We start from the raw sequence: 67,228 nt of genomic DNA on the forward strand, positions 1-67,228 counted from the left end.
TTTTCATAATTCTTTCAATGTCATCATCTCTAACATTCTCCAACTCAGATTTGTACCATTGAGTTACCAACTTCATTGTGCACTCATTGTTATCCCAATTTGACACTCCAGGAAACCTCCTTGTTGCCTAGAAAAATAAATGAGTCAATAGGGACTCAAACCTGAAAATTGTGCTCTTTGTTTTTTTCACTTTAGCAATGTTGTCCAACAATTCCAGTCTGATAATCTCACACAAATTAATTGTTCTCCCTTGAACTGCCATTACATAAGCCACATGTAAAAATCTAGTTGGTACTAAGTTTACCCTTGATCTGTGGTTGAACTTGTACCCTAATATCTTGCTTAATAACTTTACCCCTTTGTCTTGAATGGAGTCTACCTTCATGTTTCTTCCATCAAACCTAGTGTTCAGGTTTCTCTCAACCATTTTCCTCACATTCTTCTCATTTACCAGATTGCATCCCTCATTGCTCAATCCTGTGACCTTATGAATTAGGTCATTATCAATAACTATTTGTGCATCACCTAGCAATAACAAATCATCTTGTACCCTATTCAAAATAATTTGGGTCTAATCATGATTATCAAATTTCGTATAAAACATATACTTCACTAAATTCAACTTGCTCAAGTGCACATACTCGGATTTCAAGGATAGGTCACTATTACACTTGGTTCCCAAATCTTTGTGAATATCTACATCTCCTATGCTTTCAATCTTACAATAGATATAACTTTTAATATCCTCAACATGAAGCACATTCTCCAGAACTTGCGAAAATGTGCCCAACGGGTCATCCAAAAGTTAAATAAACAAATGTTTATTGAACACATACCATGGTCTATCACTCACATCATAGATGGTCTAACTAGCCATTGTAATTCTATTGTATTCACTGAAAAACTTAGCTTTAGCTCCATAAAATACCTTAAAATCATAATTTAGGGCTTCTGCAACTTTGTGCTTCACAAACTTCTCTTTGCACTTCATTTTGATATTAAATCGCTCTTTAATTCGCACAAGACATTCACATGAATAAATGGTACACACAATCTTACTTGTGATCCTTAAATCATTTCACATCGCACTGCACATTAAATGCGTATCTACCACAAATTGAAATATTGTCTTTGTTAACCAGTAAGCTTGTTTTCTAAATCCTTGCTCACTTATATCATATCTTGACTTGGGCATTTTACCATAGCTTTCTCTCTATGTCCTTTACCTTATGTTAACTGTGCAACTGTGCAACTTGCAACTCTCTCTCTAACATCAGTGTTGATCAACTGATGCACTACCTCTTTTGAAACAACTTAATTCAGGTAGGATGAGTCACAAATAATATGAGACTTCAATGTCTTATTAGGTGCATCAAGATACTACTCCTCCAAAATTGTATAAGAGCTTTTTGGATCTTTGGCTGTCACAAATGCTTCTTTGAATTCATCATGTTCTTTAATTGCTTCCTTCTATCTATTATCTCTATCATTTTAATTTCTTTTGTCATTTCTATTGTTGTTCCTTTTGTAGTTGGGATTCTTATTGAAGTTTCTTTTGTCCATTCTGCAATATCTCATTGTGTGTCCAAAGTTATTACACAAACTGACATACAAGTGCATTTCTTCTTTGATTTGTTCCATTCTGAATTTCAAGTGTTTTGCAATTTCTTGCAATGTGTCCAGGATTGTTACACGTGTAACACACAAACTGGTTCTTTTCTCCATTAGATTTCTCTCCATCATTGGATCTGTTTTGTGATCTGCCTCTTTCATTACCTGCAAGGTTAGTATTCTTAAACATTCTATTATTTGCATTATTACCACCAAACTTAGGTTTCTTACAGTCTACTTCTTTATGTCCATAACCATGACAATCATAACAATAGAAATTAGTAATAGGTTTAAAAGATTTACCTATGCAATATCTTTTCATATGACCAACTTCATTGCATATGAAGCATCTTCCTTTGAACATCCTTGGGTGGTTCATCTTTCTTAAGTTTATCAACTTGCTTCGTTTTCTTAGGTTCATCATGTTTCGCTGAAAAATCAATTAATTCAACTTCCTTTGATACTTTAGTAGATGTGCTAGATTCTACCTTACTCAAATTAGATTCCTTAGGGGATTCAATAACTAATTCTAGTTCTCTTCTTATTTCAACTTTCTTGGCTGATTTCTCTCCAATCAAATATCCAAGTCTTGTCTTATCATAAGAAGGTCTTTGGTGAAATATTTGTTCATCTATCTTCTCACTATTGGAATAAAGTTTCTCTAATTGTTGCTTAGCTTGTGTCAATTCTCCTTTCACATTAATATTGTATTTTTCTACTTATGCATGCTCAATCTTGATAGTATCTAGTTCAGATGTAACTTGACTTAACTGGGATCTAAGGTTTGCATTCTCAGTTTTCAGTTTAGGTTCATTCTTGCCACTATTTTTCTTAACACTCAAGTTTAACAATTTTCAGTTCATGTTTCAAAATCTCATTTTCTTTCTAGACATTTCCTACTTCATCATTGTCACTAGTCTGCGCAATTGATTCCTTGCCAAATTTCAGATCATCAGTCTTTTCTTTCAATTTACCAATGAAAACTTTTGCATCTTCATATCTATCTTTCAAGCTATCTCTTTCTTTAGTAAGAAGGTCAACCTACTCAAGAGCTTCTTCAAGGTTTTTCTTCAATTGTTCCATATCTATAGGGATCTTCTCAAGTTGTTAAACTTCTTTAGTTTTGATACCAATTGTTAGAAATAGATAATACTGAGATGGAGGGGTGAATCAATATTGTACAAACTTTACCCCACAACTGAACATTCTTAATTACTTTAAAACTTGCATATGAAAGTAAACCAACAATATCGGACAATAAATATAACCATACACATAGATAACTCATAACATCATTATTTGTTAACTAGGGAAACCCTGGCCAAGGGAAAACCTCAGTGGAGATGATACTCACCAGATGAAACACTAAACAATAGGATCTTGTTAAGGATATTGACCCTGTTAGGAGTCTATGAAGTACATATAGTGTCTTGAGTCCTTGTTAGAGGACTAGGCCTTGTTAGAAGTCTCAACCCTATTAGGAGTTAGTAGATTAAATACAAATTATGCGAGAAGACCCCATTTCCCTAACATGCAATTATACAATTCAGTTCTTCACAAGAATAGATATGCATACAACACTTTTTGTCTATTGTATTTCTCACTTGCTCTTATCATACATCAAATGTAGTTCGCATATCATCTCATCGACTTCACATCAATCATAAATATCACATAGATGATACATATGGCACACACTTATCTTTGAAAAATAAGATCTTTACTTATACTTCACATTTTCATAATTCACTACTTACTCAGCCTTCATGCTTTCACACGCTTGGCATAATATAAAATAACTTATGGAATAATATCCACATACTCGACTCATCGTGACTTGGTAATTATTTTGTTACCAAAATAATTCTTCAAGTCGTACAATCTAATTCTCTACAATACTCTTTTCTGCATTATTAAATACTCGTACAAGTATTTCAAGCATATCTCAAATCGTGCTATCTGTACACACCTGCGCACTAGTACACGTCATCATGACACTGTCATAGAGCTTTCCTCAACTGCACATAAGTTAACTCTCAAAGAGTCGTTTGAACACATCACATCTATTCTCTATGCTGCAGAAAATTGTCTAACACTTAGACAATTTTCTATCTCTAAATGCATAAGTGAAATGTTGAATATATGTTGTCATAAATGACAACTATCAAGACATCTTTTTGACCATGTCACAAATAAAGATGCTAGCTTTCTAGAAGTGAGTATTGTTTATAAAAATCTATCAATCTTGCACCCTAAACCCTATGAAGAGAGAGAGAGAGAGAGAGAGAGAGAGAGTAGGGAACATCTTATGTAATTGGCATAATATTGAGGTAGACCTTATGCATGATCAAGGATAACGAATTTTATTTAAATGTGAAAGTATTTGTGTAGTGAAAAGTGTAATTATGGATGAAAGAGAATATGTATGGCAATGTCTAGGCATAATGTATAAGATTAAGTGAATAAGTATGAATGAAATATATTATTGAGTCAAATAATTTTCAATGGTATAATTTACGTAAATAAAATAAAGTGTGTGTGTCTGTGTCTGTGCCTGTGTCTGTGTCTGTGTTTGTGTCTATGTCTATGTGTGTGTGTGAGAGAGAGAGAGAGAGAGAGATGTGGGGAAGATGGAAAGAAGGGAAATAGGGAGAGAACAATTAGGGGAGAAAGAGATAGGAAAGTGAGAATTGATTAAATGTTTAGTGATTATGGCTATAGGTTATAGGGTTTAGAGAAAGACATGAAGAGCAAAATTGGGAGAGAGCAAGAGAGAGGAAAGGAGATGGAAAGAGAAAGAGAGGGGAATGTGGAGATAAGGGGAAGAGGGAGAGATAAGAGAAGAAAATATATATTTCTATCCCCACCCCTACTTCTCTATAATCTATCTAGGTCTATTCTTCTCTTTCTTCCCATATTCCTATATATTTTCCCCTCCCTCCTTGAAAATACATCTAACCTTTTTCTCCCCCTCTAGAAAGGATGAGAGAAACAAAAATGAACAAAGGAATGCCAACACACAACCAACATATCCTATATATAGTGAAATCAAATCATAACCCTACAACAACATATCATTAAGAAGATCAATTGTGAAAAAAATGTAAAGTTGTAGCTATAGATAAGATAAGATAATATTATTAATGTCCAACAAAAGACCACAACAAGGGTCTATGGGATTGGAAGCTTACATCAAGAAAATAGTAGACAAATGGAGCACCAAACGATGTCCACAAAAGAATAAGTACAAAAAAAGAAGAAGAAAGCAAGAGACTTCACAAAAAAGATTAAGTATTCGTTCTCACGGGGAAAAAGTCCAACAGTGACTGATTAGTGTGGCTACCAGAGGCCCTGTGATAAAGTTGAGTGCTATGAGAGGAGTGTCACTAGCGAAGAGGTCCCTTGCAGGGTCTCACAGATCTGAAATGGCTTGTATTAAGGAAATTGTACAGATGCTTCACACCCCGAACCAGAGTTAAGGGCGAGAACAAGGTCGTAATAAGTTGTGTCTAGGCCTGACTCCTAGGAGATGAAAGCTATAGAGTATGATCACGAAGCTGTAAGGACTCGCGGAGATAGAGTGCAATGCAACACTGATTGATGTACATTAAAAAATCTGAGAGGGATCTACAATCTCTAAAAAGATAGTAAAATCTTCCTCTAATCTCATAGTATATGGGGCATTTGAAAAGAACATGAGTCTTAGATTCTACCTTAGCTAAGGTACAAAGTGTGCACACTCGATCCTCTCTAGCAATATGGTGATTGACTTGGATTTGGAGTTTACTGTGAGCCCACCCTAAAGGAGCCAAGGGAGATATGCAGGGCATGTGTCCAATATCTATGTAAGTCCTTAGGGAAAACAATAATCCCATCCCAAATATCTAAGAAGTGCTCAAGGTAGAAAGCCATCCTCAGACATAGTCCCCCTAGAGGATCCACCCAAATTTGTATGATATACTGCCTGTAAATGTCAAGTCTAACATGCCCGTTCAACTCCTATCGAGAGGGAAGTAGATGAGCAGGAGCGTCTAATGAGAACTAGTATGGAGGGGAAGGGTCAATGTTGATACCAACTGAACTCAGTAGGATAGTAGCCTGAGCATATCAACAGCAGGCTCTAATGGCTAGATCAGAGTCTGTAATAGCAATTGAGGAGCAATAGGCTAAGTAAGGGTATCTATGTTGGCCTTCATCCCAGTCTACCAAACCACAAAGACGGTGGAGAAACCAAATCATGTCAAAAATGATTGCAAGCCTGAATGGGTGAGCTCCAAACTCAACCAAAATAATACTATGGGGGGTAGATCTGTGACATCCGATAATCCAAAGGAGGAGCAAAGTCTGGGTATGCTCAATCATGGCCCAATCCAAGTCTAAAAGGGAAGGCCCAATCCAAGTCTAAAAGGGAAGGACCCCAAGCCACTGCACCATAAAGCATTGTGGGTCTTACTAAGGAATCCAGGAGGGATAGCTTAGATGATGTGTCCTAAAAGTGGTGTCTGAAGCATTGTCTCTCAAGCATGGCAAGGGAACCCAACCCTTTACTGATCTGAGGCTAAATGGTTGATCTCAAGCTGAAACGAGATCCAAAAAACTTAACCCCAAGGTATGTGTAAGATGATGTAATCTCATCTTCCTGACCCTAGAAGTGAAAATGGAGATGTGAGTCTTCAAACCATTGAAGACCATAACATGAGTCTTCTCCAAGTTCACGACCGATTGTCTCATGTCACAAAAAGATGCAAGTCTATCAAAAATCCTTTGAAGACCCTCAGGAGAAGAAGCAAGAAGAACCACATCATCAGCAAAGAGAAGGATGGAGATCAATACTTGGTGTAGATGACAACCATCACCTAGAAGCGAGGAGTCATTGAGAAAAACCTCGAGGTCATCAATATAGATCCCGAACAAGGTGGGCAAGAGAGGGCAGCCCTGCTTCACCCCAATGGTGCTCTGGATAGGGTCAAAGAGGCCCTCTATGGTCCTAAGTCTACCAATCATAGTCTCATATAATCTCATGATAGTCGTCAATAAGATCTCAAAAATACCAATATCTCTCAGTCTCTAAATAAAAGGGCCTCTTTGGGGATGGAATCAAAAGCCTTACGAAAATCCACAGAACAATAGTAGACTTTTTTCGAGTGATGTCAAGCCTCCTCAATAATAGCCCGTAGTGTAAAGATATGATCCATAATCTGGTAGTCTACCCTGAATCTTGCTTGACCCTTAGCCCTGCAATTCCTCCTATCGAGCTCACTGGATAAAATAGTATTCAATGTTGTAGCATAAAGTTTAGCAAATTTATGCCCAATCATGATGGTCCTATAGTTTCTAGGATCGGAGGTCAACCCAGACTTATGGATCGAGTGAATAACGTGTCTCGACCAAGAGCCTAGAAAACCAAAACAAACCACTCTATTAAAGAGTGTAGAGAGATAAGGGCCCAAGATCATGATGTCAAGCTTGAAGAGCTCAACTTGAAAACCCTCCTCATCAGCTGCCCTATTGCATCTCATAAGTCTGATGGCCTCATAAATGTTGGAGGTGGAGAATAAGTGACAATGGGGGAGTGGGCTAGGAAAGGGAGCGAGTTGACCCAAGATATCATACAATGTGGAGACATGATAGGCAAGGAGGCGAAGGTCAGGGGTGGACTAGGGTTGGCTACGTCGAGGGAACATGATGCGCCAAAACAACTTGGGATACTGAATAAGCATGTCACAGAGGGATCTTCCTTGTGAAGCAATGAATAATCGCTTCTTATGGTGAAGAAAGTGTTTGTAGGAGAGTCATAAAGTGGTGAAAGTGGGGGAATGAGTATCAAAAGCCAAGCATAAGGAGCGGTGGAAAGTTTTACAGGTATCATCAAACCATTGGTTCATGGGATAAGTATTCCATTGAATGGATTTGGGACTGCTGGGAATGAAGCGATGAGGGATAAAGAGGAGAGTTGACTCCCAAATCACAGTAGCTAGTGAGTAAAACATGGTGGACACCTGACTGTGATCTGTGAAGCTAGCGAGGCAAAGGAATCTTCTCAAATGGAAAATGAAGAGGTCTTCATCACTATCCTCAAAATAGAAATGAGTAAGGGGGTGGTTCTGGGCAGGATGACTAGAGATGGGTGGAAGAGGGTGGAAAGAAATGCGAACTGAAAGGCTAAGGAGGGCATGATCTGCCAGGGGAAGACGGGAGATAGTAAAGTTTCAGATGGAGGGGAGGAAAGAAGCAACAATGAGGATATAATCAACCACACTTGCACCCCCACTATGAGGCCAACATGTAAAAAGTTCAAAACTTGGGAAGCAATAGGGGCCATTCAAAATCACCAGATCGGAGGACTCACAAAGTTGGAGAAGGTATCGGCCATAGCAAGTTAGAGGTCCACTGTGATCCTTGGACAAACGTTGAAGCCCCATACTAGTAGGATCCCTCTCAGTAGTACAAATCAAGTCGAATCCACGATCATATTGGGGGGTCTAGAGATCTTTAGTCTATGCATTAAAATATCCTAAGATGATGATGTCACACATAGCCCCAAACTTGGAGATGCTCTCGAATAGGTTTGTAAAAGGGTTCCCATCCTCAACACTATGAATGGTGTAAGGTGAGGAAGTCGGCAAAAATTAACAAACAGCAATGAAGATATCTCTCTAACGACAACTGGTGCCACCAACCTAGATCCACATCAATTTGGCCTAAGAGTTAGAAAGAACCAATGTGGTAGTACTGAACAGATCATCTCTAATCAAACAAGCAACCCCACCGGAACCACGCACACCACCTAAAGTGCAAACCTCCTCTCTGCAAACTAAAAGCCACTAATATCCTGTGTAACCTGGAAGGGGCCAAGCAGGACTCTCATGAGTCTCGGTAACAACCAACAATCAGCATACCCAACTGCATCATGAAGTAAGCCTAGCAAAGACCACAGGGAGACATTGCCATTCCAACAGTTGACAAGCAAAGAGCCAATGGAGGGCTTAGACTTGCCCAACTATTGGTGCTTAGACCATCATTTGGCTTGGGTATTTCTCGCATCCCAACCCTTGGGAGATGAGTCACGAATAACTACTTTTAGATTCCTTATTATTGCCCATTTCCTGTTACTCCTTGCGTCTACCATGAGGCTCTTAGAGTGCTTTAGTTCAGCTACCTGTGATAAAGAGAGGGAAAGATAAAAATGCAGAGATAATAAATATAAAGAAATCAAGTTAATAACATGTGGAAAGGGAAATAGAGAGAGGTATAGAGATGGATAGAGATACAAATAGAGAGATAGATAAAAGGAAACAGGTGAAATGAAATGTTGATAAATAGGGATTCTTCCTCCCTTATTCCTCTCTCCCTCTCTATTTCCACCACCCTCCTTACCTCTCTCTCTCTCTCTCTCTCTCTCTCTCTCTCTCTCTCTCTCTCTCTGCTCATTATATATGAAAAAATTGATGGTACAATTAGTAGAGAGATAAAATAAAGTAGTATGAAGATTAGCTTCCCCCTCCCAAAAGAACATAAATGGGTATCTTAGGATTTCCTCATCTAAGTCTCTCATGTCTATATCCCCTATAGGTTTATCTCATCTCTATCCACCCCATCTTGAGTTGTTTTCCTTCCCCTTGATATCTTCCCCCTCCCACTTATCTCTCTCCTCCTCTTCTCTTTTTTAATGAAATCTCTATCTCTTTATCCCCCTCTCTACATAGGGTTTAGGATACAATATTTATGGTCCATAGATCGGGTTAAATAAGGTTGATGGTATTTCTAATGTTGATACTTTCCCCTCTCTCTTCTCTATAATTTATCTAGGTATGTCCTATTGACTTCTGTAACCATAAATGTATTTCCATTCCTTATTGAAACCCTATATCACCTATATCCCCCCCCTAGGTATGTCATTTCTCTTCCACTTTATCTTTTTTTTCCTAGGTCTCTCACTTTTTCTAATTTCACCTCTACATCTCAAAATTAATCTTTATCTCTCTTTATTATTTTCTCTCTCATCTCCCTCCCTTCCATCTCTAATTTTCTACCGCCCTTATTCCTCTCTCCCACTATATCTCCCCGACAATAGTTATCTCTCTCTCTATTCTCTATGCCAATAGAAGGTATAATTGGTTGATAGAGAAAGTAAAGTGGTAGGGAGATCAAGAACAAAGTGAGAAAGGGGGAAGAGAGAGAGAGGGGGGGAGAGAGGGAGAAAGAAAGAGGGCAAATGGATCTTGGACAAAAGAGAGAGTATGATAGGATGATGGATGAGAGAGAAAGGGAGGTTGGGGAGGAGTGAGGGAGAAAGATATGGGGAAGAGGAAGAGAAGGAAAGTAGGGAAAGAGTGGGAGAGGGGGAAAGAGATTGATAAACCCATGTAGTTTCCTTCTTCATCTACCCCCTCCCTATTTCTCTCCCTCCATCTAGACCTCCCTCCCAAAAAAACTTACACCTATCCTCCTCTTCTATATCCCATCATTTCTTTATACCCCCCTCACCTTCTCTTCATATATTTTAGGGTGCAAGATCCATGGTACAAGGTTTAGGTCATATAAATAATGTTATAATTTTAGATAGCCTAGCCATACTATAGGGCCTTACCCTAACAAAAATCCTCATTCCAATTTCATTCCTTCCCTAACCATAATCCTAATCTTAATCCAAATCCTTTTTGCAACCCTAATGGAAACCCTCAACCTAGAGAGAGAGAGAGAGAGAGAGAGAGATGAATTAGATTTTAGGGATTACGGTTATAGGGTTTTGGGTATACAAACGCTTTTCTAATATTCCCAACATTGGTTGAAAGTACCAAGGAATAGAAAACCCCAAATCACCAAGATTTCTCACATTAAAAGTTGGATATCACAACATTTATCTTCAAGGAAAAGAGATATGCATACCTTGGTCCATGATTTCATTATTAATATGAAGTTCTTGATTAAACTCCAAGACATACTTTTCATCATATCCAAACTTATTTCTTGGTTTCTAATGTGTACTTTTTCTACTAATTTGATATTAACTCATATTAAAAGTTGGATCATATCACAACCTTCCTCTTTAGGTAAAAGAGGTATGTGCACCTCAATAAGGTTTGGTTGTAAATACAAATTACTAGGGTGAACTACATCTTATGTCTTCCAAGATACACAAATTTAGTGCTATGATGATGTATGGTGTTGACTTCGACATCCATCTTATTCTTGGAGTAAATGTCATCTTTGTAATTACCTCTTAATGTTTCATCTAGAATACTCTCTCAATAATTTTAACATTCCTAATCCCTTGAGTAGGGAGGGGTTAACTCCATGGCATAAATAGAAACCCTCCTAGTCCACTCAACCTCTCTCCCCTAAACCCTTCTCATAGCCTCCTCTTCTCATTCTAATCACCTATGTATATCTCACTTACCCCCTCTTGATATGGTTTAGGGTGCAAGATCAATGGTACAAGGTCTCTAGAACACACAAAAAAAATCCTCCAATTTGAGATAGCTTAACCATAATGTAGGCCCTTACCCCAACCATAATCCTTACTCTAAACTCATTCCTTACCCTAGCCATAATCTTAATCTTAACCCCAATCATTAACCTCAAAATTATAAATAAATATGATAAAGAAATTATTCCTCAAAATTATCAAATGAACTTACTCAATTTGGGTAAACAAAGAAGAGAAGATGAGGTGGCCTATCGAGACTCTACCATTGGAAATTTGAAGTTTCTAAAGATGAAGAAACTTAAAAATAAATCAAAGAAGAACTGAAACAATCTACTTATTTATCTCGCAAGTTTAATAATTATTGGGTTGATCCATAATAATAAACCATAATCGTAATCACATTCCAACCCCTAATCTTAACCTTAGAACCATGATGAAAACCATAAACCTAAACATCAATCTCACCATAACTTCAAGCCATAATTATAACCACAACTATAACCATAACCTTATCCATGGTGTAAAATCTAACTTCTAAACCATAATCTTAAATATAGTTAACCTAACTATAATCGTATTCCTAATTTTAATCCTAATCCTAACCTTCTCTCTACACATAAACTATAACCATAACCTTATCCATGGTGTAAAATCTAACTTCTAAACCATAATCTTAAATATAGTTAACCTAACTATAATCGTATTCCTAATTTTAATCCTAATCCTAACCTTCTCTCTACACATATGTCAAACCCTTGACATAACCATTAGGAAAAAAAACCTAACTTTGTGGTTAGAGTGCTCAATGAGTTCGACTAAAAAATTACATATTTAAATACTAATAGAAATATCACAATCTTAATTTTTTAAATTTATTCAATAATCATTCTATATTTTCAATAATCATTATATATTTTTATCTTATTTTCTTATTTTAATTTTAAAAAATAATTAATTTTTTTAAAAGATAGTATTGATAATAAATAGAATTATATATGATTTTATCAATTAAAATAATTATGTAAATATAAATTTAACCTATAATATTTTTGAAATATGTTTACTTTATAATTATATATATGTTTACTTTTTACTTAATGAATATTTATTAGATAATAGTTATTTATTATTTTAGTTTTTTATTTAATTCATATTAATTACTTTTACTTTTCCATTTAATGTTATATTAATAATTATTTTTTAATTATAATTAAAAAATGGATAAAACAACATATGATAATATGATAGCATAGTATAATAATTTTAATATATATTCATATCTACAATACATAATATATTATATAATATATATTTCTATATATAATAGATACATCATATATAAAAATTATATGTTTTACAATTATTTATTATATATAACTTGAGAAAAAGAATAATCAAAGTACTAATATTAAAAATACAAAATTTAAGAAAAAAATATATAAGAACAAAGTAAAAAATAAAGCAAATTTAAAGATTTAAAAACAAAACAAAGTAAATTAATTCACATGTGAAAAACTCATTGAAGTAAACAAAAACAAAAAATATCATGAGCAGTAAAAATAACAAGAGACGCAATGCGTCAAAGTTCCTACCAATAATTGGAGAAAAAGGAAAATGGAGATTTATAGGTAGAAAAGAAGGATATGAAGAGAGATAAAAAAAGATAATGATATGTTATTATATGAACAATTAAAAGTAGAATGATAGAGAGAGTTGAAGGGAATTTTAAAAAATATTAATAATTATATTATTTTAAGAAATATATAAATAATAATAAAAATTATATTATATAAATGAACTAGTCATTTCTACCAATTCAGTTATAAGTTGAAATATTTGATTTGAAAAAATAAATTATCGATTACTTAATTCAAACTACCAAAATATCTAATTAGTTTGAGGGGTAGTATTAGCTTTATAGTTTGTAAAATGGTATAAAAAAATTAGAATAAGATTGTAAAATAGTAGCCAATAAATAGTGTAAACTTCAAGAAATAACATTTTACAAATGACAAAAAAAAACATCAATGTAAAACTAATCAATATATTTAAAATAAGAAATATAAAACAACTTACCATTTTTTGGAGCCTTTTCGCTGCCCTAGCCTTGGCCATGGTTGCTAGTCGGCTCACGCTGCCCTAGTTGTGGCCCCCTGTTGGACGCCATTGTTGTTGGTCAGCTCTCAGCCCTTGCCATGGCTACTAGTTGGATTTTGCTAGATCCTTTTTTTGTGCTCGCGTTCCAGTTTGTCTAGGTGTTATGTTGCTTGTAGTTTGTCGCCTCTTAGCCCTTGCCCAGGCCGCAGGTTGCAGGCTCCTTTAGCTGCTCGTTTAGTTGTTGGTTCAGGGTGTGGGAGCGGTTCACTATGCCTCTTGTCACTGGTTCTGTTGGATCTGGGTCAGTTTCTATGCCTTCAGGGGGTAGGGCTACCTCTTATGCCGATGTGGTTGCATTCGAGGGAGGTCTTCATGGTGATGTTCGAGCTGCTCATTCCGGGCCTTCTCATTTCCGTGAAGTTTCCCCTGTAAGTGTATCAAACCCTATAAAGGTTCTTTTGGACTCTGATACAATTAATGATATTCACAGTACGGTAGAAGAGCTCTCTACCTTTGCTGCTATTTTTCACTTTCAGGGTTTTTGGCCCTCTCTTGCTAACCTTCATGCTTGGATTTCTAGGCATTGGGAACCAATATTAGATTGAGATGTCCACATCTTTCCGATGGCTAAAGGATTTTTCATAGTAAAGTTTAAAATTGTTAAAGAAGGAAGACTATTTTGTGCAATAACAACTTTTCATGGGAGGACAGATTTCCTCTTATGACCAAACCGTGGCATATGAATTTTGATCCACTTACTGAATCCTTTAACAGGATTCCTATCTAGGTCCAGATTCTGAATCTCCCGATGCATCTCTAGCTAGATTCTGTTTATGAAGCTATTGGGGATGCCATTGGTGATTTTTTATATGTGGACTCAGACACTTCGGATATTCTCCATTCGACGTGTGCTCGAATTCTTGTAGAGATGGATATTTCAAAGGGCCTCCCTGAGAAGGTTTGTTTGGAATCCTTGAGAGGCTATTGAACCCAAATATTAGATTACAAAGGTATCCCTTTTCGCTATAGAAAATGTCACATGACAGGTCACATTGCTGCTCGTGCTATTGTGAAGACTAAATCAAGGCGACCACCTTCCTGATGATAAGGGGCTTCTTCTGAACACTATACAGTGGTTAAGTCGATGGATGCACCTCTGGATTCAGCGGATGACTTTGAGGGTGATTCCTCTACTAATGATCTTTCGGTGCCGAAGTTAGCAGAGGATGTCCAATCTCATGGTCAAGTCCATGTTCCTTCCCCTGCCCCTGCACTAGATGCTCCTCTTGGTCCTATTGGGGGCCAAGACCCTATACCCTCTCTTGTCCCTACCCCTGTATCGGACTTTCCTCCTAGCTCAGTGGGGGGCCATCTAACTACGAGCTCTTCTAGGGAGTTAGTTGTTGTTTCGAATTCCCCTGGACTCCATTGTTCAGTTTCTTCTGGGGATTGGATTGCTGAGGCAGCTAAGGTGGAGGATGGTTGGACTGCGGTAAAAAGAAAGAAAACTAAGCCACCTGCTCCTCCTTTTGAAATGTACCTGCGATCATGCAAGGGGGGTTCTAAATCAAACGCAAATCGTGAAATTGTAGTATCTGGCTCTCATTTGCCTCCTAGTTGGATCTTTACTTTTGGCTGGTGATAGGCTTTTATGTCACCTTGGTTACCCTTTGTTTGGGAGGTGACCAGTTTCGCTTTTGTCTATTGTATTTTTTGTATCTGCACTTATTGAATATCTTCAAACTTATACAAGGTTTCAAGCACCCTTCAAAACCTGTTTGTCTTAATCAAAAACTCTATATTTAGAAAAATCGATAGTGATAATTAATATTGATTAGACATTCATTTGTGAGGTGGAAGATAAAAATGATTGTTTTTTTTGAAAAGTTAATCCACTTGTCACAAATGTGGAAAAGATAAAGTTGTAATTAATGCATTCATTAATGCATGATAGACTTGTTAGAAAATATTTATATTTTTTTACAAATGACAAAAATAAACATCAATGTAAAACTTGAAAAATTAATCCACTTGTCACAAATGTGAAAAAGATAAAGTAATTAATGCATGAGACTTGTTAGAAAATATTTGTATTTTTGTTGGTGAAAACTGAATTTTCTCACTACCAAAAATAGTATGGTCCAATAGAATGAAAGAAAAATATGATTTATAAAATAATGAAAAGTTAGAAAAAGATATAAACATTTGAAGTTTCTTTTAATCATTTAAACCCTATGAGTTGATTGGTCAATTGAATTGAATGATTCCAAAAGCAGGGACTAATAATATTATGGACGGCAAAAGCAAGTTCGATTATGTCTGTCAAATAATGTCAGATTCTTGACATGTTGCCTTTCTACTCTCATTTTTAATGTACAGTGGTTATGTTTTTATGGTAAGAAATCCTCCATCCATCTCGCTTTTGCATAAGGATAGATGGCTTCATCTGAAAGAGGGTTTTGATTTTCTTTCTACATTTTTGTGAGTAGGAACTCTTCTTGTTCTTCAAAATATGCCAAAGCATCAAGATCAAAATCAAATCCCACTTTTGATCAAGGAACTCTTCTTCTTCTTCAAAATAGGCAAAAGCATAAAGATCAAAATCAAATCCCACTTTTGATCTTCCCGAGGAATATCGTGACTAGTTCTCAACATCTCAATATCAAACAAATCTAAAGATACAGTCTTGATGGCCCCCATAGATTAATTCATGATATTGGAGTATAGATCAATGGTATAAATGGTAATAAAATGGTGCCAAATGCTCGAGTTAAGTCAATCTGGACATATCTTCTATGTCTTCATTTTTTCTGGGTATTGTTGAGGTTGGTGGTTTTTGTATCTCAAAATATTGCTGGAGCCTCTGGGCCAATCTAGAGTCAATTTTCTATGATTAGCTTTGTAATTAGGTGCAACAATCAGAATCAAAAGTCTGATCATTATGGATTCTCATTCTGAAATTTATCTTAGCATTTGCTACTGTTTTTTTTCTTTGGAGAATAAATGATGAAACCAATTCTTTTTTCTATATTTCTTGTCTCTAATTTTTTGTTAAGGGTATTAAGGAATCTGACAGATTTTAGGATACACATTTGTTATACTCACATATAAGATCAACTAGTTTGCACCCAAGCAGTACTGCACATCTTTATAATACGAGTAGTTGAATGGAAAATCTTTCTGAGTTAATGTATAGGATGTTTGGTCTGAAGCTGGATTACTAAGTATGAATAAAATTTCTTGAAACTGGAAGGCAATTGAAGACTTAAGCTTGCAATATAGAGGGTCTTTCCTTCCCTGTGTATTGTTGTGGCCTTTGTTTCGTACAATTCATTTTTTTGACTCTGTTATAATGGATTAGCCACCAGTTATTAGTTACGGCATCCAATCTTTGAAATCAAATGACAATCAATTGCGCAGCTCTAGTTCATAATGTGTCAATTATGCTGTATCAATATCCATTGATCTAGTGGTACAAAGTATAACTATGTCAAGTTTTTTTCTGGGGCTGTAATTTGAGTCACTTTTTGGAAATTGTGCATCCTGTTAGATTTCAGGTTATTGATGATGTAAATGACATGAGTAGTCTCATCCATGGAGATAAAAATTTCTTTTACATCTAATGTTCGATCATAACCTGTCATAAGTTTGCCTTGTTGAGAGATGTACAGCCTGCAAGTTAGTAAACTAGCATAAAGACATGAAATGATAGCCATTATTAGAAATGCATGTGCACATAGTGTTTGGTCAAGCGGTTTGTCCAATCAAGTGCATTCATCCTACAAAGGTCTGTAGGGGCATCCTCCTAAGCTTGGCAGGGCTCAAAGTGTAGAGCATTCTTAATGAATTGGTCTTCTCCTGTCCTCAGTTTAATCATAGGTTTGCCCCTTGTCTAGATTGACTCAATCCCCACATCTGGATATTGTGATTCGTCCCTTACCATTGAGGTTTGCAAGAAAAAATTCTCAATTGGTTGTTTGGAGATCATCAACATTTTTGTTTAATGACTTCGTCATTGCACTGTTGGTAATCTGGTTACACACAAAAATCTCTTATGTGCTAACGACTCATACAGGCCTCAAAAATTGCTGCTCTGATATCAGTGTGATCCATATAACAAGCCTCACAGTTAATGTTTTGTATTACTGGAAATGCTCCAACGACAATTAATTAGAAGACGAATGTAATTTAGCGCTGAAATAAGATTTAAACAAAGAGAAGTCCACAACAAATCACAGGGTTTTTATTCTAGAAAGCTCCATAATGTGTAACAACCAATTGTTAGCTACAGCCTACAATTGCTCATCAACCCGGTTATTGCTCAAACAAGAAGTATAAAGGTAAGAGGTCCCAACTTCCTAGTTCTTATTTCTGACTTTCAAGCTTGTCACTTCACTCTTCAGTTGTAATTCTTCTTGTCCTAGTCACTTCGACACTCGATGTCTACACTTTATCCAAGTTGCCCTCTACACGTCTTAAATAGATCTTGCCTTAGGAAATGAAAAGAGGTGTGGGACATAAAGAGTTGTGGGTCATGAAAGGTCATGTGTGGAACATGAAGAGTCGTGTAGAGTGTTTCACCCCTTAGAAATGAAGAAACGGGTGGAAGATTCCATCTCTTCTTGGATCCTTAAGTATTAAGTGGAGGAACAAAGGACATGTAACTAAAATCAAATTAACTATAACATTATTGGTTAAATAAACATATATATTAAATAAATGAAAATAAATATAAGAATTTTGATCATCAATTTGAGAACCTCCCTTCCAAAATTCTTCAAACCCTAAAGATTATTTTCAAATGTCAATAAAATTGCTTAAAAATTCCTTCATGATAAAGTAAAATAAACTGGCACCTGTAGGAGCTGAATTATATCACTGAATTGAGAATAAATTCTCTGATAAATTTCAAATTTATGATCACTTTTGCCAGATCCGATGAGCCTACAACCTAACGACTCAATTGGATAAAATAAAACACGACAAAAATGTATTGTTAGGAGAAGGCTGTAAAAAGGAATCACATACAAAATAGTGGAAAGAAAAACATTCTCATATAAAACTTCAAAATTATTTACAAGAAAAAAATTAAAAGCTGTGACAATGACAACAATTTACAGCGAAAATATGGGAAAGGGACAGCATAAACTTGGTAGTAAAATTACCAATAAATATACAGAAGGTGATTGTGTGATATTTAGCAACCAAAAAACAAAATCAACAAATGTATCATAGATCTTTCCAAATTTGGTATTCTGTGTCACTATTGGAAGACTTGACTATGGCATCCTGGCATCCTAGAAAATAAGTGGAACGCATGTGATCTACATTTGCCAATGCATGGGCCCTTCCTTGGGGACTATTCGCAACCAGAACATCTTCTGCGCCTACCAACACCTCTCCATAACCTTTCTCACTGCCACCATCTTCAAACTGCACACCCAACAAGTAAATACACAATTATTTTCCTCATAACCCAAAATCTGATAAGCAGTAAAACTACACAATGTGCATATAAACACTAGTATCTTATATGTAAATAATATATATACATATATAGTCTGTGTATATACAAATGTGTAAATGCAAGAATCTTTATATGCACATGTACATACTCAAATAACCAAACACGCATGTGCATCGTGTACGTCTGTGTGCATATGCATATTATGTGTATGTGCCTATATACATTCATATATGTGTTTGAGTGTGTGTAAATAGGCATGGCATGTATGTACAAATTTGAAATATATAAATATTTGTATATATCAAGGTTCACAAGGATGCACCTTGGATTCCAAGTGATGTTTCGCATGGGGGGCAGGGACCTAATATCCACTCTGCATCCCCAATTTTCTGCACATCTATTGACCATCCCCAAAAAAAGGGACATCCCTTCAAGCTATTTTTCATTAGGGAAGCCACAGAGGGCTTGCACCCCTCTATGATGTCCCCAACCTATTTAGCTCTAGAATCATAGTTGTAACAAATTAGGGTTAGGGGCTACTTCTTACCAAATAAAATGGTTGTTGGATGTGAAGTCCAACTGTCATGTCTGTTCATTTCATATTCCTCTTATTTGCCTCTTCATCTTCTCTTGAAGACTATGTATAAATATGAGGGTAAAGCCCTATGTAATTAAGTTGAAGCTGCAATGACTGAATAAATATATGCTCTGCTCTCAGTGTGGACGTAGCCACAAGTTGTTGTGAACCACGACAAATCTTGTTTCTTGTCTCTATTTGTGTGTTCTCAATTTGTCTTTTGAATTAACAATTGGTATCAGAGCATGCAAGATCCTTGACAGCATGGTAGACTATAAGAGCCTTAACAAAAAGAAGTCTATTGAAAAGAAAGCTGCAGTGGAGAGAAATAGGTTATGGGATTGGAAGCAGTGGTGTCTTCAGAAAGACATAGCATGTAAGATCTGAGAGAGCCAAATTGATAACAGCGGTGCCAGGACAGAGATTAAGACCATTGAAAAGGAGTGTTATACTTGCTTTCTAAATACCATTTTGAAAGAGCTTGCAGACAAGCTACATAACTGTCCGCAGCACTAAAAGTATGGTGAGCCCATCAACAAAGCAGCAGTGAATCCCAAAGAAGAACCAATATCTGTAGCACTGAAAATACGATGGGTGAGAAGCACTCACAGCCTCAGTTCAGTACATAATAGAGGGAGACTCCTGCATTGGATAAGGCACGGAATGCCCTAAGGAAACCTTCAGGAGAACAAAGGCTGTCATCTATGTGATTGGAGGCACTGGAATGTGAAGAGACTCAAGGGTTTTTTATGGAGGATGAAATGAGTGTATGGCAGTCAAAATTATCAGAATGGATAGTAGAAAGATTGTCAAATGAAAGAACCAAAAAAATTCTGAGAAATATATAGGCACTGCTGATTTGAACAAACTGATATATGTAAACTTAAAGTTGACAAAATGATTATAATAGTATCCAAACCATTTTTTTCCAGCACTTGCTTATGATGATCCTCGTGATAGACTTCATATTGGCATTGGAGCTACCTTTTTTGAGAAAAGATGTGTAAATTTAGCATCTTTCTGTTTGTCATTTTTGCGTGGAATCTGATAATGGGTACAAACAGAGAGGCGTTTTTGGACCTGTTTTATTTTCATTCTGGTAAAAATTTCACTACCGGCAGTATCGATAACCATGTTATTCGATTTGGCTTATTATGAAAAAATTGCAGCTTCAGTTTCAGGTATAATCATTTAGTGTGATGTTTGGTATCATGTTTCGGATTTTGTTTTTTGATACCATGAAGAGTTTGATGTCACACTGCAATAAGAGTTTTGATAGTAACATTTTTGTTGTCGACAAATGGTTTCCTCCATGTGATTGGAGATGGTTTTTATTGTGCCATGATGAGCTCTTGACTCTAGATTAGAGCGTTGGCACGATATAGGATCTCTTGAAAGGTTTCGTTTTTTGGAGCATGAAGTTTGATTTGTGGAGTTCAAGTTGTCATGTTGTTTTCCGAGGTTATGCAAATGTGTAGTGAGAGTTTTGACAATTGGTGTGGTTAGTGCTCTTGTTATCTATACTTCGGCGGATTGGCCATGGAGGTGCTCTTGAAAACTAAGATGCTTGGGTGAGGCTACAGTTCTCTTGGTTTAGAGAACATTTGTTTAGACGGTTTCTCTTTGGAGGTTTCAGTGTGAAGTCCAAGGAGCCTACACTTGTGGATGGACGCGAGTTCAATATAGACCTAGTGGAGATTGTTCTTGGAGAAGAGTCACTGTGACTTGGTGTATCTTGGAGGAGCATTCTCACTCTCCACTCTTCCTCTACTCGGCAAATTTATCTCCTTGTGCATTTGAGTTTAGGAGATAGTTTTAGATTATTCCTGGTTTTGGAATGTTTGATCATCTTGCTTATAGGGGCTTTCATCCATCGTGTTTGGGTGTTGTAAATACTCTTACATGGGGAGATAAAGGAGATCATACTTGATAAAGCTGGGCACTTGATGGTGTTGGTAGAAGGATGAATTATGGTTTGCAGGGTGTTCCTTCCAAGAGTTTTTAAGGTCATCTATTATTGTTGTACATCATTGTTTTTTAACAACAATACGTGGTCCTTTAATGAGGACCTGGAAGATGTCATTTTGCAGAAAGTTGGTTGTGGTTTGCTGATCATCTCAAGTTAATGCCAGACCTTCTATGCGCTGATTGGTAGAGTGAGTCAACTGTTAGTTCACATTGCTCATGCAATTTAAATTTCTTTGTAATGGTCTTCTAGTTTTTTTGCACACCAATGGTTTTCTAGTGTATTTTGTTGGAAGATGGTATATTTGGTGAGCTATTGTATAAGTTGGTTATGTAATTTTGTAACAACCACTTTTCCCGAGTCTTAACTAACAACTAGCATATCAAAGAAATACAATTATTAATTAATATTCATAGGAAGACAATTATATCAGTTATGATGATGTGAATGAGATTAATGGTTACTGTTAACCATTTTAGCCCCCCTTCTAAAATGCCAATGTTGAGCAATCTCATGAAAACCCAGGGTGATAGCCATGACCACATTCTTGAATTATTCATTTATTTCCATGCTAAGTTGAAAGGGATACGTAAAAACCTTGGTCATACCTTTTATATGCCTAAGTCTTCAAACCTTTTATATTGCATGTTCTATCCTTATAACTAATTCAAGTTGTGACCATGCGATAGCCCCTTCTTCGCATTGTCACATACAATTAATGTCAACTTGGGGTTTAGGCTGCGAGGTTACGAAAAGGTTTGTTCACACTGTTGCAGAAAGTTCAGAGAAAATCACAGTTAAGGTCATGAATTTGCGCAAAACTATTGATCGCACTATTGTAGGTTAGAACTAAGGTTATCAACTTAAGTTGTGATGGTGTGATGACATTTAGTTTGAAGGGCAGTTGCGTCTTCGCATACAATTAAGGGTAATCCATGGTCAAGGTTGTGATGATGCAAAACACTTTGTTTGCATTGTCGCAGAGTTAAATGTTGAACTCCGCTTTCAGGTCAAGAGGAAGCGACGAGATGGCACGTGTCTTGGTGGGCCCGATTCATATGAGATCCTCATCGCATCGTCGCAAGGGTCAAGAGACAATCCGTTTTGAAGGATTGCCTTGTCGAATTGAAGCAGGTCAATTGAATCAACACCACTCCATCGATAAGGCTTTAGTATTTCAAGTTGTGACCATGCGATAGTCAACATCCTCAGTCAAATCCAGTTTTTGCATCGTCGCACATGGTTAGGGCTTACCCAGAGTTAAGGTGGCGATGATGCGAATTGCCTTGTCGCATGTTCGCAAGGTCTGACATGTAGTTAAGGTTTTCAGTTGCGAAGAGGCGACAGTTGAAAACAAGGCATCGTACCATCATAGGCAAAGTAAATGTTAGATGTTTTGCGGTTGCGACGAAGCGCATAGTCAGGTTAGCAGTTATCGCAATATTGCGGTCTACAAAGCATTGATGACTTTTTAAGTTGCGAGGTTGCGAACATGAATGTTGAAGCAGTTAATGGCTAGGTGCAACATCACATGTCCCAGGCAAGCTTTGGGTTGAGCAGTTCTAATGGGTGACAAGTGCAAAACGATGACTTAGCATCATCGCGCAGCTAGAGCACTATTAGGTCCAAACCACGGCGAAGATGTGGGAAGGCTAATTTTTTAATATTCGCAAGGATGCAACAATCAGAAGAGTAAGATGATAAGAGATATGGCATATAATGAAGACATCGCAGTTTCACATGACTAAGCAGTTAACGAAGAAGATGAGTTGCGAAGCCACGAAATGATGAGGCAGTCGGTAGGTCAACATAATAGAAAGAGGGTTGGGCGAGGTGGCAAAATACTTCAAGGATATAGGGCCACATGGCAAGTCTGAGGATTGACTCTAGTTGACTTTCTGATATATCTAATTTGGCACAGTCGAGAACATGAAACTAGCAACTCGTTGATGGAAATCAGGTCCTTTTGATCACCTACAACCACTTTTGAGTCTTCCCCATGCCTGATGATGCAGTTTGCTTCATTCCACTGCCTTGGGTTAGCCATCTACCCAGCCAAGACAGTTATGGCCATCATTTTTGTTTATTCAATGCCAAATTTGCACGCAAGGATCAAATCTTCTGTATGGGGATGTGCATCTGATTATGATTGTCTCTAATCAGCAGTTATTGCTCTTCTCTACAATCCAACTCCACCTGGTTGGAGTTTGAACTCAATGTAATATCAAAGTTATGCCTGAACTCTATAAAAGGCAGTTGTAAATATGTTTTGAGGGCTCTTCCTTGTCTATATTTTGCAGCAGCATTATGCTCTGCAACTTTTGTCTTTCCATTAATGAAATAGCTCTGTTCTTTACCTCTTCTTGTCATTCATTATCTATGCATATATCTTGCCTTGTGTTGGTTCCCAGAACCGTAGATTAGAATCCTACAAACCTTGCCAAATCGATGTCGGGATATCTAACCGGTAATGGCCAACTTGCAAGATCAATCAATTTGATCTAGATCCTCTGCGCTTCTGGCTCTACAAAACCAAGGCCGATGCACCTGATCCTGGATAACAAACTTGGATCGAAGACGTTTATAGCAGATAGATTTAATGCAAAGACAGTTTCCCAAAATGGCAAGAGGTTAAGGAAACTTATGGATTGCTAATAGTGAGTTTTAATCTTCGAAAATACGATTACTTTAATAAACTTGTGAATGCTGAAATAAGATCAAAAGTGAATTATTAAAACAAATAGATATCAAACCCTTAAAGAAAAGAGATTAGAATATTGCTAGCATATAGATTGAGAATTATGAGCGAGTTAGTGATCAGTGCCGAAATTTAAAAGGGCGATAGAGTCAAAACTATACATTTTCACATACAACTCTATGATATTATGTATATTAAATCTAAAAACAATTCAATTATCAGGATCAAATCACTTTGTGTTTATGCGTATTTGAACCAATCTATGATCTTTTAACCCTTATAGAGACAAAATAGATACAAATAAGGAAATAATCACAATATTTCACAATATTTGTATTTATCGGGTTTATATAGCAATGAGCAATTTGATCCACTTATCCTAATAACAAATTATTAATAGAAAATAAAGATGATCACAAAAGACGAACTATATAGTAACTTAACTCTAAAGCAAATAAAAATCTTACTAATTATATTGTAGAAAAAATCGTATTGAAGACACTCAAATGTTGATGCTCCACTCAACACAATTTGATCTCAAACAATATCAAAATTTATGCCCAATAATTCAATATCCAAGAGCTTGGTTCAAACTTCAATCTCTTCCAAGAAAGGAGTTTAAATAGCACATATGCTTCAGAATATGCAGAGAGTTTTGGTATATATCAATGGTGGTCCTTGTTTGATTTTTCATTACATATTTATAAAGGATCAAAAGGTATCAATTACCTTTCCAAACCTTGCACCTCTTCATAAAAAACTAACTAGTATTTAATATTTAATATGATTTTAATAATATTAAAGTATAACTGATGGTTCAATCACTTCTGTGGCTTACAAAATCGGATGCCATCTCCTTCACTCCCATGGGCGCCTCTTTGTGCAACTTCTATCCACCGAACAGCAATTTGTAGGCTATACTCCGCAGTATCCAATCACTTCATCCGCGTGGATCTTTCCTTCATTGCACACCACTCAAACTCTCGATTCCCTCATCCTTTTGCGTGTATCCTGCAAGTGGTTTTCCATCGTGCTTGATTGAACTTAAGATATTGTTAGTGAACAGATTGTCTTTTCCTACTAAAACAATAATTCAATCTATGCCCAAGGCTTGGAAAATCCAATAAAGTTCATAACAATTGGGTAAACATTGTGTTATTCGTTTCCCTCTTAATTTTACAGGTACAACTCCCTTTACAAAAGATTTATCAATAAGTTCAAAAGATCAAAACTAACTGAATGCACACTTTTGCCAGAAAGTGCATAAGGAACACTCATATACTCTTGGGTACTAAGGTAATAATTTACATATTCAAAGATTCAATGAATGAAAAGCTCATAGTCTTTCCACAAGCAAGACTTGACTAGGAATTTAAACATTACAATACTCAAACTAATTTTGGAGAAAGACAAATGAAAATGAACCACAAAGAAATAGCAGTAGATGTCATATAGAACTAATTTTCACAGCTCACAAAGTAACCATGATTGAATCCGCCTCAAACACCAAGTTTTAAAGCACAACGAAATATGATAGATATATATATATACATATTTTTTATTTTATTTTTTTCGAAAGATTTCCTTAGCACAAAGTCATTTAAGAGAGCACTTCCATATATACTTCTACGTGCCTATCGTTGTTTCCATATAATCAACTTAAAACAGTACTAGCTTTATCAAAGTCTATCTAGGCTACTGAAAATCTAACCCCTAATTAGCTAAATGCTCCAGCATTTATAGTTTTTGACAAACCTGAAAAGGCCTCCATTAAAGCCCAGCCTTTCAGTGAAAAATAGTTGTGATAACAAGAAACAGTTTTGAAAGCAGTTTGAAAAACAAAATAGAAAGTAACTTTTTTCAACTAGACGCCTCCGCCAGCCATCTCTCCATCCGCCATGGTCTGCTTCACCAGTTTCCAGCTCCTAAAGGCATTTGTGAATTCCTGCATTGCATGGGAGTGTGGATTTTTTAGACTAAGTAGCTTTGACCTGCAAGCATCCTTTTGCCACTTAAGCTCTTTAATTCGGCGACTTTGTCTTGGCATGAGATTTTTATTCAGATATAACATCGACTCAATGTTTGCCAAAGTAGTGAAGTCTCCGGAAGTAGGTGCATCATTGTCCCTGATTCCTGTCAGAGCATCATCGAAATTTTTGGTTAAGACTTATGAGTCCATGTTGTCATCTTCGAACTACAGGATTCCTGTAGGATTAACAACATGCATATCCTTTAGGAGTTCTTTATGCATTCCAAAGATTTCAGTTTTCACTGATCGCATCACTTCAATGGCTCCTTTGTAAATCGACTCCTTCCAACCCATATTGCTCTTTAGGATGAACAGCATGCATGAGTCCACAATTTTCATGGGATTTTCACTCAGAAACTTCAACACTCCGTATTTTTTCACTTCATGAACTTGGAACACAATTGCTTGGCATCAATTCTGATCAACCTCCCATACTGGCACAAGGGTTTGAATTTCACCTAACAACACCTCCCCTTCCGTGTATGTGGTGGTAAAATCTAGAATGAATTTACTACCTTCTTTTATTATAGATGTCACCCATTCCTGTACCGCGTCTAAGAGTAGTTTACCCCTTTGCATCTGCTTAACCAACGGTTGGCTGTCTGAGGAATTGGGATCAAAAGACTGCAGAGTCTGAACCAGTGGAAGAGCACCCAAATTCATCAACGAATCTATATAAGCAGTCATAGAAATTACCAGTGCCTTTCGCTCTTTCTTCTCATTGCCATCCTTTTCTGACTGAGTTAGCATATGGTCTGCAGAGAATTTAAAGAAGTGATTACCGGTGTCTCTAGTAATGGCCCCCAATTCTACAGTGGTGACCTTAAAGCCTTGGGCGTCAATTTCTCTAGATTCATCTTACTATTTGTATGTGGCCACCTCTACCATTACCTTTCCAGTTACTAGGTCCTTGATCAAACACGCATCACTCTTCATCTTTTTACTCTTAGAACCACAAGCTGCATATTTGGTGACGATATCTTTGACAGGTGTAGACACAGGTTGCAAGTTTCGTTTCTTGATGACTGAATGAGACAACCATGATGGAGTAGTAGGAGTAGTAGTCATCCCTTGACTTCCCCTGGGAGGAGTCATGAGTTTAGGCTGGTCTGACTCGAAAGCATCTATTAACTGCACATCACCATCCGGATTATCCGAGAAACTGAGTTCTTCTCCTAGACCTTGTCCTTGAGACATCATTTTCTCCTTTTGAATCTCCTGCTACATGAGTGCCTCGGATTTAGTCTTTGACCTGGTTCTAGGGGTTCATCGTGGTTTGTTTAGGAGATGGTGTTCTTTTCTGCTTATTGGGAGCCGAATTGTTACCTGCAACATAAGACGAAATCGAGATGTCAAAGGTTCATGTTTCAAAGAAAGAAACCACCTTTGGGGATTTTCCAATTTGTTTTTCATTGACAGCCTTCATATTTCTTCTCCTTGACCAGTTATCTATGTGAGTGAGAATAGATTTGGTTCTCAAATTTACATCATCTTCCTCATCCTGACTCCAGTCTACCTCTATTTGTTTTAGTTCACTTGCTTCTTCCCATCCCAATTCAATGATATCCGAAGCATCCTCAACTACTCCTTTCAATTGAAATTTCAATTTGAGAGAATTAATTTGTGGAAGAGTTAATCTTGAATGATCCTTCTTTATCACTTCTTCCTCATCATTACAATCTTGCCACAGATCTTCTAAATATGGAACTGTAGGTGACTGACCTTTCAAACCAAGTACTTTAGTTGCGAAACTTTTGTTGTCGAAATTTCTGCTTCCTTGGTAGGATCCAAAATTGAAACTGAGCAAGTTGCTACCAACCACTAAGGCATTAATCATGTTGTTGCAAGTTAAAGAACCAAGCTTAACAAGAAAAACAAACTACCACTATTCCTGAAGTAGATTGTCTTTAATCACTAAAAATAATTGTCTACAAATTTCAGCTATGATAAAACAATCTTAGAGCATATCGAGGTAGTTTCATTGGTTCTTCTTCAAATCCCCCTATCCATAAGTATGTGAACTTAGGAAATTGAATAAAATAACTCCCATAAACTTGAATTAGCTTTTGGGTTTCTGGGGATATCCTTGGCATGGGTGTTTTTTTGAGGTTCAAATACACACTTTCTATCAGCACATCATGTGTTCTCTGGAAATCTTCTAACACTCTATCTCTTTGGAGCAGGGGACAATATTGGTAGACAGTTGCGTCTTCATTCCAAGTTTCATGAGGAAGAGAAGTAATATTACTAACACATGCAATGCAATAGGTCAAATAGGAAGACATATAGAAATCTTCTCTCGACACTTTAGCATGTTTGAGTTGGTTTCTCAATGAATTGGCTATTAGTTCCACCCAATCTAAAAACTGTTCTCCTTTTAGAATGATTTCTACATAACGATACATCCAATCTTCAAAGAGGAAAACATCTGAAGAACCTTTAACCCGGTGCAATAAAACCATGAGGTCATGAACATGAGGCTTCATATGATCCTTGGTGATTATTTTGAGCAGTCTTGAGCTACCTTTATACTTAGTCTCTGTCCATTTCCTAGCCAGCATGTTACGGTATTTATCTGGAGTTCCCTGATATTCAACTAGAGACTGGGTAAGGCTAAAAGCAGCAAAGGTACATTCAGGCGAACACAATACTAATGAAATAATTTCCCTGAAGATGGACAACACTAGTTCCCCATCTTTATTCAAAATACTCTTGGTTCTCACATCATACTGGTCAATACACAACTGAAGTAGCTCGGGACTCAAAAGGGTGGGAGGAAAAGCCACAGCTTCAATCAAACCACTGGTTAGAATTTCTAAACAACCGTTAACTTCGTCAGCTTGCTCAAGAAAATTTCCTTGCAACTTCTCAACTTCGACACCTTCCAAATTAGTATCAAAAATGACAGGCCTCCTACATTCTAAACTAGAAATATTCCCGAAGAAATGCAGTACAGACTTCATTTAAGCAAAAGAAATTAAAGCCCAACATTGCTTTGTTCTTCGAAATACAGAGAGGAAAGAACAAGGGATTTCTTGTATTCTCACCTGTAACTTGCTGAGAGAAAACCAGAACTCTTTACTTCGCTTATAGCTGCTCCTTCAATTCGCCTCTTCACATGATAACACAATCAAATGGGAAACTTATGTTTTAAAAGGGAAGGAGACATACTGGTGAAGGTACCACCTCATTATGAGGTATTCATGGCGATTTCGTTGTGGCTTGATTTACACGCTCGAAACTATGACAAGACACCTTCCTTAAATGATTATCCCTCCCGGATGTCCTTGTAATAATTACAAGTTTTTGACAAATAATCCGACTCCCAGATGAAAGATTTGCTCCTTTTAAATCATGACGACAACCAATCTTGTGTCTCAAACAAAATTACATCAGACATGATCTTCAATCATTATTTCTAATATTTCAATTAATTTCTTGAGGACCGGTTGTTCAAGAGAATCATTGACACTTGTGCTCAAAAACCTTCAATAATAGAACTACTTTAAACTGCTTCGAACCGAGGTTCGAAGAGGTTCAGACGAACATCTTCATTATGCTTAGCGGGTCCCACCTGCAAAAAATGATTAGTATCGAAATCCTTTGGTTGAACTACTTTGAACTACTTTGAATCGAGTTTCAAAGAGGTTCAAGGAGGTTCAAGTCATGAGAAATGCAACAGACATCACAGGACTAACCTCTATATGCAAAGCCTAGCGATATTCATAAGATAATAGACCGAGAAGGGCTTGTTCAATGAATGAATTTGGGCTTCAAAGGAAACCGGAGAAAAAATTTAAAAAGGCAACTCAAAACTAAGGCTAACAGACACATCCCGAACCTGCAAACAAATACAAAATATTAATATTAATTTATTAATGATCGGTAATATTCAACACAAAAATTCATGCTTCAGTGGCTCTGGTCTCCATGATTGAGCATATTGTATCGGGCTCTTTCAAATTTTAATTGCACTTTTGTGCTTTCTGAAAGTCATTACTTCTGCATAGGCCACCAAATTCTAGGCAACATTCACTAGAAATTCAAGCTTATATCGTCTAAAGACAGGAGCACTTGATTTTCGTCAAACAATCAATCTCTAGTTTCAACGTTGTTCCAACTGGCTATAACACAAAGCCCAATCGAATATGTGCAAGGGATAGAAATTCACGGCATTACCATGTACGCAAGTTTGGAACAATTCCTTAGTGACTTTGCCAAGAGTGTTTCCATTATGAAATCACCGGTCATTGTAATTGTCTCAGGCTACTGTTATCACTGTTATTTGAGGCACTCTTTATTTATTAGTTTCAACCGATGAGCATATACAATGGGCAATAATATCTCTCAGACAACTACTCTGCTAAGTGACCTCCAACTCCCAACGACACCATTTTTCAAGGAATTGATTGCTGTTAATCTATGCTGCACCTGAAACTTCTCTTCACATGTATATGATTTCTACAGTTTTAACTCCTCCATCAAGGTTCATACGCACCTGCCTTCATTTCACTCTTGGCATGAATATGTTCTTCATTGGTTTTATGTTTTGAGAATAGAGATGCATATTCTGAATTCCTCTATACAGATCCCTGCTGCATCCATATATTATTATCTTATAGTTTTGAAGGCAACGAAATAAGATTCATTACTTGTGGGTTTGGAGATACGAGTTGCTTTGAAATATAGCTGCCACGGTGAACTGCTCATAGATTATTGTTGTTGTATCCTGTGCATCACCCACAACAGTGTATGTACAGAATATGCTGGATCAAAACAAACATCATCCCTGAAGAGGTAATCTGCACATTTTCTATTCTCAACATTCAATTTGGTAGTCAACAAATCTCCACAAACTGCCCTCTGCAAAGTCTGCTAATGAGGATGCTGTAGGTGACGACATTAGGTATATGGCCTCTGACTGACAACATATTTAGCCTTTGCCATTTTGTTTGCACAGCTGACAAATCAGTAGGTTGTGAGTTACAGTTTTAGGAAAATAACCTTGGCATTTTATCTCTTCCCTTAATTTGGAAGCCACCTGCACCTGACTTTGCATACTTGAAAACACTTTACTATAGCAGCAGCCCTATCTATCTTGGCATCCTTGCAACATTTGCTTGAATCTATCTTAATGTTTTGAAGTTAGAATTTGAGTGCTTGCAGATTTGACTCTCATTGTTTCAAACCTGTCCTTTATTCCATATGAGCAGAATGCTGCTTTTCTGATTTGTCTACTTATGATGCCATCTTGATTTTAGACTCATACAACCGGTAATGCCAAAAAGGCACATACTCACTTGAGCAGATGAAAAGATAAGCATTACAATGCACCTACTGATTAGGTTGTTGACTGTGTATGTATTTCACATCTTTGCATTTGAGATCTATGATTATATGGATCTTTCTTTCTTTTTTTTAACACCATAAATGGAGCCCTGTATTTTTCCCGAAAAGTAGGGTTCCATCACCTTGTTTTGAATGTTTCTTTCTATTTTTAAGGTTTATATGTTGTGTCTAAATTGTTGATGATTGTTGCATTGTGAAGACATCTTTCCATTCAGCATTTAATCATTTCTGAACCTGCATATGATTCCTTGAAGGTAGATTAGAGTGAAGGACTGTGTGTTCGAGTGTCTAATTGATGTTTTGTGTAATCGTGGGCAGAGTCGTAACCATTTCAAATGGGTGCATCACCCCCTCTAAATTAGATTAGGTAGTTTGACTTCATGCATCTCCTTCTCCCTTTTCCTCTCAAGCCGTAATTAGGTGCATCCTGATTGTAAAGAAGTCGGCCTTCTCTGGAGACTCAATCTCACAGTTCAAGTCCCATAGCTTGGAGATTGTTTCCATGTTACACAAAGTCGCTTGAGGGTCACACCTCAAGCAAGGGCGCAAACTTCTGTGTCAACGGTTACAATTAGTTAAACGGAAATTTCATAACTAACAATTGAAGTGTAACATCCTCTTTTCCCAGGTCTTAACTAACAACTAACATATCAAAGAAATACAGTTATTACTTCATTTTCATAGGAAGACAATTATATCAATTATGCTCATCCGAATGAGATTAACGATTACAATCAGTTAAACGGAAATCTCATAACTAACAATTGAAAACACCATCAATGAATTAACCAAGGAAATTAAAATTTACATACCATGGAATTTGAAACCGAAATCAATCTAGGGATGCTTCTGCAAACACCCAGGTTAGTCCACAAATACCACTTAGAATCAAATGACAATTACAATTAAATACCACTATATCAAAATCAAATGATGATTACCATCAAATACTACTATATCAATTAGGGCATCGATTACCACTGTATTAATTAGGGCATCAATTACCATTGGATCGTTTAGGACATCAGATACCACTGTATCATTGGGGCGTCAGGTACCTCTATTTCATTTCTTTTCTTCCTATTGTCTTCCTATTGCTAACTGTGGCAATAACATAAGATTAGAAGATATGCTCATAATCATTATTCTTACAAATGAAAGACTGAAATAACAATTCTATAGATATATTCCATATTCAGTTGGAAGGTCAACTGATCTAACTGGTTACCAATTACATTGACGAGAAAGGTTGCTTTCATCAAAGGAAATAATTGAAATCAATGATATAAATTAATCCATTATATCTTCTTACTTGAATAAACATCATAAAAGTAAAATACCTGTTAACAAAAAATGTTTGAATACTTTACTTATCTTTGTCTAATGCACGTCCAGACATTTTGTGGAGAGGGGAAACATTGTCAAGGGCTTAACCTCCCAACCATGGACTTTAAAACTTATCCCCACACTTTCTCTAACTAGAAAGACCCTCCCTACCTGGAAAAGACATGGAACACCTTGTCAACCACTAAGCATCCTAGTACTTAATACACCACTCGGCTTGACAACAAAGAATGAATTGGACATGCATGAGCTTTTAAATGATTCTTTTTTAAAATAATATATATTGTTATGTCACATCAGATTCTGTTTCATGTTATTGCAGATCTCACCTCTTCACCCTTTTCCTTGGCCATACAGCGAGGTGAGTCCCAGGTGTTTATAATCTTAGAGTATCCAGCGCTTTTACTAAGCCCCAACAGGGGTTGGATCATTGCAATTTCCAGTATATCAAATATTAGAGAATGATCTTAACAAGCTTGCAAGGTTATATATTTTGTTATACTATAGAAAAACAATGTTGTATAAACTTTTCATTTACAATTGGTCTTGACTCAACAACGTAGAGAGATTGGACTATCGAATATCCATTCGATTGAAATTTAGAAGTAATGTACGAAATTTTCATAACACATTCCTTCTTGCTGCAAATGTGAATATAGTTTAAGAAAAACATACAACAATCTGAATATGAAAGTCTGACCACATAACCTGGTCTAAGGATGGAAAATGTGAGCCTTGGCTTGGTTTCAAATAGCTGGTCCCTTGGACGTGAGCCTTGGCTGGACACTAACAACCAGTTTCTTTTCTAAAGTAATTCCGGACGCAAAACTCAAAGTGATTATCAATCACGGCTTTCAGCAAAGGCAAAATGAGAAGGAAATAACATGACAAGAACTACAGAGATATATCATAAATCGTGTGGAAGGAGAAATCAATTCATATTCTTTGGGTTTCTCACGGCTCCCAAATATATAGAGGCATTTGATATATCAAGGCTTCCAAGAAGCCGTAACTCTTAAAGAATTAAAAGATTCGTCTTCTTGAACACTGATATTATATGTCAAGTGTGCATTTCGGTTTCTAAAAGGAATTGAATAAATATGGAAAAGAATTTGAAAGTTATAAATCAAAAGAATATTATAAACATATTTATTTACTCGCACGTAAATATATCTTATTAAGATGGCACATAGTAAATGTTTATCCAAGGTCGTACATTTTAAATATGTATATCTAAATACATGTTTCATCTTGGAAGATTTATTTTATCTTCTTGTACATGCATTTAAATGTACGTATTAAATAAATAAAATCTTGTATAAAAATAATATTATGATGTCACCTTTAATTTATATCTATGTATGTACATAAATATGTATTATAATGATGTGGTGGAAAAGTCAATCAAAAGCCATTTGAGGTACGCATTAATTAAGCTAAAATGATTAATATTTTAAATGTTTATTTAATAGCTCATGCGTGTCTAATGTGTGTATCCTGTTATGCAATTGCTAGGTCCTCAACCATGGTGATTCATGATTCATACCCATTTTCCTAGTGAAGGTGATGCTCCTGTGCCCAATTCTTTTCTAACAATGCTTCCACCCTTTTGACGTGCTCCCTTCAAGGAAATTCTTTGCAGTTAAATCATATTACCATAACAAGTTATTAATCATAAATAATCATAACGGCTACCCGCTTTTTCAATTCTATGAATTCATGATAAATAATCAACTAACATGTTATCTTCATATGAAATTATAACGACTGACTATCTTACCATTTCACAAGATTATAACAAATTTCACTATCAGCTGACTTCATGTGAACCTCAACAGTTATATGAACATTTTTAATTGGGATGTAACATGAAGACATCATCAATGAATTTAATAAGGAATTTAAAATCTTCATACCATAGAATTCAAAACCAAAATCTGTTTAAGGATGCTTTTGCAAAACCCAAGTTAGTCCATACATACCACTTGGGGAACAAATAACTATACCACTTTATCGTAAGAACAAATACCATCAAATACCATTGTATCATTTAGTGCATCAAATATTGCTGTATCATTTGGGGCGTCAAATACCACTGTATCATTTAGGAGATCAAATACAATTGTATCATTTAGGGCATCAAATACAAATGTATCGTTTAGGGCATCAAATACCATTGTATCATTTAGGGCATCAAATACTAATGTATCATTCCCTTTCTTTCTATTGCTAACTATGGCAATAACATACAATTAGAAGATACATTCATTTTCATAATTCACATAAATGAAAGACAGAAATAACAATCCATCAAATAAACCTATCTCTTGCATATAGATAAACTCCATGTTCAGTTGGAAGATCAACCGATCTAACTGGTTACCAATTACATCGACGAGAAAAATTGCTTTCGTCAAAGGAATAAACTGATTCAGTGATATAAATCAATCCATCATATCTTCTACTTGCAAAAACATCATAAAAGTAAAATACCTGTTACCAGCAAATGTTTGAACGCATAACTCATCTTTGTCTGGTGCATTTCTTGGCATCTTGTGGAGAGAGGAAACATTGTCAGGGGCTTAACCTCCCAACCGTGGGCTCTCTAAATATCCTCACATAATCTCATATGAGAAAGGCCCTCACTACCCAGAATAGACATGGAGCACCTTGACCATCCACTGAGCATCCGAGTACTTAATTGCACCACTCGACTTGACAACCGAGTATATGAATTGGACAACATGAGCTTACTTAGACATTCTTAGAGTTTAATTATACATTTTATCATGCTTTAATAGTTCTAATTTATGTTCTTCCCTTTGCAGGGATTTCCTCCACCTCTTCATCCCTTTCATGGCCATCCAGTTGAGGTGAGTCCTAGGCATTTGACCATTTATGGAAATCTTCCATTTGCAATTCATGGTTGACACTCAGCCGATACACAAAAGAAAATTAATTACTGGCATTTAGTCATCTTGAGACTCAAGATGTAGATTTGTATCATCAGATTAAAGGAAAGAATTAATGTTCAAAGTATGAGACATACTTCTCTGGATCGATTTGTATCAATTCGCCATAGACATTGGTTAAAGAAAATAAAGAAGCTTGGCAGACATGCCCTGTCATTATAAATCAGTTTCCATCATAGATATGCTTGAGGAAAAACAATGGCATAATTTAAAAAACCAATAATTGCATCGTGGTTCTGGTATCTAAATGACAAGAATAGAAGTATTTACATAGCCTGATTATTGCAAATCAAATACCGGGTAGTCCCGACTAGCAGGTTTCCAAGGTCTAAATTGTGATCTCTGTATAATCGCAATGCTTAGCATAACACTCTCTGATAGGAGCCGAAAGGAAAAAGGTGTCGACTGGAAAGAACAAAACCGTATGGAAAGAATTGCAGTTCATAAGGAAAGGTAAAGAGAAGATGATTCCCGACTTAGCGAAATAGACATATAAAGCTTGAAATCGCAAACCAAGGTGGTAGTTTAATACAAGACCATCAATTTCTTGGTTTATCAATTCAATAATACAAGGAGTTCCAAGTGTATTTGACACCTCACATAGAGAGTTACAAATTTAAATATTAAAGAGCTCCTTTGGAAAGTTTATTAAAACAAATATATATAAATATATATATATATGTTATTTTCAAAATGATATTATCATGCTATCATTATGCCCAAGGTCGTGCTTATTAAAATACGTATATCTACATACGTGCATAATTTGAGGAATTATGATTTATCTTAACCTCATATCCTCTTGATATATATATGCATGTATATACTTATACATATGTTAATAAAGACGAGCTTGGAGATTTAATATCATAATGGCATCATACCTTTATACATATGTGTAAATAGATGTGTGTGTGTGTGTGTGTGTGTGTGTGTGTGTGTGTGTGTGTATAATGATGAAGAAACTAAAGACAGCAACATAGAACAACGAATATAATGGTTTTGAACATGAATTTTGTTAAAGATAGGTATATATTTGTATATGTTTGACCAAATATCTCATGGCATTTGTCCAACGTACACTCTTGTTTGCCTAGTCGTTTACCCTTAGCATGGTGATTCAAGATTCATACTTATTTGCCCATTGATGGTGGTGCCCCTTGTGCCCAATTCTTTTCTGACAATGCTTCCAACCCTTTGACGTGCTCTCTACAAGAAGATTCTCCACAATTAAATCATATTACCATAACAAGTTATTAATCATAAACAATCATAACGGCTAACTGCCTTTTCAATTCTCGTGAATTCATGATAAATAACCAACTTTCCAAGATAGCATTAAAATATCATCACAACGGTTAACTAGCATGCCAACTCATAAGAGATTACAACGATTCACCATCTTACCATTTCACATGATTGTAACTAATTTCACCTGTCAACAGACTTCACATGATACCTTAGCGGTTATATAAACATTTCCAATGGAGCCAAAAATTGGGATGTAACAATTATAAATCTATTGATGTTGTATGATTAGTTGGATGTGATTAGCAACTACTTGTGGTTGCTATTCCAGCTATAAGATTGTCTTTTGGCAATTTATTGCCATGGGTTTGGTAAGGGAAAGCAGAGTTTAAATGGGAGGTTGTTCAAATGTGAGGTTGCAACATAAGTTGAACTTCAAGTGGGAGATTGTTGGATGTGAAGTCCAACTGTCATGTCTATTCATTTCATATTCCTCTTATTTGTCTCTTCATCTTCTCTTGAAGACTATGTATAAATATGAGGGCAAAGCCCTATGTAATTAAGTTGTAAGTTGCAATGACTGAATATATATATGCTCTGCTCTCAATGCGGGCATAGCCACAAGTTGTGGTGAACAACGATAAATCTTGTTTCTTGTCTCTATTTGTGTGTTCTCAATTTGCCTTTTGAATTAACAAGATCTCTTTAAAAAAAGTGATCTTGGATTTGAATCGTGCAATCACAACATAAGAATCATATACACATAATTTATATATCTATTATTAGGATTACTCCATAACACATGGTATTCAAATTTCATATGATATCTATAACATCATTTCAAACACATTAAGATGTGGGAGAGGAAGCACGATAGGTCTGCCTGAAGCCATCCCACACTAAGAGCAAAAGTAGAACTTGGGCCCTCTTGGTAACAGTGACCGGTCACATGGACATTCACTCAAGGTATCCTACCTAGTAGGGTGCTTGTACATTTTTTCTCTATCCATGCTTCATCTCCTAACACAATAGCCATCATTATAGAGAAGAGTAGATCCCAATGGAAGTTTTTCCATGAGGAGATCCTGTTAAGTTTCAATGATCAGATTTTAATATAGGTTATTTTAAATATTTGGTACACTTATCAAATATTAGAATTTGTTGCTTGAACAAGTCTGATTGTAGACTTAGATCTCTAATAATGTATTGAGTCTATTTACAGACTTTGGTCAAAGTTTTATAAATTCAAACTGAGATATTAAATATCAGAGCCTAGTTTCAACACTAGGAACCTAAAAACCATTACGTTTCAACTTATCTAAAATTTTAATCTTTGTAGGATGCCTCCCGTCACACAAAATAGCCGACGAGGCAGAGGTCGTAGAGCGACAAGTGCTAGGGCAGAATAGGAGGATGGACCACCACCACCACCGAACCCTAATCAGGATATTTTGGATGCCCTCCAGACCTTGATTGGAGTAGTCCAACAAAGGCTACCACTAATGGTAAAGCCAGGGCAGCAGATTCTTGAAGGGGAAGCACACAATCCCAGAGGAGGCAAAGCAAGTGATAGAGAGAGTAGGAGTCCCCCACCGAGGCAGGTTGATGGATAGGGCGATCATGAAGGTGAGTCGATACATCAATTAGGACCACCACTCGATAGCCCTCCTAGACATGTAGGAGATGATATCAGGGAGTTGATACGACTCCAACCACCATTGTTTATCGGTTCCACTGACAAAGTAGTAGCAGAGGCCTAGTTACAGAGTTTGCAGCGGTATTTTGGATTACATCCTTATGGGAGTAATCTGAGGGCACGACTAGCAGTCCATCAGCTGAGGGAGAATGCCTCCAATTGGTGGCAACGGGAGGAATCTATAGTAGTGAGGATGGATACCCTCACAGGGGAAACATTTTTTGTCAAATTCCGAGAGAGGTACCTGTTTGAGCACTTCAAACAGAAGCAAATAAAGGAGTTTCATTCTCTAAATCAGAGGGGCTTACAGCAGTTCAGTATGAAAGTCGGTTTCTTGAGCTCCTTCCTTATGTTATATACATGAAGGACAAGAAATTACGAGTCCATCACTTCATCATGGGCCTAAATTTCTCACTCCAAGGTGCAGTCCGTTTGGCCTTCCCTGCCACTTTCAAATAGGTAGTTGAGAGGATACTCGAGGTAGACAGGAGTCTTGGGATCAGTCTCAGAACTGAAACTCTACCCAGCAATCAGGACAGAAGAAACCCCCTTGGAAAGGGAATCAAAACTATGCAGCAAGGTCCTCTAAGGGCCAACAGAAACCATAGCAGCAGCAGCAGAAACCCTCATAGGGTTATCTGACAGTCACAGGGTCCTACATAGAATCAGAAGGCACATGCCCCACAATCTCAGTCAGCAAAGACTCAGCAGTCTTTCAGGGGTGGATACAGTGTATCTAGTAGGTTAGGAGGTCCACAGCAATCCAGATCATAGGTGTACTGTCTTACACCTGAGGACCGTGCTACACTTGTGGTGGCATGGGTTATATAGCTAGAGAGTGTCTGCAGGGACAATCATCCAGTGGTCAAAGCGAGGCTATTTCAAAGCCAACAATTGGTGACATGGGTAGATCCCACAAAGTATTTGCAGCAGTTGACAACTGCCAGGCTGAGCATCAGGCCACAGTTATCGAGGCCACAAGTATAATATAGGGTAGTATGGTTGTTGTTTTATTTGATTTCGGAGCTACTGACTCTTTTATATCTCCATATGTAGTGGAGCGTTGCGGGCTAGTGGCAGTTAGACAGGATGTAAGTTGGGAAGTAGAGTTAGCCTCAAAAGCTAAAGCGTCAGTTAGTTCCATGGTGCATAATTGCCAGATTCAAATTGGAGACATGACCACAATGTCTGATCTACACATTACCCCTCTAGGTTCTTATGATTTTGTCCTTGACATGGATTGGCTTTATGCCCACAGTGCCAAGATGGACTGTCAACAAAAGGGGGTAGAATTTGTGGATGAATATGGGATCTCTAGAGTGATCTTCGGAGTAAAGAGACCAGTATCCCTTTGTATGATTTCCACTACGCAGCTTAGACGATGCATGCGAAAGGGATGTCAATTGTTCGCTATCACCATTAGTGACAGAGAGGAAGATTCAAAGGGAAAGCCATCCCTTGATGATTTCCCAATTCTGCAGGAGTTTGCAGATGTATTTCCTTCAAAGCTCCCTGCTATGCCTCCACCTAGAGCAGTGGATTTTCACATAGATCTTGTGCTAGGAGCCAAGCCAGTATCGAGAGCACCATACAGGATGGCTACTCATGAGCTTGGTGAGCTGAAGACTCAATTGGAGGAACTCTTAGAGAAAGGGCATATTCGACCTTGTGTGTCACCTTAGGGTGCATCAGTGATCTTCGTAAAGAAGAAGGATGGATCACTTAGGTTGTACATTGATTATCGGCAATTGAACAAAGTAACCATTAAGAATCGATACCCGCTTCCCGGGATTGATGATCTATTCGATCAATTACGGGGTGCCCGAGTATTTTCGAAGATAGATCTGAAGTCGGGTTATCATCAGTTGAGGATTGTGGATAGTGATATACACAAGACTGCATTGCGTACAAGGTGAGGTCACTATGAGTTCACCGTAGTACCATTTGGCCTCACGAATGCTCCAACTATACTCATGAGCCTCATGAATGGAGTATTCCATACCTTTTTGGATAAGTTTGTGGTCGTATTCCTTGATGATATTATGATATATTCTCGTAATGGGGAGCATGAAGAGCACCTGAGACAAGTGTTGCTGAAGTTGAGAGAGAACCAGTTTTATGGCAGCTTGTCGAAGTGTGCATTCTATAGACCTCAGATACATTATTTGGGTCATGTTATATCAAGTGATGGAGTCTTAGTAGATCCATCAAAGATTAGGGCCATCATGGATTGGTCAGCACCCACCAGTGTCACTGAAGTGAGGAGTTTTATGGGACTAGCAGGATATTACCGATGCTTTATTGAGGGATTCTCTATATTGGCACACCCAATCACATCTCTTCAAAAAAAGGGGAAAAAGTATGAGTGGACAGAGAAGTGTGATATAGCTTTTCAAGAGCTCAAGATAGCCCTCACGAGTGCACCAATCCTTGGAGTGTCAGATCCTTCTACAAATTTTGTGGTGTGCACCGATGCATCCTAAGATTGTATAGGGGCAGTCCTTATGCAGGATGGATGACCTATTTCCTATGAATCTAGGAAGTTGAAGACTCATGAACTCAATCACCCTACTCACGACCTAGAAGTTACAGTAGTTGTTCATGCTTTAGTGAGGTGGTGACACTTCCTTCTAGGTCATAGATTTGAACTTCATTATGACCACCAGAGTTTGCAATAAATATTTACTCAATCGAACCTTAATGCTAGGCAAAGAAGGTGGATGAAGTTCCTTTGTGAGTACAATTTTGATGTTCATTACATCAAAGGAAAAGAGAATGTGGTTGCAGATACCTTAAGTAGAAGGTGCCATGAGCTTTTCTGTGACTACTTGCACCGATTTGAGAGCGGATCCTACATCATTTGCCAACGGATGAGCTTTATGCAGAAGTTAGTTGGTGCATTCTCAAAGACCCTTGGAAGGGAAGTATTCAGAGTATTCTTTGGAGTCTAATGGACTTTTGCATCATAGAGGACGTATGTATGTACCTTCCATTGGGGGTTTGCGCGAGCTCATTGTACTTGGGGCTCATTGAGCACCTTATGCAACGCACCCCGGTGTTAAGAAATTACATACAGATCTAAGGCAGTTATTATCGCTGGCCAGGCATGAGAGTACAGATTGCTAGCATTGTTGCAAGATGCCTTGAGTGTCAGAGGGTGGAGACAGAGCATCGTCATCCCGGTGGGCTTCTTCAACCTCATGAAATTGCAGAGTGGAAGTGGGATGCTATATCTATGGATTTTATTATTGGTCTTTCCATGTCTTCTCTTTGCCATGATGCCATTTTGGTGACGGTTGACACATTGACCAAGGTTGTCCACTTCTCACCCAGGCGTACTACATACACAGCACAAGACATAGCTCAGATGTTTTTGCGGGACATTGGCAGACTTCATGGCATTCCCCATAAGATCATCTCAGATAAGGACTCACTGTTCACTTCATCATTTTGGAAAGAGTTGCAGGCAGCATTGGGCACTAGGCTCAATTTCAGTACAACGTACCATCCTCAAACCAACAGTTAGACCAAGCAAGTGAATCAGGTTTTGGAGGACATGTTACGTATGTACGTGATGGACCATTAGGTCAAATGGGAGGAATACTTGCATCTTGTGGAGTTTTCCTATAACAATGGGCACCATTCCTCTATAGGTATGCCGCCTTATGAGGCCTTGTATGGAAGACCTTGCAGAATGCCCTTGAGTTGGGATAGGATCGAGAATAGAGCATCTATTGGTCCTTAGTTAGTGAGAGAGATGGAGCAGCAGGTGACCCTGATTAAACAGTGTCTTAGAGAGGCACAGGATAGGCAGAAGAAGTATGCTAATGCGAAGAGGATAGATTGAGAGTATAAGGTTGAAGATAGTCTTCTTCAGAGTGCAACTGCACAAGAGTCCAATTCGATTCGGAAAGGGCTCTAAGTTGGCACCTTGGTTCGTTGGACCATTTGAGATCCTAGAGAGGATAGGACCAATAGAATACCACCTAGCCTGTCACGTATCCACGATGTGTTCCATGTTTCTGTACTTAGAGAATACATTTATGACAAGTCTCACATTCTAGATTGGAATTCCTTGCAAGTGGAGTCGGATGGGCAGCTAGCGTTGGAGCCAATCCGTATTATTGTCTGACGGACCCTAGCTCTTCGAGGCCGAGAACTAGACCAGGTTAGGGTCTAATGGGATTGTTATAATGAGGTCACGGCTTCATGGGAGGAAGCAGCACAGATGAGATCCCGGTACCCATATCCTTTTGATGAACTCCAAGAAGAAGTTCATGCCTAGTGAGGGAAGATGTAAGGCCTCGCCTCGACCCATCATAGTATAGCTGATATATTGTTATTTTGATACATTATGACTTGATATGTCGAGACATTGTCGAATAGACCGGACATTATTATGTTATTTTATGTCGTGTGATGTTTTACTTTGAAATGTTAATTATGTTATTTAAATGTTTTATAAACATGCATATTGATGATTAGTACAGTAAATGAATGCAGGATCAGGAATATGATTAATACCTTGATTATGCAAATTTTAATGGTTAAATATATAAGCAGAAATGAAATAACAATTAATTATATGAAAGATTTATGTTTTGATTTATGTGATTATCCAAATAAGTTTTAAATATATGCATGTGATTTTTCTCAAACTACTGATGTGTGAATTCAGTGTGTAGGATTATTAGTCGAGAAATCTAACGGAGAATTGAAACTCGACCCTATGTACAGTTTGTGAAAACCAGGGTTGTGTCTAATGAAAGATGCAAACCCCACTGTTTCGTATTTTATTTGTATCGTAAATTGAATGTATCATTCTATAATCGTAAAGTGCTTAATGTTTTGTAACAATGATTTTATAGTATCACTTAACACTCGTAATTCGTATATGTATATCAACATGATAATTAGGGTTAACCGAGTAACCTAATTAATTTGAGATAGACTAGGTTAGTAAACTAAACTAATTAGTTGGTAATCGGAATTAATTACCCTAAGGTTAGTGGTAAGATTTCATTCCTAAGGCTTTTAGAAAGTCCAAATTTTTCAAACAATTTAATAGGTCCCTAAATAGTCCTAGAAGCCAAAATTTATGAAAACTAAGTGCCTAAGGGGTATATGTATGGGTTGGGGGCATTTTCCACCCCTCTAGCCCCTTTTGTTGACTTTTGTGACCACCCAAATATCTCATTTTTGCTTTAGTGGAAAATTGGAGCTTTACCATGAGTTTGTCAACTTTATACTCCACCATAAAGTTTTTCTTAATTATAGAGTTAAGTTAGAAGACTCTAGATGCCCTTAGTCAAGTGAGGAGTTATTGCAATTTGTAAGTGGTTGAGTTAGGAGCCTATTTAGTTGTAGATTTGAGGATGGAAGAGTGTTCACCCAATCTCTACATTTAGAGAGTAAAGTGAGGATTGAAGGAGGAAGACGGATAGCTCTTCTCAAATTTTCAGTCTGCCATAACCATTTGTGAAAGTAGAAATCCTTCAAGTTCGTGTCTTTGTGTTGTGTTTTCATTGCTTAAGTAGGTTTTTTGCATGTGTGTGTATTCGTATGTATGATGAACATGTTAGGGATGGAATTGTGATGGATTTCTTAAATGATTTCTTTCCGTGTTTTACATTTTGATTTATAAGGGAAACTATAAGGGTTGTGTTAGCATTACTCACCCTTAGATAGAGCAGAAGTGGCCATGTACAGGAAGAGGGCTTCAATTGGACTTTAGGTAGTGCAGAGTCTCTCCTCATGACGAGGAGAGGGAGAGAGTTGGGTGATATGGGCCCCTAGTCATCAGTACAAACCATGTTTGTGTTTTGGAAATTGAAAAGTGAAAGAACGGAAGTTCTTGTGATTATAGCCTCAGAAGGGGCATATGTTATAGTGTTGTGACCGACTTCTCCTGCTCTAGAAAAATCCACCTTCTCCCTAGTCTGATTCGGTAATGAACCTATTGTGCAAACCTGGGATGGGAGTAAATGGGTTGAATGTGTCTTCGTGTTAAATCTGTTTGTCTCCTGGTCAATTTTCATTTCTCCATGGTTACCTTGTTGTAATTTGCAGATTTCGTAGTGGCTACCTTGATATGAAGCCAAGCATAAATTCAGAGTTGTTGTTTCAATTCAAATGTTTGGGAGATTTCTCCTCGGGATAATGATCCTATTGTAAAAAGTTATTGTTAAACTTATTTTCAAAATGACCATGATGTCGGGATTTCTTCCCTAGTTCTTTCTCGACAGAGTCTTTGAATCAAGTGATTCAATAAAATGAATAAGAAGTGGCTAGCCCATGTATGTTGAAAAAAAATGAGTATCTTCTTTTCATATGATATTCCTTATGATTCAATTTATATGCATATGCTTATTGGTAAATAGATGCAATGATGTTTTACCTTCCCTTCGGTATTCTTATAATTCAAATTTGTATTCATATGTTTAAATGGTAATTAGATGATTTGATGATAGATAAAGTTATGCAACTTGATTCCAAAGTGTGTTAAGAAAATTCAATTTTATAAATAGAATTTCATTTTCTATTTTCGTATTTACTGAAAAAAGAAATGTTCCTATGTTAATGAATAAACATAACATCAAACTCAATGCTATAATACAACTTTAAAAAAAGTAATACCCCCTTGCCATATAAAATAAATTGTATTGAAAATATTACACTTAGAAAAAAAAAAAAGGGGGCTATTGAAAAAAAATCTATCTTCCTAAAGCAAAAATGCTCTCTACCCTTTGTATGGGAAAGTTTTTAATCCTCTTCTTGAACAGAGAATATACTTAAAAGATTCCCGCTGATCCTTGGCATAATTTAAATAATAGTCTTATAAATAATTATTGCCATAAAAACAAAAACAATTAAAAAGTAAATATCTATATATATCTATCCTAACCTTACCCCTCCCACCTAATAAACTTTACTACCATAACTTTACCGTGCTCAATTCAAAAACAAACACTCACCTTGAATGCTTTCCAAGGTGCTGACGTCACCCCTTCGCCCTCCAAGGGAGCACGTAAGCCAAGGAAATGGGTAAGGGTTTTTTTGTCAAACAAGTCATTAAATGAAAGGGGGGGGGGGGAGGCTCCCAAGTAGGCGCTCTTTAAAAGCGCTAAGGAGGGGGGAAACCATGGCACCGCCCACCCACATGCCTCCCTAGGTCAGCAAGGGTAGAGTCGGGCAGTGTGCCCATGTGGGAGAAGACAGGCGGGGAAAGGGGGTAAGTGGGTGGGTTAGGTAGGTAGGGTTAGGGAGTAGGAAATGGGTTGGGGTTAGGGGTAGTTAGGTGTTAGGAACTTAGGATTACTATGTTAGAAAGTAAGTGATGAAAAAAAAATAGTAAGGTTAGTGGTTGGGTTAGTAATATTTTTAAAATTAAAGATAGGATGTGTTACATGTTAAGTTAGTTATAATTTAGTTTGTTATTCTTTTTTAATACAGTACATTAATGTTATTTAATGTTAAATAAGCCTATGATTTTAAATTGTAATGTCATTTTTTATTTATTCAAACTATATGATTAATGTTAAATATGTTCATTTTAGAATAGATTTGTAGATTTAAGTGTTATTAGTTTTAGTTTTAATTTATGTTTGCTAGTAGATATAGTATATTGTTGATTTACGTGTGGACTATTTGAAAGGGAAATAAAAATAATATATTGTTTTAAATTAATTTAATTTAATTAAAATATATATTATTTTGTCGTGTAAGATTTAATTAATATTAGTAATGTTTAGAAAGCGATTGATAAAATTTAATTAATTAATATTAATATAGTGAAATTTAAGATTGATTTTAAAAGATGAGTTAGTATGTTTAATTAGTATACGATTTAAAAGTATTAATGCTTAGATCTTTTAAATTAATTAGTATTTGGCTGTTTTATTTTAAAGAATCGATTGTTTTGATTAGAGAGTGAAATAAGCTAGTAAAGTTAGTTAGTGGGGGTGTTATATTAGGGTCTAATATAATATAGACAAATGTCGAAATCAATTAAATAACGAAAGTTAAATATAATGATTTAATCCTACACGTTGGTTATAAACTGAAATGAAGTGTTAAGGTATTGTTAGGGAAACCTATATTTGCCTTTCAACATACCTATAGTTTAACTTGTGAAACAAATATATAGATTCATATCAAAACCTAAAGTATCATGTAAGTTGTAGTCAAACATATATCATGCTTTGTGGATTAATTAACTTTAAAATTTAAATATTAAAAAAAGGTGTGTTTTTGCCCTGTTATTTTAGGCATGACATTAAATTCCTTTATTAATTTCACATTAACTACAGAACAACCGATACAGAATGTTAGTTGAAGCGCTTGCTATGATCTGAATGCTTTGAACGTTCTACAATTTATACTTGATAAGATAGTGTAATTATATGTTTCACGTTGGTGTTTTACCACCGATAAATCTCCTGCCATTAATATCGTGGCGGGAATTTGTATTTTGAATGGGTTTGACCCAGTGTGGAGTCACGACCCATTCCACACTAAAGTCATGTCTCCAATTTGCTGTGATTTCCAGTCACCCCACAAACCATCCACTTATAATTGCAATTACCCATTTATAATGAAGACCAATTAATCGCTTCTTATATTATATTATAACTTTACAATAATTTATATAAAAATGATTTCATGAATATATATATATATAAAAGTTAAATTATTGCATATATATAATATTTTTCATATATTATTTACATATATCTAATATAATTTTATCCAACTGAATTATAACATTAACACTTCCTCTTAATGAAGAAGGGTAAACACATGAATAAATATTACCTCAACATAATATTAGAAATTTCAAATTCAAGAATATCTTTGATTAGAAGATATTCAATATTTTGATATCACATATGATATCATGAGTAATGACCTCCAAAATATCAATACATAACATTCACCAAATACTCTTAGACTCTCAATAATGGCCTCCTGAATATCGACATATGATATACCAAGTACTAAAATTGGATCTATACAAACAACTCATAGACCATCAACTGAATGGCATCCAACACTTAGTTGTTGATTTACAAGATATAATCCATCATGATCTATTTCAACATTATAAATAATGTATATCATGATTTAAGTTATTGTAAGATCATCAACTTCCAATAACTTTTGCAAAAACAAGTGATGATCATTCAAAAGTTGTCACTTTCTTACGATGTACGCGAGGCTCCTATAGTTATAACATAACATTCATAAAGAATAACATAGTACAATGATCAATTATTCTAAGACTCTATCTCAGAAATTACAACCATGCCAAGTTCACATTGAAAGTGTTTCACTTTTATTTTGCAATAGGTTTTGGTAAAGAATAGAGAACTCCCTCTTAGACCAATATTTTACACGTTTTATGGATATTTTTGAATTTATTTAGAATACAAATTTCTCTGAATCCAAGTCTAGATTACTGCCTTCAGAGAAAGAAGCTTGAAGTTTAAGTCTCTCAGGACAATTTGTTGCAATGTGCCCATAGTTGTCGCATCTATAACATTGTACTTAAGAGTAGTCTATATATTTTCTTTTTCCATTGAATTTTGGTTTCTTCTTTCTTTTAACAACTTGAGTTGTGAGAATCTGAATATCATCTTTAATAAAAGTATCACCAATTCCTCGAGATATTGATATGCACTCTTCATGTATGCAGTCAATTTTAAGTTGATCAAATTTAGGAAGCTTGGATCGAGAACATACTCCTTGTCTAAAAGTTTCCCATGATATTGGAAGACCTTTTAGAGCTATCATGGTTGATTCTTTGCCATCATAGAATTGACCAATTGTTCAGAGTTGGTTTCTAAGCTTTGTTATTCTCATAAAATGAGGAGACATACTCTCCTTTATTCATCTTTATGTTGGAGAGTTGGTCTTTTAAAGTGAGAATTCTACTGGTGTTATTTATCTCAAACATTTCTTCAAGTTCTACTCAGATCATCCTTCTCTTTTGGTTGAGAAGATTTTTTCATAAATTGTCTTAGATTGTTCTCTTTTAGGATTAACATTATTTGCAATTTCCATGCTGCAAAATTTGAGTCACCTTCAAGTCTATCCTCAAGTCTCATTCCATTCACCACATTGGTAAATATAGTATTTTAAAATATTAGGTGTATTGATTTAATAAATCTGATCTGGATCATCTCTCAAACCTTCTCTGATACCACATTAAGTTTCAATGATCAGATTTTAATTAGCTGATGGGCTATCTTATATGAAGATAGTTGTCGGAATTCAAGGTTGAACACCGGCGAAGTAAAATCAATGTGACCGAAAAGATGAAAACGGTGACCAATTGTTCCTTGCGTCTAATTATGGAGCGACAGAGATGCTCTGAGTTTGTTTCTTTCTTGGTCAGTTTGTATTCAAGATTGCAATGTTATTTTTGTCGAACTCCTTCAGCTATTTATATATACTCGTGCTTCATGGTCATTTTGCTTCTAAGTGTTGTATTATGATGGAGGCTAATTAGCATCATTTTGATTCTTTGTATCTGTGATTATTGTATAAATTGGCTTCTTCAGTGGCATGTGGATGATTCAAAAAGGACAAAGAATATGGATGGTGAATTATCCATTCTTTATTGGTAATTAATTAGCTGTTGAAGGTGTGTGTTTTTCATGCATTTAGAGAGTTGGGTGTTTTCCTTCTTAATGCTTATTGGGAGCTACTTGTCTGCTTGTCGATGATATTTTCATTGAGAGCTTTCCACCTAGCTGCCTGGTTCAATTGTTCATAAGTTTATTTGTGAGCTGCTTGACCTCTTGTCTATTGGGAGCTAAGTGCTTGGTTGTCTAATATGAAGAGCTGACATGGTGCTTGTATGTTATCAGCTGCTTGCATGGTTGTGTATCAGGTGTCATCAGCTACTAGAGTTTGTGAGTATCTTGTGCATTCAAGAGCTAACTGTCTGTGTTTTTAATTCATATTTGTGTGTGTACTCAGATCCTTCTCAAACAAGATTAGACTACAAAGAGATAAGTATTCTGTGATTGCACCTTTGAATGCTGATCATGAATTTTTATATATATAACTGGGAATAGTGTATGCTTTTAGCATTGATCTCTATATTTCTCTTCATTATTATTAAGCTCTCTTGGTTGCAGGACGGATCAAGAAACAATGAGATGATGAGAGATTATATGCAAACTGTAGAAATGAATATGGCAACATTGCTTGCAATCATGGGAATAAAATGATGATACTTTATCTTCAGTAAAGAAGATCAAAATAATATTCAAAGGGAGACCATTCAGCTTCAAAGGGATTTTGCGTGACAGAGGGAGAATGTCTAATTCTTTGCAAGCTTGTGTGGCTAAAGCTGCCTATTTGATCAACTTGGGATCAGCTCCCTTATTGCGATAATCAAGCAGTGAGAATGTTGCTCGTAATGAGCAGGAGTCTCTATTAAAAGAGAATCTCATTCATTCTTATACATGTTGGAATTGCATTCTTCTCTGCGAGAAGTCTGAGGTAAAAGCCCTTGTTCCACCCTTTGCAATTAGGTATGGTGGATCCACCCTCTAGGAGTGGGCATGGTTGAAATGCATTCTTCCATGTGAGAAGCCTTAGGTGAAGGTCCTCATCTCATCCTTTGCAAGTAGGTATGGTGGATCCACCCTCTGCGAATAGGCATGGTGAAAGTCGTGAGTGTTACTCCATGACTTTAATCTTATGCTTTTATGCTTCACCCTCTAGAAGTAGCTATGGTAAATAGTGTTATGTTGAGATAACAATGTTTTATTCAGATACTTTGTGATGAGAACTTGTCATTGACATTTTTTATTGCAACCATGTGTGCCTGCCATACTAAAGATCTCTCTCTTACTATGAGGAAGTGTTGAAGATTAGAGCTGCGATAGAGATCTCTACCTTTGATATTCTTAGAGAAGAGATCTATGATGATTTTTCCATCATAGTCATTTGTATCTTTCTTATAACCAAGTGAGCACGATGTGGCATTTAAGGTGTACTAGGTGTCTCATCCTAAATATCAAACATTTTATTGTATGAAGAGACACAGATTTAGAAATATGAAGAGACTGGCATTCGGAAAATGAAGAGACTTTCAGTTATGATATAAAGAGTTTCTCAATTTAATATATATACATATGATTGCTTTGTATAATGAGTACATTATTTAGTTAAAAGCATTGTACTCAATGTAACATCGACACTTGGGTATGTCGAGACGCCAGGATGAGTTTACGAGACGAGGGGCCAAATTGCCTTAATTTCAAGATAGTGGGGGGACCGCGGAGGGGGGTGTTATATACTATACATATAGAACTTAATGCTAGTTATGGAATAATGTTTAAGTATAACATACCACATTGAAATACTTGAACATAGACGAATTGCAACATGAACCAAAATGATTGAACATTCAACGTAGTCACATAGAACATACCCAATAGTAACATCAAAAATCAAAATGAAGCAGAAATTTAAGTACATGTTCCTGCGGCGGCGTGGTTGCAGAATGGCAGAGGTGGGGATACTATTAGAGTTAAATCTCGCTTTTTTTGTCTCTCTCTCTTCTGTAGATCTATTTCTATTTATAAGGATCGCTCTTCTTCTATATTTCCATATACTCTCTCTATTCAATATGAAGACATTCTCTTTCCATTTCTCTCTTCAGAATGTTTCTGTTTCTCTCTTTGTTCGTTATAGAAACATTCTTGTGTATACTTGTATATATAGATCATTTATGATCTTTGTGTAATAACACATTCATTATTTTACCAATTTGATATAGTATCAGGGCTTTTTTTTTTGAAAAATAACAATTTCATTATTGAAATTTCCTGAGTTGTTTTTCGAAATAGGTTTTGAAAATCTTTAGTTTCTTCATGAAATTTTACTCATAAGATTTTCAAAATCCTTTGCTGGAGTGTGTTAAAAAAAACAACCTAGGTTTTGTTGCGTACTAAACACCTTTTTTTGCTGAGAATACTCAACTAGGGTTTCTATGAATTCATTGCTACAAATCTCATCTCTGTTTGGCACCATTGTTTTTTATCTTTAATAGTTGGTTTTTCTGGTGGACGAAGTCAATCAAAACCTGCACGTGCCGTTTCTTTTGCATATTGTGCATCATTTCTCTTGTTTAGTGCTCACGTGATCACTGCAAACACTATCTTGTGCGGACGCTTTTATTTTTGGTGTCATTTTGTTATCTCATCTACCATTCCTTAGTTGAAAACGGCATTTTGTCCTCACAATTCATCTTCTGGAAAAAACAGCTGACTTTTTTTGTTTATTGGCACAAATTTTCACCATTTCTGCAATTCTTCCTTCTGTGTTTTTTATTTACAATCCTTTGACCATAAAAGTTGTTGTTTTTGCCTCAATAATGGTGTTTGTTGGACGTCTTTGAACTGCATGTCCTCATTTGTATGCAAACACCATTTTTATGCTGGTTTTTAGTCAGCAATGGCCTCCAACTAGATTTTTTTCAAAAACACTAGTTTTCTTTGTTGGAAAAAGTTTTTGCTTCCAAATTTGTAGAGGATTTTTCAAACCCTCAACTAGGTTGCCTTCGTTTTTTTTGGGTACATTATTTTTTGTGCCTTGCTTTTGAGCGAGCAGATTTAGAATCTCACATCAGATTCCTTTTGGGTTTCTTGAGCTCTCTTTTGGGTGTCTTTTCATTTTTTTGGGTCTCCAATCCTATCAATCTACATTAGAGATTAGCTTGAGGCCATCGGTCATCCAATGGAGGAAGAGGATATGGTAGTCATTACTCTGAAAAGTTTATCACAATCCTATGAGCACTTTATTGAGACGGTCAATATTACTACGACTAATGTTGACCTCAGATTTACCGATTTGTGCACCAAACTTCTGCAGCAGGTCTGTTTAAAACAACAGATTGGTCACAATGCTCCTTCCTCCTCTGAACAAGTATTTACAGCCCAATCCTTTCACAAGCATAAATGCCCATCTCAGTCACAGGATAGCTCCAAGAAGAATCAAAATGAGTGCAACTATTGCCACAAATTTGGTTACGTGATCCAAGTTTGTTGGACTCACTTTGCTTCTAAACAGCAAAAGCAAGAAGGGTCTCAACCACAGGCCAATACTGCAGAACATGCAGAGCTCACTGATCAGCCCGAGTCTACCTTTTATGCCTTCTAAGGATTCACTAGCAGATTTTTGTTTTAAAGTTAGATTGACTATCAAGGGAGGGTATTAGAGTTAAATCTCTCTATTTTTGTTTATCTCTCTTTCGTAGATTTATTTTTATTTATAATGGTCACTCCTCTTCTATGTTTCTATATTCTCTCTTTGTTCAGTATAAAAACTCGTTTTTCTTCAGAATGTTTCTATTTCTCTCTCTTTGTTTGTTATAGAAACATTCTTGTGTATACCTGTATATATAGATCATTTATGATCGTTGTTTAATATCACATTCGTCATTTAACCAATTACTTTATGTAATAAGTACTTGGGTACTCCAAGTACCCAGTTCGGGTAAGGGTACTCCAAGGTTTGGCAGGGGGGCGAGTCCCCGGGTTTCATTTGTACTTGAACTTATTTTATTTAACAAAAGAGCTATTTTTGGGTGTGGCTGGGTTTTTCCCCTCAAGTTAGAGGGTTTTCCCAGGATAAATTGGTGTGCCTCATTGTGTTTTTTTGTTATTCATCTTGATTATTGTTGTTCATCTTTATTCTTGACAAAACACTAACATTTACAGTATACGGACATCCTCTGGCTACGGTAAACATATATTAAGAAGATTTTGAAAAGAATTTGAACAAATATTTAAAGATAGTTGATATGATAAGTAGCTAGCAAACTACATCATAGCTACTATCATATAAAAGAACACTGCCTTGGAAGTATAGTTATCAGGCCATGTAAGTAAACTTTCATAAATTCACGGCTATGAATATTTGTTTGTAATTATCATACGGAGGAAGGCAAGCCAGTGTAAGTAATGAGTCAATATGATTAATCAGTGTATTTACTTGAAGAGATCATTATAAAATACCGATTACAAAGGGATTATGGTTATTGAGTCAAAACCCAATAAAAAGGGAATATATATGAAAGCTGTGACTTGTGCAATAAACAGATCTGTTATGAATAGATGCGTTCGAGAGAATACATATCTCTTCTACATCTATAGGTTACAACCATTCAACTTTGCAAGGTATATAATGGTTAAAGCTTATTCAATTTTGGAAGGTATATAATGGTTCAAACTCATTCTAACCAGGATGGAAAGGGATATACTGAATAAGGGATTACAAATATGAGTACTATCTTCAGAGGAAAGAATAACATAATAGTATAAAATATAAAGAATACTCTTCATTGAACATATAAAATCATTTACTATGTTTTAAGCATGGTAGATGGTAACAATTCTGAATTAGACACTAATTTATAGAATCTTTATGTGTGTGTGAGAGAGAATTAAGAATGAAAAGTCATCATATGGTCTCATATATGTATACACACACATATATATGATGGTAAGCTCAGGATTCTAATTATGTATTTGTAAATTTATAAATATTGATATCAGAATTGTAAATTCATAATAAAAGAACAGCAACACTTAATGTGTGTGTGTGTGTATTCAGTTCTATTACAATTTTTAAACTGCGAAGACAGATATGTTTCCAAGGAGGGGATTGTATAAATCCAAGCAACGGCTATCTATCCCAAGATAGAGTAGGGATCAGCATCCCTGAGCACCTTGCAGGCATAGTCCCAAGATAGGTTAAGGACTTGGATCTATAAACTTTGAGAAAGTCCACTGCAGTTGGTATCTAGCCACCTTGGTTAACACCTACTCCTTCTATCTTTGAGTTAAAATACTAATAGTAATAAGATTGGAATATTAATGTTACATACAAGTAATTTAATCTGATTAAATGAATTAAAACAAAATTATTATGAATATCTTATACCTTGAATCATTGTATCTTGGGACATACGATGTAAAGCTTGAGTTAAATATATAATATCTAAACTAAGCCTAACAAGGGACATTACAAATCTCCTCCTATGTACATTACTGTTAATAAAATCATGGCTTCCAGTCACTCAAACTAGCAGTTCCATATTACTATGTGATGGCAGCTTGTCCCTTGCATAACAGTTCTGATTTCAGAAGCCTGACAGCTGTTTGTATAATCAAATCAGCAGTGGTTTAGTCAAAACAGCAGAGGCTTTGGTTAGAAAAAGTGGATGAGAAACAGTTCTGATTTCAGAAGCCTTAAAGCTGCTTGTAAAATCAAATCAGCAGTATTTAATTCAAAACAGAAGAGGCTTGGGTTAGAAAAGGTAACGGGATTTTAAAATCCCTTTCCTACCCTCAAATATATATGTATATTGACCAATTTTAACAGAGGCAGAAGTTTAACCTTACAATTATAGAACAGTCACAAAATCAATTTAAAACATCAGATTTCAGTCACTAGGAATGTTGTTATGATTGTAACAAAAACAAGACTTTTATCATAAAAATCTGCATGGTGAGGGTTCAAAAATGAAGCATTATATCTGATATCACTTTCAAGCCCAGGTTCCAAGTTTATGACCAAGTACCTACATGGCAAGGATACTGAGTTGGGACATAAATATTCAACACATGGACTTGAAGAAGCTCATCCAAAAAGGCAATAATCTGCCAAAAAGATTGTAGGACAGCAAGCTTATAGAGGTGGTTTCATTCCCAATTTCAGCACAAAGTCAGGAGTTTTTGATGTGCATTATGTTGAACATTACACCTTGGTGACAATGGAGATTGAATAGTTGAATGGGCAAATTCCATAAAGCTTGATCCAAGGGTGTTTAAGAGCAATGGATTTAAAGAGGAACTTTCTATGATGATCACTCTTCTGAATCAAGTGAGTGGACAAATGTAGGCTGGAACATTCAGGCCATGGATAATCTGCATCATGAGTGTCCTTTGCAAGGAAAAAATCTGACTAGATTGGGTCATCTTGACCAATGACAACATTCACAGACAGCTGACTAATTTCATGTGGACTTGTGAGTTGCATATAACTTATGCGCATCTACAGGCACCTACCTCCATCAGAGCATGGTGAATCTTTTGAGACATTATAGGAGGGTAAATGACACTTTTATAGTGCATTCCATCAGAACAATAGATTAGGAGTTGCCTATCCACTTTTCACAGCCAGCCAGGGTTATCACTTCAGGGTGGAGCAATTGGCTCATCTAATTTCTAACTTGCAGCTGCATCAACGTGTTTGGTTTCTCATCTTTTCCATGTATGTTTTCTAGGTATCCCAGCAATCATATGATAATACCTGAGTTTTGTAGACAGTTGGCCGAAGTAAATTTCCTGTTGAGAGATAAGACATAAGCAAGCAATAATCTTCTTGCTCAGCTTGCCTTCTGCTAATGCAAAAATACAATTGATGCCAAATATGACATATGTAAGTATACATCTCTCTAAGCCCGCACAAAAGTAGAGGAGTTGGCATAGGGCCGTGGGTTTTCTCCCCATTGGACACAGGTTTGACTCTAGGGGTTGGACATACCTGCTGCATGTGGTTTACAGGTGACTACATACATCCCTAAGGGATTAGTCTCACCCCAGCTTGCCCCTTCCTGGCCCCAACTTGGCACTAAAGTAAGACCAAGGTAAGCCTAGTTGGGCACTGGGCTGGGTCGCAGGAATACCCCTGGTATGACAAAAAAAACCATATATCTCTCTGAATTTACCTGAAACTTTTCTATGGAAAGCATACCTATTATCCTAAAGGTATTCTATTCAAGATCTTGCGATCTCGTTTTTAGCATATGCCAAACATGGAAAACGTGTTGGCAAATTGTATGGATGATTTTGAGGTATGTAAGAGATCTCATAGTCAGATTACAACGAAAGAAAAGAATGACTTTATCCCAAAAAGGTGTCTGAGGACTTTCAGATATTAATTCAGAAGTTTGTGTTCTCATGTGTACTCATCCTCTTATCTTAGAAATCAGAAGTGACCATATCTTTGCATCATCTAGATTAACATTATTTTTCGTAACAAGAAAGACATTAAAAGAGCCTCTTGTTTAATGCAGAAGAGCTCAATTGCCCTGTGCTCAAGCATCAAAATGAAAAGATAGGTTTGCTTTTAGTTTGTAGTCCTCCACACTCAAAGAGATCGCTGCTAGATTTAATTTTTTTTAAATTTTCAATGTATATAATTTGTTAAAAAGGGAGCTTCTCTTACAAATTCAAAGAAAGGTTTTACATTGCATGCCATTCCATTTTGTGTTGTGCCAAAGATAAAAATTAAAATGCTAACAAACTTCTCCAAAAACTCTGCAGGTTTCTTGACAGATTGGCTTGAAACTCAAAGTTTCCTTGGCAGCCTAAGCTACTGAAAGAATTGCAAACCCTTGATAGAACCCTAATTTTCCATGCTTCTTATCATTTTCATCTTCGGTGATTATGCACTCAGTGGTATGAATTGATTGTCGAGTGGTAGAAAGGCATTTGACTTTTTATAAATAGCAATAAAATAAAATAAAATGGCATGCATAAGGCCTTGAAGGCCTTAATATAGGCCTAGTGGTGGAAGCCCCACTTCTCATGGTAGAACCATCTAATTATCGGACCATAATGATCAATCCCCTTCTTAGCAAACTATTTGGAAGCATGGTAGAACGGAAAATCAGTAAATGGGCTGAAACAGAGGAGAAGAGAGCACAGGATTAAAACCAAAACACTACACTATTGATCACCGGATGACTCTTAGATAATTGAGAAAATTTGGGACACTCCAAGAGGAGAGGCTTTTTGCTGCTTTGTGGATTTCAAAAAAGCCTTCGACACAGCACCTCGTGACAAACTTTGGAAAAGAATGGAAGAGCTGGAAATCCCTATGGCACTAAGGGCAGCTGTGTACAGACTTTATGAACAGGTCACAACCAAAATCAGAACTACGGATGGGTTATCAGAATGTTTTAGCAGCAATATAGGGGTCAAACAAGGTTGCCCACTATCTCCAACCTTGTTCAAGCTCTACATTGACAAATTAGAAGCATGGTTGAATAGGGACAATAGTGTGTGATAAAATTATTGCTATATGAGGATGACCTCATTATCATCGCCAAGACAGTTGATGGGCTGCGAGAACACTTGAAGGTGTTAGAAAGCTTTTGTCAGGAGGTGGGGATGGAGGTCAACACCAACAAAACCAAAGTTATGATCTTCTTGCTAAGGAGAAACAAGAGACCCCTGGACACTTTTCTCTTTGAGGGTAATCCCCTTGAGATTGTGAGCGAATACAAGTACTTGGGAATTGACTTTTAGAACAAACTCAGCTGGGAAACGTGCAGATCTAAACGGACTAAGGGGGCTGGAAGGCACTATATTTGTTACAGAATAAGTGTAGGAATGTTGAACTATGGGATTGGAAGACAAAGAAAATGATTTTTGGGCTGCTTGTCACCCCTGTAGTTCTTTATGGGTGTGAAATTTGGGGCACCAGTTTGTCGAATCAGAAATGGAGACAAGTTGAAAGGATACAAAAACACCTTATTTCTAGCAGCCTGAGAATTAAAACCACGATGCCTTATGAGATATTATTAGTTGAAGTGGGTACCTTTCCCCTAGAGGCGGATGCAATGGTCTAGCTGATATGTTACTTAAAGAAAACCTAAGGAACGGGAAACCACCATTGGCCAAAGCTAATCATGGAGGAAAGACTCGAAAGGAGAAAAAACACATGGATGAAACAAAACAACAAATGGATGAAAAAGTGGGACATCAACATCCATAGCTGTCCGAATAATACTGAAGAAATGAAGACAATTGTCCGAGAGAGATTTCATAACATCATGTGGACAAGGCACATGGAGAGAAAAAAGGTCCACTATGTTAAAGAATTTAATCCCAATACTTGTCATGAGGAAAAAGCATATTTAGGCGCGGATATCAAGTGGAAGGCCAAAATGCTCATAGCCCAGCTCAGGACTAGCTCTCACCATCTCAGATGCGAGACGGGGAGATGGAAAATGCCAAAAGAGGAGTGGGAAGATAGGATCTGTCTATTCTGTGACACGGGAGCCATTGAAACGGAACATCACTTTGTCATGGAATGCTTGGCAAATAGCGACATCAAGTTTGGGTATTCAAAGATATTAGAAAACAGCAGGTTAAGCCACCTCTTTGAAGAAAAACAGTTGTACAAAACCCAAACCTGATCATCAACATGCACCAAAGAAGAGAAGAGTTAGTCAAAGAGTTGCAGCTGGATTAGGTTGTAGTTAGTAGGCGGGTCCCATAGGCTGCTTTGGTCTCGTGGATGGTTATTAAAATCCTTCATATCATATCATATCATCTCTACCCCACCTTCCTTATAGCATTTTTTTTTAAATCCAGAGCAGAGTTTTGGGGATAGCAAACACTACCAAAATCAGGGGATAGTGCCTCTCATGGGGGTTCAAAGATATTAGAAAACAGCGGGTTAGGCCACCTCTTTGAGGAAAAACAGTTGTACAAGACCGCAAACTTGATCATCAACATGCACCGAAGAAGAGAAGAGTTAGTCAAAGAGTTGCAGCCAGATTAGGTTGTAGTTAGCAGGCGGGTCCCATAGGCTGCTTTGGCCTCGTGGACGTTATTAAAATCCTTCATATCATATCATATCATCTCTACCCCACCTTCCTTATAGCACGACAAAGGAATGTGATAAAGGGGTACAGCTGCCCTGGAGCCCCCATGAGAGGCACTATCCCCTGATTTTGGTAGTGTCTGCTATCCCCAAAACTCTGCTCTGGATTTAAAAAAATATGCATAGCAATTGTTTTGAATTACCCAGATGGAAATGCACACTTTTTCCCTATATTTAGCTTAAAATAACAAAATCAACATTTTTCACTATTTAAAGACACTTTAAAGAGTTTTTAAATTCCTAGTAAAAGGCACAGTAATTGAATTCCATTTTATCTTTTGGTTTGTCTAATCAATCTCATTTTTTTAGTGTACTATTCAGTTCAAAATAGACTATTGTGCTCACTAAATTCTTCTTTACTGCATTATTTAAATTAATTTTGTCAATTTATAGAATTTGTGTCAGGAGAGGACCTAGTACCTGAACACGTTCCACTGGTTGAGATAGTAGTGGTTAACTTAACCTGCAGTTGCTGAATTAATATATAATATTGTTGACAACATTGTACGAATAGTTTGCAACTTTAAAGTTGTTTTTGTTGATGATGGCTACTCATAATTGAATGAAATATGTCACTTTTTCTAAAAAACAGCTAATCATGTCATCAAACATCACTGTGCAAGTATGAGGTCCCTAATGCACTACAATTGGTCTCACTTTTTTTCTTGAATTATTCAAACACATTGACAAGAAACATGCTGATATTGCATCACATCTGATGATATGACCCTATACCTTAGTTATAGGCAGAGACTTGACTAGTCAGCTGCTATAAAAAGTGACAAGTTCGCGTGCCAAGTTAAAGTTGCCTATCCCTTATTCATTATTTTTTCTCTAATCCTAATTTTTAAACAATGGTGCACGAAGTCTACAAGCCCTTATCAATAAACTCTATACACATGCATAAACGGAATGAGGTTAACTAAGGTGACGAGAAAGAAAATGCATACCCGAAAGATAGTTTTCGCTCCCCAGATGATGAATGTCTCATTACAGATAAGATGCCGATGGTTTCCCCTGACTGCGCCAGGTTTTATCTCCCCGACATGAACAGACTTGCATGATTTGACCCCTCCTGCTCATCCCACGCCACATTAAATCTATTTAGAAAGACCTATCATTCAAAAATACATTGAGAATGAATAAAATAGTAAATAAACTACATACCTGTAAGACCCGCTTGTCCAGCAGCTATGACGGGATCCAACAGCCATCCTCTCCTGTCATTGGAAGCTATTGAGACGAGAGCTAAATGTTCATTAAGAGGGCTCCACTTCTTTTTCTGGTGTTGTGGCAGGAATATAGTGAGGGACGGCGTAGTAGCATGGTAGCGAAGAACAAAGCAGCCAAACAAGAGTAAGGTAAGCAATAGTGAGAGGATTATAACATGACTCAATGCTAGGTGAGGCTTGGTCATTTGGGCGTCAACTGGCGTATAATTTCATATCCGATGAATTGCTGTATAGATCATCAGGTTGCCATGAATCCCTCTCTATTTTACTCGGAACAAATCGGACATTCTCTCAATGTACGCATCTTGATTGAATATTTTTATTTTTATTTTTATTTTTTTTAATTAGGTTAATGTTTGTATTATTAAGTAATATTAATTATTTAATTAATTTGTTATTTTTTATCTACAATTAATTGATTTTTAAACTTTTTATTTATTTTACTTTATTTTTATTGATAAAGAGTTGAAGTTATTGATACTTTATATTCGTAAAAATAGGATTTACATGTGTTTATAGAAAGGTTGAGCATAGCTTTATGTCTTCTGCCTAGCATTACACAAAGGGTTAAATTATCATGTTATCAACAATTTTGTCCATTATATATATCTTCCCATCTATAATAGAATAAACTATCTAAATTATCACAAAATACTTAAATAGAGAATGGCCTCCATATTGAGGTTTCATGCACCAAAACCTACATGCTATCCTGATAATACATTGTGCTTTTCAATATCCATACATAGCATTATATCAAATGCATAGAAAATGTAATCAATAGAGAGCAAGGGTGTCTTAAACACCAACCAATGCTTTTCCTTTGTCTCTAGCAACAAAGGTAGATGAGGGGCTAATAATGTCTGAGCTCAAACCATATTTAAGACCACAACAACAACTTGTAAATTATTTGCATCCTCAAGCTCCTACTTTGGCTTAGCTCCACTAGAATCATTGCTACCCAACCCATCCAAACCTTCATTGTATTTGTGTTAGACCACCCAATCATCTCCTTTATCTGCGACATCACTCACAACATCACCAAGAAGACCATATAGGGCAAAGCCCATCAACCATTGTAGGAAACTCAAGCTCCTTTGAATTTTTTAATAATTTTTTTTTACCTCCTTTGAATTATTGATTGACTAATATTCCTTGACACTTTATTTCACACAATGAGTACATGGATCTTGCATACTTCTATCTTATGTGCTTAACCATGAAACAATGCACGAGATAAGGGATAGTGAGATCCCTACCACATTATTCAATACTCAGCCAACATTGACCCCTCTAAAAAGAGTTGTTATGCACCCTTCTATGCGGCTACCCTTAAACATCACACACTAAGGAAAAAAATTAAGCTTGAAAAATGTAAGTTAACTTTAATTATTTAACACTTTTAGCCTATAAATTAAGCCCTAGTGTGTGATGTTTAAGTTATACTCTTTTGCACAACTCCTTGACAACCACCTTTTTCTCACCAACTATCAAGGTGGTGACAAGGAATACAACCAAAATGTATATATTACCTTTGTATCTATGATTGGCATTAAGATATTCCCTCCACTTGACCACATGAATGCATAAAATGTGGGAATAATTCAATACCTTGCTAATATGTTTGTTATTGTTCGCAATGAGCCTAATGGGAAAATCAATGACAATAAAGATTGAGATTTCAAAGAGAAAGAATTGAGAAAGAAAACCTAGAGCAAGAATATCTCAACATTGTAGCAAGAGAATTTATTTGCAAAAAAAACTCACATCATTCTTGTCATCTTGGGAAGGCAAATCTTAAATGCCTCATGATGGCAAAAGGTGTTATAAGACTTATCATTCTTTAAGCTAAATTATGTGGCTAGTATTTGAAGGACTCCTCACATAATCAATAAGATTTATGTAGTGCCTCTCGTGTTTGCATTTTGTATATTGTTATGTTTTGATTCAAGAGAGATACTTTGATACTCATGCTAGATGAACTAATGGTTGAATATTATATTTTGATTGTCAGTATCATAGATGATAGATGCTATGATGTTCAGTTTGATAATATCTGCATGATGATGCTTATTGATGTGACATGATGCTTGATGATGAGATCTTGTTTTTTGTATTCGAACATATACCATGTTTATGATTATATGATGGACTTATTGGATTATGGATACTATGATTTGGTGCTATGGATATTTACTTCATTCTTGCTTTGAGATATTTTATGATGCAGTGAATGATTTAAATAGGTTATTTTAGTGTAATTAAATAATTGATTAACTACACAATTTAATGCATTTATCGCTTCAACTGTATTATTATATGCAATTGCACTTTATCATGTTGTTTAATGTGCAAGATTTATATCCCTGGCAATGACACATGGAGTTAGTGATTCAGTTGTTCATACTTAGCCAATGTTTTCATGTATGGGCGATGTATCTTATTTAGTTATTTAATTAAACTCTTTGGTGATTTAATAAATCCAAATTCATTTGCAATTGTGACTAGACCAGTATTTTGTCTGTGCATTTAGATGTTTGTATTTGTCACATAAATTACTAAGGAATATTGTGATTTATTGTCTCAAGGGAATTTTATTAATTTTATTAATTATTTTAATTATTAGCAGCTTTTCCATAGTTGAATTCCATTTAATTGGAATTGCTCGATTTTGTCTAGGTTAAAAAGAGGTTTAATTAAGTGAGCCAATTATTTTCCTATTTAAATTCACTTGAAAAGTGAATATATATCCTAAAAAGTGAGTTCTTTCTCACTTCTCACTTTTACATTTGATTTTGAGAGCAAAATCCCAAAATCCTCTTAGGGAGGAATTACTATTTTTCTCGTTTAGGGAGCCACGAGCATGGGATCGATTCGAGGTTGATCTCGTTGGATCTAGCTCGAGGAGACCTTGATTTGCTAAGACTTTCAATAGATTTAGTGAAGTGATTATCTTATTGCAAACATTCTTGTATTTGTCATTTTGGCTGCTAAGTAGGGCTCTCCCTTTTTTATGTTTCAGCTCCATTTCAGAGTCTGTTTTGGATAGTAATTTACTAAGGTAGAGAACTAGTGTTCCCCTCCATTCATGTATGTTGGCTCTACTCAGTTGGGTGGATATGAGCATTTGACTACCTCTTGACTTGGGGTTTTAGGTTTTTGAACCATTATGCTCATCATTTTTGCATACAAACTTTGAACTTGAATTATATTTGACATTTGGGGTTTTTATACCTAATTTTAAAAAGGCTTTTAATTTTGTTGATTTTCATCAAAGTTCAATTTTGGGCATTTTTTACTTTGCTTCAATTTGTGTGTCGCCCAATTTTCTTGGGTGTTTCTTGGCACTGATGTTGGTCATGGATTTGGATTATCCATGAGGATTCCAATCCAACCATAGATGTATTCTTCTTACATTGGGATTCATGTTGAATCTGTACTCTCGACAATGTGCTCGGTTGAGTAATTTTTATACTTGGTGTTTTATTCTTTCTCATCCAACCCTTGTTGTTTATGACCTTCATGTAGTTGGTGAGCCCACACATGAGCACATGAGTGTGCACTTGTCAAGTTCTTGCGAGATCTGAACTCCCAATTGATATCGCTAGAGTTATGTTCATTGGGGTTGGGTTAAGAAATTGCATTGCCTACGGGCACTCATCGTATGATGAGAATAAGTATGCAAGGTAGACATGTATAGTGGCTTCTCTCATTATCCTGGGTAACATCTCTAATAAGGTAAATGTGAAGGAGTTCCTAATAAGTGATAACTAAATGAATTAATGGGTAATAAAACTAAGATAAGATAAGAGAATACATGTAGGGGTTGATCTGAGGGTATGTGCCTACACAAGTTTCCAAAGGGTGAGTGTTTGTGCATGTTTACTAAGGACATAGTGTGATGGCCTCCCAAGGGAGAGTTTTTGCATGATGTTTAGCTTAGGCTCTGTGATGACAAGTGATCTACACTCCACTAGAGTCCCTACATAGTAGACCCATAAAGCGTTTGACCAAGACCTATTGTATTGCATTGTTTCATGATCTTGGTTTTAGTCATCTACATTGCTTGGCGTGAGTGTTAGCCATGGATCAATTGTATTGTGTGTGCTTGTGGTCGGATTGCTATCTCCATTAGCATAGCGGGAGCAGGCCTATAAGTTCCACATGGTTGGGAGGTGTAGCTACCTATACCACTACTAGGGACTGATATACAGAGTTGACCTTCCTACGATTTAGTTCTAAAGTTGGATGTTCACATGGTTCTCCATGCCTTTTTAGTCTATGTTTCCCCTATGATTTATGTTATTTTAGTTTATTGAGATAGTTGATTTATGCATATGTATGTTCACTACGATATTGCTTTCTACATGATTACATTAGATGTTATGGATTAGATGGTTAGATGTTTGATTCTCCTTTATTAGCATGTCAGATATATTTCATGCTCCTGAGTGTTCAAGCCTTGACATTTGGCTTTCTGATACTCCCCAGTGTGGAGGATTTATTCTTACTGTACTTCCTTTTATGTGTCTTATTTGTGTTGTCAGTTGCTCTCGCATTAGAGATATCTTTCCTTGCACAAGGAAAGCATTCTCTTGCGCAAGGCATGGTAAATGCTTGCATGAGAGTGCATATTGTCACGCAGCTTGGCATTTACTTGCATGAGCTAATGTCAGCTCGTGCTTTAGATGTGTACTCATGTGGTGGAGCATTCTCTTGCATAGAGCTTGATTCCTACTCACATGAGCATGTATTCACGTGTGTAAGTCTGATATATTGTGTTTCTTCATATGATAAACATGGAGCATTTTAGAACACTTTTGAGAAATGAGATTTGGAGTTTTGGATACCCTATTAGGTTGCACACCTTCCTAGATCTTGACAGTTTAGATATACAATATATCATTTAAGTGTCCCTTCTTCCTTCTTCTTTCTTATACTTATGATATATTTTATATTTATGATGATTCATTTGAGCTAGGTTCCAGAACTCTAAGAGCTAAAATAAAGATTCTAGATCCTAGCAAGTTTCAGGATTTTAGACTTAGATAGTTTTTTAGGATTTCAAGCTTAGTCAGCTTTCAGGATGGCTAGTCAGGACTCCTTGTATGTTCATTATAATTGGAAATTAACATTGTATATTTAACTCGCATAATTGGTTAATGAATGTGTTGGTAAGTAGTGACAGTTGGAGAGTCTTCCATTGCGATCTTTTTGATCAGTTGCATGTTGATGTTGTATGTATCCTTGCTTATCCCTTTAAAAAAATGTATAATTGGTTTTTATTTATCCTTGTTCCAAGGATCTCTGGGTGGGGCATTACAATTTATCCATGATCTTATGCTAACCCAATTAGCAATCCTCACACCAAAAAAATGATTTTTTGTTTGAGTTCATCATTGGAACTAGTGTTGCAAGTGGAATGATGACATGACTATAGCTTAGTCCAAGTCATATTCAACGTGGGATAACTTCCTACTAATTCATTGACCACAAGCCAACATACCCAAATGCATTAACACATTTCACCCCCTCAATACCATGAAACTATGAGAATAAATCAAATTATATCTTATCTTGGACCAATGGAGCCAAATTTATCCCATGCATAGTTCTTTTATCCATTCATCCACCTCTTTGTTGGCTTCCTAGAAGATATGATTAATATAGTAAAAGCCTTGAAACATTTTATCAATTCTAACACTCTTTCATGTAATGCCTTCAATTTTCAACAAGGAATTGATCTCGATCTTATTCCAATGATGACCAATGTAGAATCAACCTCTTTTTTAAGGTTATCAATCTTAGGATCCCTACACATGAGGAGCCCATGAATAAGAGCATTACATTTTTCCATATTATTATTATCTTCATCTAAATGAAAGATAAGTTTTCCAACCAAATCTCCACTCCACATTCTGATAGTGTGCCTCATCCCTAAGGAACCTAGATTCCCTGTGTAATGCCCCACCAGGGAACCCAAAAGAAAATAACCTTAAGTTTCACTAAGTTTACCAAACTTTTTTTTTGAAAGATAATTACTTAACAACAACAGATATAATATAGCAGAAGCAATAACATACACATAAACACATACCATAAAACATATTACTATTCTTAAGGGTCCCATGATGTTGAATCACATTTAAATTTAATTAAAATTAAAACTAGTATATAAGACATCCACATTAAAGAATAACTACAAGTATGAATCCATTTAAATAATATACAAGTATCTCAAATGCCACTTGGCAATAATCGAAATGCACAATCATCCACTGTACAGGTCATAGGGTATGAAAGGCTGAAACAATATACATCATAAAATAGATTACATCATCTCTTAAGATCTATGAAATAAAATACAATACAATAGGTGTAACCATCCATCATAGTACACAAGAACATAATGGAAGGAAATACAGAACATGGAACTCTAGCCATGGCATCAAGCTATTGGATCTCAATGGTAAAAGTAAAAAGTACTACCACCTGTCCTCATGGAACCTAAATGGTTCACTCCCACCGTGTTGAAGAGATAGTCTCAAGTCCCAAACATGATAACAATACCAAAAGTCACAAGAAACATCTAGATCAAGGAAAACCTGAAAGCAATCTAACTCAAGGTACCAAGACACAAATGACATCTAAACCCAGAGGCAATAATGACATGTAGGAAATCTACTTTGTAAGTGGGCAAGTGTCATCGCATGAGTCAACTCGAAGGTTACCCTGGTAGCCTCACTAGACTCTGAACCCCTAGTGACTCTATGCGGCACTAGTATCCTTTCGTACTGACAAGGTGTACTAAT

General features: G+C 36.3%; 1 protein-coding gene across 1 annotated transcript; it reads right to left on the reverse strand.

Annotated features, from left to right (window-relative positions):
* Positions 1-18,170: 18,170 nt before the first annotated feature.
* LOC149538418 (RmlC-type cupin) lies at positions 18,171-60,720 on the reverse strand. Its single transcript, XM_089799740.1, has 3 exons — positions 60,352-60,720; positions 60,135-60,259; positions 18,171-18,571 (listed from the first exon to the last, which is right to left on the reverse strand). Exons 1-3 carry the CDS (start codon positions 60,599-60,601, stop codon positions 18,368-18,370), a joined length of 579 nt encoding a protein of 192 aa, XP_089655866.1. The 5' UTR covers positions 60,602-60,720; the 3' UTR covers positions 18,171-18,367.
* Between the last annotated feature and the right edge of the window lie 6,508 nt (positions 60,721-67,228).

The sequence above is a fragment of the Cupressus sempervirens genome, chromosome 9, assembly GCF_028749045.1.
Source record: "Cupressus sempervirens isolate cs-2001-9-10 chromosome 9, ASM2874904v1, whole genome shotgun sequence".
NCBI classification, from domain to species: Eukaryota; Viridiplantae; Streptophyta; class Pinopsida; order Cupressales; family Cupressaceae; genus Cupressus; species Cupressus sempervirens.

What these genes read in the sequence shown, in the direction of transcription:
- LOC149538418 (XM_089799740.1), bottom strand. Translation starts at nt 60,601, where the DNA reads ATGACCAAGCCTCACCTAGCATTGAGTCATGTTATAATCCTCTCACTA. An exon ending in TGGACAAGCGGGTCTTACAG is followed by an intron (nt 60,260 to 60,351) that starts GTATGTAGTTTA and finishes TGGGATGAGCAG; the next exon opens with GAGGGGTCAAATCATGCAAG. An exon ending in GAGCGAAAACTATCTTTCGG is followed by an intron (nt 18,572 to 60,134) that starts GTATGCATTTTC and finishes TTGGGTGTGCAG; the next exon opens with TTTGAAGATGGTGGCAGTGA.